This window comes from Trachurus trachurus (genome assembly GCF_905171665.1).
Source record: "Trachurus trachurus genome assembly, chromosome: 15".
Lineage (NCBI taxonomy): Eukaryota > Metazoa > Chordata > Actinopteri > Carangiformes > Carangidae > Trachurus > Trachurus trachurus.
Genome location: NC_139906.1, coordinates 29,137,905 through 29,209,993, shown reverse-complemented (window position 1 = coordinate 29,209,993; position 72,089 = coordinate 29,137,905). Strand labels below are relative to the sequence as shown.

General features: G+C 41.8%; 1 protein-coding gene across 1 annotated transcript; it reads left to right on the top strand.

Moving 5' to 3' along the window:
• Window positions 1-38,467: 38,467 nt before the first annotated feature.
• slc2a15a (solute carrier family 2 member 15a) lies at window positions 38,468-69,727 on the top strand (the record flags this gene model as incomplete). Its single annotated transcript, XM_083987985.1, has 12 exons — window positions 38,468-38,512; window positions 50,049-50,147; window positions 54,435-54,595; window positions 56,557-56,681; window positions 57,310-57,455; window positions 57,803-57,935; window positions 58,344-58,531; window positions 61,897-62,007; window positions 62,398-62,499; window positions 65,386-65,461; window positions 68,434-68,561; window positions 69,470-69,727. 12 exons carry the CDS (start codon window positions 38,468-38,470, stop codon window positions 69,725-69,727), a joined length of 1,572 nt encoding a protein of 523 aa, XP_083844111.1.
• Window positions 69,728-72,089: the final 2,362 nt, after the last annotated feature.

Sequence of the window (72,089 nt, the reverse complement as noted above, 5' to 3'; positions counted from 1 at the left end):
ACACCTGGAAACTGTTTTAATTTGTGGAAAGGGGGCGAAATATGTCTCCTTTAAAGAGGAACTATGCAGAATTTGTATCCTTTTTTACCTTAATTAAACAGCTTTGGAGTAATTGTGATGGTTTAATAAATGGCTTAACTTGTTACGAGGGAGAATGGAGGCTCTCTGCCTTCCGTGTGCGTGTCACTTATTGCGTCTCTTGACTGAAAAACAACTTTGCAAGATCGAGGCTGCTGCCCCCGGTGTCCCAGCTCTCCGCTCCACGCACTGCGACACAAATGCACCCTGTAAACCATAATCTCTTGTTTATGACAGATTAAACTACACAAATATACACGTCGTAACATCGTATATGATATATAACGCTATCTACCGCTCTATTGATTGATTTCTCACCGGCTTCGTTGTAAACAAATGCACATGGCCAGGAGGAGGGTTAGCAAAACTTACAGACTTACACAGTTCCTCTTTAATTGTATATGAACATAATTTCTGGGACACAGGGTTATAGTTCTACACATGTCATGAGGACATCGTACCCACCAAGACAATTTGTTCAGACTATCCATCACAGTGTTAGACAGGGCTACAATGATAAAACCGTGGACTGTTTTAAGGCCTGAAACTAACACCACTGGGTTTGTTTTCATCCACTGCTCAACACTTAAGCAAGAAGTGCCCAGGACACTCAGTGTGTCAGTGTGTGTATGTGTGTGTGTGGGAGAGAGGTGGTAAATGTCCTTTTGCCTTCTCTGGCTGACATTTTTCTCCAAATCAGCTGGTAACCAACACTTGTTCCACACTTGAACTCTTGGTAATGGATCACTTGGTCCAAGGTGTGTGTGTGTGTGTGTGTGTGTGTGTGTGTGTGTGTGTGTGTGTGTGTGTGTGTGTGTGTGTGTGTGTGTGTGTGTGTGTGTGCATGTGTGTTGTCTCAGTCTTACAGTGCACATGCAGCTCACATACACAGACACACACACACTCTGGGCCATTTTCTCTTTGTGCTTTTTTGCACGTCCTTGTGCATGTCTGCACTCTATAAACATGTGTGTGTGTGTGCTGCAACTCAACTTGTCCGTATACCAAGAAAGCAAACACACACACACTCAACACCTCACCCCCGCCCCTGCACAGATGTGTGCGCGCGGTGTTTGCGCGTGTGCACAAATAAATATCTCAGGCCTCTCAGATTGCTGCAAGATTTATTCCCCTGCCAAGGCAGCAGAAAATTGACTTGTTTCATGGAGGCAGGGTATTGACACACTACAGAGAGAGAGAGAGAGAGGGAGAGAGAGAGAGAGAGAGAGAGGAAAGAAGGCAAAAAAAAATGCAGGCACCGAGTCAGAGCAGAGAACGATTAATGGAGCACAGGTAAAGAGAGAATGAAGGAAGGGCGAGAGGGGTAAGCGGCGGAGTGAGTGAGAGAGTAATGTAATCAGCAGTGTGGGAAATAGCTGAGAGTAAAATGGCCTGGCTGACATTTATATAAGAGGATATTGATGACATGAAGCCACCTCTCTGATAAAGCTGCTCATTTAACCAGTACATCATTCACAGCCTGCAGAGACACCACACGGTCGCTGGCTCTGTGTGTGTGTGTGTGTGTGTGTGTGTGTGTGTGTGTGTGTGTGTGTGTGTGTGTGTGTGTGTGTGTGTGTGTGTGTGTGTGTGTGTGTGTACTCTCTGTGAGTTTTATTCCTTTAGAGCAGTAACATTTTTCTCCTTCAAAGGACAGTTGTTTAGAATTAAATAAACTGAGATAAACAAATGTAAATGTTGTTCAGCTCACAACAGCATCAGATTTGTGCTTGAATGAATGAATGAGTGTAACTAATGTTTTGAGAATGAAAGAAGCTCCTACGACTCAATGCAGAGACGGTTACAGGGAAAAGACTTAACACCCCTGTTATTGCTGGATGTGAGAAGCCTCTCGTGCGTTTGCATGTCCTTAAACCAATCACAACCTTCATGTGTGATGATGAGCTCATGCAGGATGCACTGATGGTGTCACTGCAACATCATGTTAGAGGGGAACATGTGCACATGTGGAGATGAGCAACACCCTGTGGATCCCACATCCAAACCTCTACCTGCCTGCTAGACTTTAAAGGGAACCTATTGTGGTTTTCCAGCTTTTCAGACTCATAAATATGTTTAAAATGTCAGATACTTGTTCTAGAGGACGTTGAAGGGGAAAAACACTGTTCAGTACATCAAAGTACATCAAGCGTTTTCATTACCCATGAGCCTCCACGCCGCACGGTGAAATTCTTGGACCAGCGCAAGACGGACGAAAGCGAAAACAGTCGGAGGTTCAAAGATGATCAGATACCGTCATAGTTCTGACCATAACGGTGGTGTTATTCCTATGAGCCGCCGGGCAGCGTCCGGGAAACCGAAACTAGGAAATGCCGACCTAACAAAATAACGATAAAGACAAAAAAGTAAAAGTACGATTTACATTAACTATCTCTGGAATTTTAAGTCTTTAAAGGCCATTTTCTCAAAATGAGTTTTTCCTCATATTTTCCACTTCAGCAGCACTTTGAGACACCAAACCATCCAGTTTTATTCCTGTCTACAGTATATTCTGAAGCTTTTTACAGAGGGGATTGTTGATATATCATTCACAGCCTGATTTATACAACATTTTATTCCTAAAACATAGTGAAATTAGATTTTTTTTTTTTTAGGGCTGGTGACAGTATTTTCTCATTAACAGAGAGACATCCAAAATCCCCTCTCAATCAACACAATAAAAAATAATTGTGAAAGGGGTTTATCCATTGTTCAGATTTCAGTTCTGGAAATGTATGCAAATTAGTGCATATGTCATCAGATATTGCCTCCTTTACATATTTAAACATACATTTTGACAAAACTTGTAATACAAAAAATATCTGTCTTAATGTGAGTGATAAACTTGGGAGGTTTCATGGTGATATCTGTTAGTTAAAACTTTGACCCTATTCACCTGTAGTAATCCACATGGGCAGTTTCAGGAGCTCTGAACCACGAGTTTGACACATCACAGGTTGAGGGGAAGTTCCACTGAATCCTGGTATTTCAGAGCAAAGCAGGAAAGAGCCAGAATTTACGCAGACAGCATGTATGAGATATGGAGTTGTTTTTTTTCCAATAGTGCCCCCACTGGGGTCCCATATCATATTAAAAGTCCCTGAAATAAGCATAATGTTCCCTTTAAGTTGGAGTCTGTGTCCTCATTGTTGTATGCTCACCTTTACCAGTTCCAATTAGCCTAACCTGCTGCATGCTTGTTCTTTATTTCCCTCATCTGCCTCCTGTTTCCATAGTTACTCATCAGTTCATTTGCTTATCTCTCTGCACGCACACACACTTGGGTAAGTGTATCTGGTGAGATGGGCAGTTTTTCTGCTGTTCTCAGCATTGGGATTACCAGCTTCATATTTAGCTGATACTCTCACTGGGTTTGTACACACAGCAGCTACACTGCTACCACTATGTACACTTTTATACTGCGTTGATACTGTTACTGTCAATGAAGGGCATGTTCATTATTTACTTAAAGGGATAGTTCAACATTTTGGCAAATTGGCCCATTGCCATAATCCCTATAGTCATAGCAGTAGGTTCGTTACCTTTAATTGTCGGTGTAAGCTATTTTTAGAATGGCGGAGCAGAGCAGCAGGCTGGACAAGTTGTGACCTGCACATTCACCACGCTATGAGATAATAACGGAACGTGTTGGAACCGAACAGAGTTGTTTTAGAGGGAAATTCATGCAAAACAGCTGATGCACGTTGCGTTCAGGGACAGTTTTTCTGCAAGCAGACTCTGTATTTACCCTGTATTTACCTCGAAAACGTCTCCGTTTCGTAACGTTCCGTTATTATCTCATAGCGTGGTGAATGTGCAGGTCACAACTTGTCCACGAAAGCGTTTTGGAGTTTTTGTATTTTGTATTTGATGAGTTTGATGAGGGAAACCAAGAAATTCCTTGAGCCTTCATTGTGTAGCTCTGAGCAGCTCACGGCTCTGCTCCGCCGTTCTAAAAACAGCTTGCACCGACAAATAAAGGTAACGAACCTACTGCTATGACTATAGGGATTATGGCAATGGGCCAATTTGCCAAAATGTTGAACTATCCCTTTAAACACACAGCACCATGACAATGACAAAGCAAATCCTACACCTCTAATGGAAAACAATGGGTTTTATATTATATTATAGTCTTATCATTGGATTATAATGGGAGTTTACATGGAGAAATGTTTGATCAGTCTTTGGGTAGAGTTTTAGTCCACAGTTCGGCATGGTACTAAAGACAAGTTATAGTAATAACAACACAACAACAATGATATAACATAATATACTCAGTATAGGTGTGTTTTATGTGATTATATGAATTCAGTCTTGTTGTTTTGACTGATATGACTTTAAAGGTACGATATGTAAGAATGTGGCCAAAATTGTTGCTGCAGTCAAATTCAAAACACAGCAGCGCGTTGTCCCCCCTCCCCTACCCACCAGACTCCAGGTTGCCAGACAGCGACGCGCTAACATCCGCTCTGCTCACTCAGTCAGTCTCAAAGCAGAGTAAAAAGCTAAATATTCATCAACAACCTCACTGTTTTATTGCTCTGACTCACAGTAACTACGAGCGGAGTTCACGTCACTCAGGTGATCTGCAAGTTATTGTTACATTCACCGCTCCGACGCTGTGTCTGCAGCGCTGACACACACACACACGCACACACGCACAGACACGCACACACAGACACACACACTGTAACCGCGCATCTACCGGAGCCGTAGTGCGTGTTAATCACGCCGTAGATGAGCCAACATATGAGACGTCTTACCGCAGAATAAACGACGCGAGCCGCTCCGGTTCTCCTCCACTTTCTGACGTCGGATCATAAAACATGAGGACCGGAGACAGGCGACCTGACCGGGACAGACTCCTCTCATGAACCGCTCCACACGTTCACAATCACTTCATTTACCTCCGGCTCCATTTCGCCACATTTCCTCCCTCTTTTCTAACTTTCACTCTGTAATTCTTCCCTTTAGCTTTAGCGTTAGCAGCAGCTCAAACTAACTAGGCTACATGCTCACAACAGCAAGCTGTGTAGCCTATTAAACGACAGAGCGACAAGCCGCTTATTTCTACCGTGTGATATCAAGCAAATATTACCAATAACCGATAATAGAACACAATCTTTTTTTTCATGATCTCGTTTTATCTCCCAGCCGTATTTGCAGCTCAGTGGAAGCTAACTGGCAACCCGGAGGCTGAAATGCCACAGACGCTGTGACAGGGAGAGAGCGCTGGGTGGCGACACAAGCCAACCGTAGAAATTCAAAACATAAACATCATTTGCGGTCCGCAAAACATTTTTTTTAATGCGAATATCTTGGCTGTAGGATTGTTGTTGGTGAGTTCAGTATGTTATATGAACATTATTCCTGAGTCTCTATTACATATTAGGACGATTTTACAGCCAGTTGCTTTAGATTTCTTACATACTGTACCTTTAAAGATGATAATATTGTTGGTATATGTGTTGGTTCTTCTAATCAACGTGCTGGATGCTGAAGAAATGCTGGGCAGATGTAAAAAAAAAAAAAAAAAAAAAAAAACAGTAAAGAGTGTGACGACATGACCTCATAAACAACACACACACACCTCCTCACTCCTATGTCTATTCAGCTTCCTGTGCACAGTCTCACAGATCCATTGATAACAGCCATATGTAACTGAAGTCAATGATTTAACAGTCTGAGGCAGCGGAGCTCAGTGGCTAACAGTAACCTGAGCTCCACAGACTGTGTGAGCCCAGTCTCTTTGTGTGTGTGTGTGTGTGTGTGTGTGTGTGTGTATTCACACAGGTGCCTACAGAAACACCACGCCAAATTTAACTAAAGATCTTACAGATAAATCTAACTGTATCTACAGAATGTACACATCATCATGTGCAGCGTTGGTTGGACGCAGTTTCCCTCTATAACATGCAGACACCATGGCACTGTGTATTTCTCACCACATTATGTTGATGACAGTGCAGCAGCCTCCGGTTGCTTATGCTGACCTCAGGTCAGTAAGTCACAGAACTGTGCTGACACTGACCTGTCAGAGCTCTCCACAATACTCTACAATATTACACATGACATGATAGATGTAACAACAGATTCCATTGTTAATAATATATAGTCATTGTCAGCATGGTTCTGTGCATGACACTGTGTGTGTGTGTATAATACATTGGCATAAACCTGGCACAGTGGATCAGACATCTTCATCTTTACCTCTTTAGAAGGTGGTATATAGACAGTACATACATAGACACACACACACACACACACACACACACACACACACACACACACACACACACACACACACACACAGATACACACTCCATATTCAGCGTATAGAAACAAACACAGACAAAGATGCAATCACTCACTTCCCCGCTGACTCGTGACCTCAGGAGTTGACCTCCATTAACCTGTGATGACCCAGAGCAGCAGGCTCCACTCTGACACTCTGAGCTGTTGTTGTTTACTGACACACTTTACTTTCTATCACACACACACACACTCACACACACACACACATATTTTGACAGGTGATAGTGGGAGAAAGACAGATGACAGTAACAGTATTAACGATGGCTTGGGTCCATGTAGGTGTAGATCCAGGGCCGTGCCAGTATACTGTCACTGTTATGTTTTGGTAATGTCATCATCAGTTTGTCATTTCAGCTGTGGTGAGATTATTACTACTACTAATGATAATGGTAATAATAGTAACCATAATGTATACAGCACTTTTTATACACAAGCTCAAAGTGCAAAAAAAAAAGTAATACAGTAATAGAAAATAAAAAATATTGATGATAGTAAATGATTATTAAAATGTATAATATTAACTAAAGTAAATAATAACAATTATAAGCTAAATTGAACAAATTTGTTTCCAGACACATTCCTCTTTTTATTCCAATTTGACCTTAGGTATAATGATTATATACTCAGTCCCAATTACCAGTTTTGAGAGGATATACACTTTATCTATCCAGAACAAATCACATTGTCGTCATTCATTTCATGAGAAGAGGTAAAAAAGAAAAAAAAAATCTTATTGCAACATTATGGGCAACAATGTATTTTCTTGTAGGTCGTCCTACAGTTTAGGTTTTCACGTTATATTGTGCTTTTGTACATTAAATTGTAACATTAATATTATTATAAGGTGAAGGCTTCAAATAAGCCCACTGTGGTTTTTTGCCTCTTTCATTATTACCTATTATGTTTTATGCTGTATTCTTTTAAATTGATATTTAAATAAAAGAACTATGGTGTTTTGAGGTCACATGCCCATTTGTATTATGGTGGACTTTTGGGACAATTAGACAGTAGAGGTTCTGAGGGATCATGAAGGGAACATGAAATGACAGAATCGCTAAGATGTGTAAGACGGTGCCAAACCATTAAAGGTGCCATATGTAAGAATGTGGCCAAAAACGGTTACTGCAGTCAAATTCAAAACACAGCGATCTCGTTTTTTCTCCCAGTCGTAGCGGCAGCTCAGTGGAAGCAGACTGAGGCTGAAATGCCACTGACGCCACCGTGACTGGGAGAGAGGGCTAGGCGGCGCAACATATAAACATGTAAATTCAAAACATAAACATGATTTGCAGTCTGCAAAAAAAGATTTTTAATGCGAATACTCTGGCTGTACTATTGTTGTTGGTGAGTTCATCATGTTATATGAACATTATTCCTGAGTCTCTGTGACATATTAGGAGGATTTTACGGCCAGTTGCTTTAGATTTCTTACATATTGTACCATTAAGAGTTTTGTATACAAGGACACAGGGAGCCAGCGAAGTACATGACTCACATGTAATACAGTGTATATCAGTGTTTCACAACCATTCCATAATACTGTAATACGGAGGCCTGATGATTCCTTTTCAGGTCCAGGTTTCTCTCTGGATGTAGTGAGTGGTCCGACCAGCAACAACAGTAAACAACAAGGACTTGGTTTTTAAGATATTTTTGTATCTGTTTACTGTTTGGTAAGGATTTGTCAGTCCACTTTCAATACCTACAGTATAGGGGCCCACCAGTGGACTCTGGCTTGCAGGCTGGGGGCCACTGGAATATCACCAACATCAGGTGAACATCTGAATATGTCGAATTCCCATAATACATTATTTATATGCATTTTTTGGCCATATACCTGAGAATTCATATTGAAATTCCCATCATCTGTGTAGATGACACATGTACACAAACCCTCTCTGGACATCTGACTCATCACCGCAGCAGGAGGAGAGAGTGCGTCTGAATAAGTGTGTTTTCGTGTGTTCGGTGTGCTGACATTTGGGATTCGAACATGATCTGACACCTGGCCCCGGTGTTAACCCTTTGTGCATACCACGCAGATACTGTCACGTTACAATAGCTACAGTGATCCGTGCCTCTGGCCGGCTCGGGGCCGCTGCAGGCAGGGAAAGTTTATCCCGTCTTGTGTCCCTGGAACAGGTGCAGGATTTTGGCATTGAGGGTGCAGCTTAGTGCTCAACAGCCGAGAGGGGTCGGAAAATAACATTTTTACTGCACACGCAAGGAAAAGGTCTGAGAAAGAGGGAAGTATGGAGAAAGGGTTTTTACATGTAGGTGTTATAGGGTAAACTCTCAGTCCAGTTTCCCCTCTTAACAAGAATAAATAAATAAATAAATAAATAAAAGGAGAGCCATCTGTTTGTGCACACATAATTTATTGGTCTTTAATACTGGTATCATAATCACCAGCTGTAGGTCAGAGCTCAGCCACTGCTCTATTTACCCTACACCTCTTTCCACACGCCTAACAAGGACATTTACTACTGTGCTACTGCTGTCATCAAGAATACACAACTTCATTACAGTCAATTAAATCTGACAACACGCGACCCGGGCGTCTTTCGACACGTAACACAAAGGACGCTTCATCTCGTTCGCTGGTGTCACAATAAAGGCCTGAAGTTAAAATGAGCCAACTGCTTTGTCAACACATTAACCTCAGGCCATTTGGTTTGGGAACATTTGTCTGGCCTCACTCACGTCCAAACATGTCTCCGCTGTCGCTCCGTTTTTTTACGAGCTGGCATTAGAAGTCGTTGGCTGGAGATTCCTGCGCTTCCACGGCGGCCGTTCCCCCCGCGGCCTGGAGCTCTCAGAGGCAACATGGGAACGTGAGGAAACTGGGAGAAGGCCACACACGGAGGACACGCAAGTTTCACACATCAGTTACACACACACACACACATGGGCTGGGGGAGATGGGAGGAGATTCCAAGGAGGTCTGTCAAAGGAATGAGTTTGAGTGCTTGGATTGGATGGACTGGGAGAAGGAACCAATTGACACCTGTAGTCCTGGTACACACAGAGAGCAGGAGCACATGTGTTTAAATGTCCCATTTACACTTGACTTTGAGATCCCGATGGAGATAAAGTATGGATGCACGGCCTGACGTGATATTTGAACAGGTGCGAATGGTGACAAATAAAACTGGAATCTGAATCTTTCATACACAGCTCATATAGGATTAGGATACATATAGAAACAGAGTGGAGAAACCTGCTGTACTGAGTCTGTATTTGAATTTGAACAAATCAAGACTCTGTAAAGATGTTAATGTAGCGTCAGTTAAATGAATGTCTTTAAATTTGTCTCTTCTCTAAAAAGCCTCAAATTTAAGACTTAGACGTGACTTTGCTCCAAATGTAATGAGAGCTCGTCCCTTCCTGTATCTCAGCTCAAACTGTTGAATTCCAAAGGTGCCAGGCAGCTGGCAGGTTTGCTGAGTCAGCATCACCAATACACATAGAGCCAAATACACATCAGACCTAATTAATGGTGTGTAGACAGTTACAGTGTGTATGCAAATATATTAATCTAAATTCAAGGAAGACCACTTCTAGATGCAAAGTCAACCCTGTACAGGATGAATTCCTTATTTTCAATCTGCTTCAATCATGTTAATGGAACCAGTTTGACACGATTTCAGCTCTGCAGTATCACACATGATTCTTGGGGAAGGAGCATCAGAAGGTGACAGTGAGAGTCAGAGATACTCAGATATGATATGATATGTGAGGAATAATGTTGAGTGAGACGGTCGTTATGGAGAAATAAACCTTGATGGCTTTGCGTCGGGGTTCTATTCATTCATTCTATTCTATTCATCCTGAAGGTTTTTTTTCTCACTCTACATTATCCCTCTAATTACACAGCTTACGAGGGAAATAAATAATTTGAGACACAATGTTGATCATGAATACAGATGTTATTGGTTTATAAATTGCATCAAATATCTTACAACATTTATTGGTTTATATTTGACGAACCGGGAAGAGGAGCTTCGAGAAACTTCCGCTACAAACAAGCTTGAAATATAGACTTATTTAATTTTATTCGGGACAATTTCACATTTTGGGGCTTCAATACAAGACGGACATTACATACGAGCAGCATGGAGGTATTTGGATGTTTTTTGGTGTGTCTTTTTGTTACGAAGACAGTTGGTATCCATTTGCAACCGTTATATGGACATGCACTGCTACGCCGAGACCCCCTGTAACTCAGAGAAGCCACGGAGGACTCTGAAACTTCTCCCAGCCCTTAGTCCACATGAGGGGGAGGAGATAATGAGTGAAATTTCAATTTTGGGTGAACTATCCCTTTAACAACCATCAACAGACAGTAGAATGTAATGATTGACCAATCAGAATGTGGCATTCACTAGAACCGTGTAATATGATATGATTGGAGAGGATATGATACGATATAATATGATAACTTTCACTTGTATGAGTTTTTATCGACCAGGACTATCTGTACTTTAAACAGCTACCAAATACAGGTGTGAACTTTGTCCACCTCTGGATGTCACCAGCCAAAACACCCGACATGTAAAGGACCTGCCACCAGTGTTTGGATGCTCTCATACGTTTCCATTGCAGCATCATTTCTCCTTTCCATAGCTCAACAATGTGTCAGTGAACTACACACTATCAGTGACCATCCAACCCATGACTATGCAGTAGTTATTAGGCCTACTAGTATTAGTCCATCATATGAACAATGACAAAGCTCCATAGTTGCAATTACAGAGAGAGCAGATGATCAGAGACTTTTCAAACTTTCCTTTAATGGATTTAAACTGAGAGTGACTTCTTGCATTTGTCTTGAGCCTTTGCCAGACAGAGAACGTCTTATGGCCATTTTAATATTTAGAGCTGCAGTCTGAACCCATGCTCTGGTGCCACAGTGGGGATTTGAATTATCTGCACCACTTCAACCAGGGCTGGAGAACATATCTCACTGGGCAGTGATATTAAGTCCACAAGACTCTGTAGATGTGTCATTTCCAGACCTTTATAATGAACCCTTCACTGGGACAAATGCTGTAGATCTCTTGTGTTGAAATTCAGTTCATGTGACATGTGTTTGCCATGTGTAGCTGGTCACACTCTGCAAATTTAACTTAAATGCTCACAAGTTCAAAAATCAGAGAGCAGCAGATTTGTAAGCCCAGCGTGGATGTACAGTACAGTGGAGGATGACAAAGACTCTTGATAAAGCCTCGATGTGCTCTGACCAACTTCATGCTGAATGACTTCTAAAGATGCCATCAGTAATATGTTTAGGGTTACATGTTGAAAGTAAGCCCACACACTAACTCAGCAGTCGGGTCTTTTATGGTTTCAGACTGGCAGTAATGTTGCAGCAGCTCTGAGGACCAGAACCATGTTCAGCATGTACTCATGCCTCCCTATGAGCCTGGAGATGAAAGAGCCCAGCGAGGGGTATCTGATATCAGCCTATAGGGATTAGAAGGGGATCAAGCTTTAATTCCCTCACCAGCACAAACGCTCAGCCTTAAATCACAAGATGAGTTTCACATAGGTGAAATTTGTTTTTCTTTTCCATTCACAGTCAGACCATCATTAACACACACACACACACACACACACACACACACACACACACACACACACACACACACACACACACACACACACACACACACACACACACACACACACACACACACACACACACACACACACACACACACACACACACAAACCCCACCTCTTAGCATTTGCATTAACATGGTCATACAACTACACAGTAACAGCAAATGTGTTATAGGAAACATCTAAATTAAATTTAACAGGACGAATAGGAATATAATTATGTACTTTAAACAGCTATACAGTCTCAGTAGGTTTTTGTTTATGGACTGATAAAATGTAAACAATTTTTAACGCTGAAATAAAAGTGAATTTATATGTGGCTGACAATTATGATATTGTGATTAGCTGCAATGAGGCTTTGTGACTGGAAGAACTATTGGTCTCATATTTCCCATAAATCCATCATCCTCTCATCATTGTATTAATCATGGTTATAATTATATCACTGCAATAAACACTGCTGCTACTTTTATTCCATCTCTGCCCTGCACTTGTTCTGTGAGCAATGAGAGTGCTGAGAGTTTGGAGCAACAAGTGTTACACTACTGTAAGACTTGTTTAAATTTTTCAAAGTAAAACAGGTCAGATCTGTCTTGGACTCTGGATGGGCTGAAAAAGACCTTTAGAAATGATGCTGCTCCTCGATTGGCTTAGGTTAGCCACGCCCACCCAGTGGCAAAAGCTACATGCATAACAAATGACTTCATACTGATACTGACACAGTGCATCTAACACTGCACTTAATGCTACAACTGTTTTTACTGGTCCTTGTTTGTAATATGCTGTGGCTCATGAATGCTCAGTGAATATGAATGATGGTATACGTTGCAATGTTTTTTTTCGTTGTTGTTTTGGATGGATTGGATGTAACTATGGACACAGATAATTTCTGCTATGAAGTTAAATCATCTGTACAGACATGGTATTTGTTTGAAAACACCGCTTTTTAATAAAAACGCAGCAGTGTGAATGTAGCTTCAGGGGTCGTCACATGATTAATGGGAGGAAGAACAAACTATGGTCTGTTTTCAATTCTAATCTGTGATTTGAGGTGAGGTGCTGGATCATTTGAACATTTATTGAAATGAAACCAAGCGTGAAGTTTGGAAGGAAATTCACTATTTGATGGAGCAGTTAACAACAAAGACATCTAAAATGTGACAGCTAGCCATTTACTGTGAGACACCGAAAAGGTTTAATCGGCAATGATATACAAGTGGATACAGAAAAGTAAGGTAACACTTTACAATATGTACACACTATTAAGCATAAGTTAATCATTAAATACTGAATTCATCACTTATAACACATGAATACTCATTAGTATGTAGTTTATAACACAGTTAAAAAAGCACTAACTGTCTTTAGAAACTACATATTAATGAGTATTCATGCGTTATAAATGAAGAATTCAGTGTTTATTCATGCTTAAAGGGACATTGTGTAACTTCTCCTGTTATCTATTCATGAAAATCGATTATTTCGTTCAAAAGTCTGTTTTTCATTAATCAGTATTAACAAACTGAAGTGTTCCGGTAAGCTGCATGTAACAGCATAAACAAGCCTCTATGTAAACAAGTAGTCCGTCAGCACGAGGCAAAACAATACACATGACAATATGTTGTCATGGTGATGTGGTATTGTTTACCTGACCCACGTTTTACCGGCTTTCTCTGGACTTCTGTGACTAAAATGACATCTGGTTTGTTAGCGACGGCCGTCTGCCCGACTGCAGGTGAATGCAGCATCAGTGTAACGCTCCATTCCTCCTCACTGCGTTACCGCGGTGACTTTTCACAGACGCCACCTCGACCTGAGCCGACAGCTCCGGTGTCTCCGCTGAGTTTCCGTGGTTTCCTACCGTCACGCTGCCACTGAACGTAAAAACATGGCGACACCACATGGCAGCCAGCACCGAGCTTACCCGCTCCATGGAGATATGAATGATATGAACGGCTCATTCAGAGCTGAAAGGAACACTTCACTTTGTTGATGGGGGGGATTACTGATTAATGAAAAACAGACTTTTGAACCAAATAATGGATTTTCGTGAATAGATAACAGGAGAAGTTACACACTGTACCTTTAATAGTGTGTACTTAAAGGGATAGTTCACCCAAAATTGAAATTTCACTCATCTACTCACCCTCATGTGGACTAAGGGCTGGGAGAAGTTTCAGAGTTATCCGTGGCTTCTCTGAGTTACAGGGGGTCTCGGCGTAGCATGTCCATATAACGGTTGCAAATGGATACCAACTGTCTTCGTAACAAAAAGACACACCAAAAAACATCCAAATACCTCCATGCTGCTCGTATGTAATGTCTGTCTTGTATTGAAGCCCCGAAATGCGAAATTGTCCCGAAAAAAATTAAATAAGTCTATATTTCAAGCTTGTTTTGTAGCAGAAGCTTCTCGAAGCTCCTCTTCCCGGTTCGTCAAATTACATACATTACATACGAGCAGCATGGAGGTATTTGGATGTTTTTTGGTGTGTCTTTTTGTTACAAAGACAGTTGGTATCCATTTGCAACCGTTAAATGGACATGCACTGCTACGCCGAGACCCCCTGTAACTCAGAGAAGCCACGGATAACTCTGAAACTTCTCCCAGCCCTTAGTCCACATGAGGGTGAGTAGATAATGAGTGAAATTTCAATTTTGGGTAAACTATCCCTTTAATATAAAGTGTTACCAAAAATAATATTATACAAAAATGAACAAGAATGGAAAAGGAAAGTATAAAGGCTGAAAGAAAGGAAAGGAGGAGGTGGACAAAAAGAAAAAAAATATCTGAGAATGAACCCTTTAAATCAGTGTCAGTGATTAAAGAGGAGAGAGTGAGATCTGGCCTGTGAGATGAAGAGTGAAGAAGAGAGGAAGCCAGAGAGGAGGAACAAAAGGTTAATAACAGTGATGAGCGGGAATTGGCAGGGAGGCCATTAAAAACAAAAGAGCAGGAGGGAGAAGCCAGAGGCTGGAGGTGTACGGTGCAGCGCTGACAGCCTTAAATGGAAAGGTCTGACTTGACTGTACACTACACCACAAGTGTCATAGGCTGCGCCGCATGATGCTTGTCTAGTTGCAGGGAAAACAATCACAGTACTCAGTCAAGCCATTAATAACTGTTTGCAAGTCTGTGTGTGTGCATATGTGTGTGTGTGTGCATCACATATGCCCATTTGTAAGAGTGTGTGTATGTGTGTGTGTGTGTGTGCTCCAGGGTGTTAATTTCCAGCGATGGGATGAGTCCTTGGCATCCCAGCGTGATTCATATTAAAAGTCAATTGGCCTTAAAATTTGGCCAGACCCCCAAAGTCTGCAGCGGCGAGACGTAGCTGTCAGCTAATGGCACGGCGAGCCCACACTCATACTGGCTGAAATTGAATCTGACCACAGAAGCCAATGGGCCAGACACAAGAGTGTCACAACGACTGACCATTACGCCGTTGATGACATCCTTCCCCGCGATCCTCCGGCGCACGCTTCCCCCCCTCGCCCGGCACGCTGCTGCTGCTGCTACCGCTGGCCAGTTGGTAGCGTGTTGCCCACGAGCTCCCATCTGTGACACATTGAGATTTATGGAGAATAAAGCTCCCAAAAGAGCTCTTACATCAAACTGTATGAACTGTTTTGGTACAGGAAATGCACCAGCGCTGCCGTACGTATACGTGCAAGGGCCGTGCGCATGTGTTGTCTGTAACCTCTTGGCCTGTAACATTAGCGAGAGCTATCAGCATCTCCTTGCTCTTAATTTTTCGCCTGTGTGCCTGTGTGCTGAGGTATGTCAGTGCTGGCTGGGAAATAGAAAGAGATGAAAGCAGAGAGGCTATTACCCTCCTGCTGCTGCTGTGATTTCACTACAACCTCAACTATAATTACCGTGCACGCTATTTTGCAGCAGCACCAAACTTTACCACTTAGGACCAGAGCATTTGTTTCTGGTTCAAAAACTTCTTGTAATCTCCTCCTTAGGCCTGCCATGATTTAGCCTGATGAACAAAAAAGGGCTGGAAAGTAAAGGCTGAAAAAGTTGGAAGTTGTATTCATTTCTGCGCAGTCATTACTGTGAGCCGCCTGCAGAACTTCAACTGTGAAGCCTTGGATGAGTTAAATGATGAGTGTGAAAGGTGTCAGAAAGAAGATCCTGTGCACATTAAAGCAGAAGTAAGTGATCCGTCATTTCGGCTAACTTCCTGTCAGCAGATGGAGTTAGCAGCCCCCGCCCTCGTCCCTACGTCACCACATTCACGTGCATCCCTTGGCTGCACACACAGAGAGGACCGCCCCTTTATGCCGTTCTCTCTCCTCATTGGATAAAGGTTGTAGGATACAAGGAAAGTTTTCTCCTCGGCTTACAGCAGAGCAGAGTGACTGACAGACCCGTGTTTCAGACCAAACACTCTATAGAAGTGATTGCTGTCGGAAGATACAACTATTTAAGACTTAAAAAAAGGAAGGAAAAAAAAAGGATTTGTGGACTTATATTAACACAAATATTCCGCTTACTTCTGCTTTAAGTCAGAAAGACAGGGCTTTTATTTTGAAAACTGAGTAGCTCCCTGTACTTATGGCAGTGATAGGTGTAGTAACCCTTTTATTTACCAAAATAATCACAGCAGCTGATTGAGTGAGTTTGATGACGCCTGAAAATGAAAAGAGTGTCCAACAAAGTCTCCAACAACAACAAAGACTGATTTCAGTCTCATGGTTGTTGCTTCAATATCTAAACAAAACCCAAATCCTTTTCAAAAGACGGTCTATTTTCCAATATAAACACTATACAAACATTCACTTCAGCCACACTGTCTTCTGTTATCTGTTATCAGCTGCACCTGAGACCGATTGCCTGCTGAATCAAAGACACTTCGCATCAATGCTTGATGCTTGGGATGTTCACCAAAATAAAACACATACTTGACTTACAACAGGCTATTTGAGTCAGTACTGATTTACATGTAATGGCAAGCTATAAGCCAATAGAGGAAATTGATAATTAAAACAAACCAAAAAACAAAAAGCAAATGCATATTTTGGTTTTTACTTGAACAAACTTGTTGGGTGAAGATCAGATATATTAAGCTTCTGATACACACAGATGACCTACTAAAATAAACAGTGCTGTTGTCGGGTCTATTCAGTTTTAGTAGGCTGTTGGTTTGGACAGTTGGTTAAAGAGGCAGCCTGTGGTGAAAGTGTTTCTGACGCCCTGCCCAGTGACAAACTCAAGGGGACAATGTGAAAAACAGTTTGTATGAAGGAAACATGTATAAATGCCTAACTGGCAGCATGTCAGAGCTCAGAATATGTCCTGATAAACAAAGGAAAACAGAGTGATCTTCTGTAGTTTCTGCTCTTCTCCACCACTCAGAGCTCACACACACAGTGATGGGACATTGGTGGCGATGCAGATGCCCAGTATCTTGCACAAGGACGCTTCCATCCCACTAAACCACTGACCCTCTGGTTAGTGGACCACCCATGTTTTCTGTTCTCTGTCCTTCATCCCCTCTCTCTCCTCCCCCCTCCCATCCACCTCTCTTTCTCCTTTGCTTTTCCGTTGGATCCATCTCGGTGGCAGATGTACGGGGCCCGGGGCAGCAGAGAGCCTTTGTTAACGTTTCATTCTTCTCTCACCCCATGACAGCACTGAAACCCTCTGGACTGTGGAAAAAAACAGCTTTGCCTCCACTCTTTCCTCCATTTAGTCCACACAGCCACTCAGCTGAAGACAGAGATGATGCTGCCTGGCCGTTCAGGTCAGGGTTGATAATTCCACCTTTACAGTAATGCATTTCCAACAGGTCGTTATAGGGATAAACTTTATAGGAAAATTCCCATTTATTTCCAAGAAGTTTAAAAAATACAAAACAATAAGTGTGGAATCATTTTTCTGAAGATCAGCTGAATTTTAGCTGCTGCCGCTAACTCACGGAGCTAAGGTGTCCGTCCATCCATCATCCTTGCAATGTTACATGCTAGCATGTGGCTAATGCCAACACCATCAATCACCCTGGCGCTTTGCTAACACATCGGCAATGTATTAACCATTAATCTCATCAGTGCCGTCTTTCCACATCATTTCGAGGCTTTGCCATGATTCCTAGGACTAATTTGATGGTAATGAACCCATCGACGCGCAGTGCTTGATGAATACATTGATAAATCACCTTCTGCTGTGATTTGGACAGGCCACATCTGATCCTATTAGATGATCTCCAGCCCTCAGTCTGTTAAATATGCCTGTAAAAGCTGTGTATAAACTGACTGATGAATTAGATGTGATGATACGATAGTTCAGGCCTTCATTTGTCAGCACTTCCTGTATGTTGGCAACATGAGTCTACTCAGTTTAACTGCCCCTTCAGCTCTGCTTTCTCCATACACTGTAAGTTCAGTTGTTTTTTTACCATAAGATGAGAAATGAACAAATGTCTCTTCCACTGAAGTCTATCAAAATACTTAATTAGGAGGGAGAGAAAAATGAATCATATTGTATCATAAACATGATATAGAAGCAGTTCACATTTTTCAATTCAATGTAAATTAATATTTTAAAGGTCTATTACTGTATCAAATTAAATGTCCATATGTTTGATTATACAGTAGCTGTTCTAGGTTCTATTTTAATACTGTGAAAACATCAAAGCTTCAGTCAACAAATAAATGCACACAGCCTGTATTCAGAAACTGAGCCTTAAAATAGGTCCTAAGAGTTTCTGTAACTTTGTGATGTCACAACAAAGCAGAGCCATGCATCATCCATCCAAACCTTCAGGATTTCCAGAGAAAAAGTCTGAGAGAGGAGATGTGAAAATACACTGGTGGTGAGGTGGTGTTTGATTCTTAAAACCACAACTATTTTCTAATGGTTCAACACAGGAGAATGAGAGTAGATTGAGCTTTAAAGCTGATATTTTCCATCTACATTCACATCGATCTTGTTGTTCGTCACACATTGTTTCCATTTGTGGATTTCCTGAAACAGCAAAGCAGACACTGACTTTGGGGTTTATGTGGTTTAAGTGTGGACACACTCGAATGCCTCTGTTACACAATGAGAGGCAACATATGCAAGTACAACAGCTTCAATCGTGCGACCACATTCAAATTGTTGGTTTGTAGTTTTGACATGTGACTGCAGCATTACTCCCACAAAGCCCACATAGTAAGGGCAACATATGAAAATCTGGGAACTAAATCCTTACCAAGAAATTTCTTCACAATTGTCTTTAGGAACGTGCGTAGTATCATGTCTTAAAATGTTGAAATTCAACTCCCGTGGGAAACCCCCTAAAAAACGACTCAAAGTTGGGGTACCCCGTAACTGGATTTTTGAACATTCCGAAATGTTAAATTTGGCCTTAAGAAACTTGTGAGGGGTCAAACTAGGGGTTTTTCATGATTCTGAGTTGATCGCAAACATTAGTTTTACACCCAAAACACTCCTTGGTGGAGAAAAAAACAGCCACACCCACTTTTCTTGTTCATCGGAAACCCTACTACCACCAATAGAATGTTGGTGCAGAGAAGCCATTCCATTCATTATCATTGCAGAGGTTGTGTTACATAATACTACTAAATACTCAATATAATATAACTTTTATTCTACCCTTTTTTCTATAGGACATTATACAGACCCTCCAGGATTTTATGATGTCACGATTGCAACTATTAATGCAAATTCAATCATGAATTCTTTGGCCTTGCCACTGCAACTTTTCAGCAAATTTGCTATCATAGACCGCTGTGGCTAGCTGTTTTCAGCTGTGGCCACAGTGTTTCCATTTTCCATTTCCATTTTATTTGCATGTCTGTGTTTTTATTAGTTATTATAGATAGATAGATATTATATATTACTAGTTATTGTTTTCATATAACATTACGTTTTATGCGGATCGGGAGCGAGAGAGAAGGAAAGAAATCAGATGCACACCAGATTTCACATACCAGTAAAAACGGAAACATAGCCTACACAGCGCGTGCACACACACACGTGTGCGCGCGCGCACACACACACACACACACACACACACACACACACACACACACACACACACACACACACACACACACACACACCTGCCTATCTCTATAATGCATTATTATCATACTTATAATGACTTATAATGCAGTTATAGCACTGTATAACTATAGTTATAAACACTCATAAATGATCATAATGCTTTATAACAACAATAATCATAACACACTATAAAGCATTTTATCATGATTTATACGGTCAGGTATTATGTTATAATTGTTAGTAACTCATTGACAATGACCACATCGATAATGCATTATAAATATAGTTATAATGTGTTACAATTGGCTTATAAACATGTATAACTATCATAATAAACACTCATAAATGATCATAAGGCTTTATAACAATAAGCATAACACATCATAGAGCATTATAACTCTATTATAATACTTGACCTTAAGCCATTATAAAATGCTCTATAATGTGTTATGCTAAATGTTATAAAGCCTTATGATCATTTATGAGTGTTTATAATGATGGTTATACACTTTTATAAGACAATTATAACACATCATAACTATATTTATAATGTATTATCGATATGGGCATTGTCAGCGAGTTACTAACAATTATAACGTATTATACCTAAGTCACAATAAAATGCTTTATAGTGTGTTATGATTATTGTTATAAAGTATTATGATCATTTATGAATGTTAATAATTGTAGTTATACAATGCTATAACCACATTATAACTCATTATAAGTATGGTTATAATGCATTATAGAGATAGGCATCAAAGTCTTACCAAGATGGTTATTAGTTGGCTAACAGTAAATAATATGGTTAGTAAGCCAACTCCAATGTGCGACTGAATCTGATGACCATCTGACCATTTTATTTTCCTAAATGCTAGCTGACTGCTCCATTAGCTATCAAACTAGGATAACATGGTGTAGGCCTATTGTCATCACGAGGATTTTTGCAGTTAGGTTTAGGCGGTGATCTACTATACTCAATAGAATACATTAGAGATACAGTAAGCTATTCCTGTGCATGACAGAGGTTTTCTTTAATGTCACAAAAAAACTTTGACTATACTGAATACTTAATATAACTATATTCTACCTTTTTACATTGTTGGACATTAATCTAGCACACACGTCAATCTCATGTCAAAAACCTGGGGGCCAGATCTGTCCTGCGATACACTTGTATATGGCCTTCAAGAAAAATATTATGTTATGTAATAATGGCCCACCAATATAGCATTCACATTACTCACATTACAAATCCCATAATACACTACAACAGCTACTACGGTCATGACCAAGCAATAGGCCCAAGCTGGAATGAACAAGTTTGTGACACACTGCAACATCTTTTTCCATTCTTCAAAAACGACCTCTTAGAGCCTGGATGCTCGATGGAGATTGATGCTCAGTGTGTGTGCAGATTAACATTACCATGTTTGCAATCAATGTAGCACCACTGTGTATTTTTTGTGCTTTTCCTATCTTCATTTCGAACAAACTTGTTTCAGTTGTTGCTGGTATGTGAAATCTGGTGCATGTCCACTGTCTTTTCTCTCTCGCCGCTTGCTACCGATTTAATAAATTTAGCAACACCACAAAATCCTGGAGGGTCTGTATAATGTCCTATAGAAAAAAGGGTAGAATAAAAGTTATATTATATTGAGTATTTAGTAGTATTATGTGACACAACCTCTGCAATGATAATGAATGGAATGGCTTCTCTGCACCAACATTCTATTGGTGGTAGTGGGGGTTCCAATGATCAAGAAAAGTGGGTGTGGCTGTTTTTTTCTCCACCAAGGAGTGTTTTGGGTGTAAAACTAATGTTTGCGATCAACTCAGAATCATGAAAAACCCCTAGTTTGACCCCTCACAAGTTTCTTAAGGCCAAATTTAACATTTCGGAATGTTCAAAAATCCAGTTACGGGGTACCCCAACTTTGAGTCGTTTTTTAGGGGGTTTCCCACGGGAGTTGAATTTCAACATTTTAAGACATGATACTACGCACGTTCCTAAAGACAATTGTGAAGAAATTTCTTGGTAAGGATTTAGTTCCCAGATTGGTCAAATATCTGCTAAAATGCCCTTACTAACAGATCAAAGGTGATTAGTTATTCAGTCAATCACAGCAGGTGGTCAGTATCTGGGGATCAGTGGTTGGTTATGTCAGACACTATCTCCTCCTCCTCATAGGTGTTGCACATTTTCCATCTGTAGTTTAACATGCTGCAAGTGACCTGATGACAATGACAGTCACAACATCTACACTGCATCAGTATGTGAGGATCAACATGTGAATGGATGACATCAGACTGAAGGAGCTGTTGCACACAAATCAGGTTTTACTGTCCCCAATTTTGCTTTTATAAGAATCGAATTAGATTCTGTAGCCGTGTTACAACACCTCAACAGTTCATATGGGCATCAGCAGAGCAGGGAGAGTCAAGTGCAGGAGCCGAGGCTTATGGGAAGTAGTGAGTACATGTTTTTGTGGTGTGTGGAGTTGGGGGTGTGTTCTCTCGGCAGAGGCTGGGCGTGGGTCTCAAGATGGCTGCTGGCTGCTACACACCTGGGACGAATCATCCTCATCAGGAGCAGTATAAAGAGGCTGGCTTCCTGTGGGCTCACTGCCAGATTGTCACCGCTACGTGGTAGTTCGGCCTGTGCTACTAGAACTTGTCAGTGTTACCAGTGATATCGCTTGTACCTACTCACCTGTGTTTCCCATTCTGCCTCCGGGATCCTGCTCCTACGCTGATGCTGTACCCAGACCATCCACGTCCCCTGGCTCTCTGCTCCCAGGCCTGCCTGCCCCCTGCCACACAATCTTACCTTCATATTGTCCCTCTGTCCCAATAAACCGACTGTTTGACTCACACCCACGTCTGGTCTTCTGCATTTGGGTCCAGAGCTCTAACGCAACACAACAGTTTTGTGAAAGTTGCAAAACTGTAGCATGCACCTTTGCTTTGGTAGGAATTTTCAAAGTTTTTAAATTGAAACACTTATTCCGGATATTCTTATATGTTGGTTGATCATCACTTCCTGGTTTGTCCATTGTCCCTCAATATTTCATAAATCTCGTCAGCTGGCCATACAGCATTTGTAGTGTTAATGTTTTGTGTGACAACTGGATACTGAAAAGAAGTAGGTATAAACTACCTTAGTGGCCTTAAAGCCCCAGTATGCAACTTATTTGGCTTTTTATTAGCAAAAATCAATTATTGCTTTCATAAATACGTATTTCACTGAAGTGGAATCACACCCACATACAAGCTTTCTGGTACCTTAGAATGAGTTGTTACAAGTCGTTACAAATATACAAGGGGGCGACGCACCGAGCCTTGGCTGCCATGTTGCATCGCCATTTTTTACGTTGAGTTGCAGCGTGACCGTAGGTAACCACGGAAACTCAGCGGAGCTGTGGGCTCGGCCTGTTAAAACTGTCACCACTGTGTAGTGTGAGGAAGGACGAAGGCACTGATGTTGCATTCAGGTGCAGTCAGGCAGACGGCCGTCGGCAAACCAACCGGATGTCATTTTACTCCACCAGAGAAAGACGGTAAAACGTGGGTCAGGTAAACAATACGACATCACCATGACAACATATTTTCACGCCTGTATTGTTTTGCCTTGTGCTGGCGGACCAAATTGTTTACATAGACGCTTGTTTATCCTGTTACATGCAGCGTCTGTTGTCTGTCTGACGTCTGCCCGATTTCACCTGAATGCAACATCAAGAATACGTTCCGATATGCAACCGCACCGCTAGATGGGGGCAATTCCTACATACTGGGGCTTTAATGTTTCCCAGATACATTTAGAAATTGAAAGTCAGCTATTGGATCTTGAATTCTTGGCAAGACAATGGTTTGATACGAGAGGCCACACAGAGGGAAACAGCAGTTTGAACCAGCTGCTGATGCTACAGACCCAGGACTCTCAGGATCAGCACAAGTTGCATGACACGTAATGATACATGGCACACACGGTGAGGTCCTGCAAACCACTTCTACTCACTGATCATTGATGAATTACCAGATAACACAAAAAGAACAAGACACAGTCATCCTCTGTCAGGAGAGAGACAGTTCTAGAGATGTAGAGTAGAGAGCAGATAGATGCAGTAACAATGGCCCGAATCACTGAAGATGTGCAGCTCTGTGTAAACATGACTATGTAGTCTCATGATGTATAATATATCTCCTTTGCTCTTTGTAAACGGTCTGCTCTGATTGGTCTGTTCTCAGACTGGTGACATGTTGGATTTGATCCTCTTCTGCATGGGGCTGGTTAGCCAGCATCTGTTACCATGGTGATACCCCAGCTCTGAGACAGTTTGGTGATACCACAAACTCTGGGTGAAATAACAAGGTAAATGGATCACATACAACACACACTATACAGAACAACTCATAATATAAAATGTCAAACCACCACTGTGCAAAGTTAACTGAGTGTTGGTCTTTGACCAACTGAAGGGCCAGTATAGTATACACCTCACACTGTGATGACAGCTGAACTGAAGTGAAAGATGACACAATAGTGATGAGCTGTAGACTGACAGGGTCATGTCCTGGATCAGTGCAGTTATTACACACACAGTTTGTTGGGAAACTGCTACATTATGAGAAGTGTCAAAAGCAAGGTTCTGCTCCTATAATTGGATTAGAGCAGCAGCTCTCAGTGTGGAGAGCTGGCACACACACACATATTATATCTCTTACACACACGCTGTTGGGCAGAAACCTCATATCATAATCTCATAATGACCATATACTGCTTGTGTGTGAAGACACAGAAGTTTGGACTCACTTTCACTTTCACTGGTATACACATGCATATGTACAACACTTTAATATGATACTATATAAAACTTAATGCAGTGTATATAATGTAATATAACACTTTAGTTACAGTTTTGGAAAGATATGGGCTGAGTTTTAAAAGAGGTAGTTGTAACCTGCCTCATATAGTTGAGGTTTTTTTTCCCTGAAAATGCAAAAAATACACACTCAAAAGAATTACAGTAGAAGTGCAACTGTCTTCAAATAAACGAACAAAACCAAACAAACAAAAAACACAATAAATAAAAGCAATGCAGTTTCAGAGTCAACACCACAGTCCCACCATAGACACCATATGCAGAAATTCATCTGTGATTTCACTGATTAGCACATATCTTCTTGAACACAAAAAATAATTCTTGGTTTATTTGTTTGTTTGTTTCCAGAGCTTGCAACCAGCAACCAGACCTCACTGGCTTGTTCTAACTCTCTGGTCTTATAACCAGACATGAGGGAGGAGGATTCTGTAAAACCAAACCAAACAAATTAACCCATTTGATCTGTTTAATTTCTCCCTAAACCCTTAACACAAAGTGAACATCAGTGATTTCCTTTTTTTTTTTTACATTTTGTATTGAGTTGTCTATTACATTTTATTAACAAAAACACCATATTCTGTGTGTGTGTCTCAGTGTCTTAATAGATGAGTCCCAAGCAGCCGTCCTCTATCAGCCTCCACACTCAGTTTCTATGCTAATTCAGCAGTTTATGGTCCAGAACATGTGAAGCTTTTGTGTGGAGCAGCTTTGACTGATCACAGCCTGACAGCTTCAATGTGTGTATGAGTGCACACACTTTATTATTATTGGTGGGAGGAGCCAGGAGCTGGCCAGCTCCGTCCCCGATGAGCAGCTGAGTCTGCCAACACACACACACACATACACACACTCTGGGCTCCATCCATCACTCTGATGTTAATTGTTACAGGCTTAAATAAACCTCTATTACCACCTCTTAACACACGTGACCTTGTGTAATGTGTGTGAATACAACAGCAGGGAGTGTGTGTGTCCCAGGAGCATACTGTTTGTCAGATGTTTTCCTACGCGCGCGGCCTGAATTAACAGAGTGTGTGTTGTTCCTCAGAATTAGCCAGGTTGGCACAAACCCACAACACACACATCATAACCACCATTGTGTTTTATGACTATACAGCCATGTGCTGCTGTTGAACACACTCCTCTCCTTTCAATGTGGTTTAAAGCAGGTCTGTTTTATTTAGGCATGACCCACCACACCACACCAATCTAACACCGACATTAAAGGGATAGTTCAACATTTTGGAAAATTGGCCCATTGCCATAATCCATATAGTCATAGCAGTAGGTTTGTTACCTTTAATTGTCGATGCAAGCTGTTTTTAGAACGGCGGAGCAGAGCCGCGAGCTGCTCAGAGCTACGCTACGGAGGCTCATGGGATTTCTTGGTTTCCCTCATCAAATACACAATCCAACAACTCCACAACGCTCTGGTGGACAAGTTGTGACCTGCACATTCATCACGCTATGAGATAATATAATAATTAGAGGTAAATTCATGCAAAACAGATGCACGTTTTTTGGCAAGCAGTCTCTATATTTGCCTCGAAAACAACTCTGTCTCGTAACGTTCTGTTATTATCTCATAGCGTGGTGAATGTGCAGGTCACAACTTGTCCACCAGAGCGTTTTGGAGTTGTTGGATTGTGTATTTGATGAGTTTGATGAGGGAAACCAAGAAATCCCATTAGCCTCCGTAGCGTAGCTCTGACCACCAGCACCAACAAATAAAATTAGCGAACCTACTGCTATGACTATAGGGATTATGTCAATGGGCCAGTTTGCCAAAATGTTGAATTATCCCTTTAATGCCAACAAAGCTTGTTTGGCCTCCATGTCAACTCTAAGTGAACTACAGTATATTCTTCAGTTGCTTCATGACGTAATTGTGAATAATGCAACAGAAGGATAGGTAACAGTATTTGCTGAAGTTTTTTTTTCTCAATATGAAATGTCCTCCAAAGTCCTCCAAAGATGCAGATTAACTCCACTGGACTGCTGCAACTGCTCAGAAATCTTATTTAATATTCATGGCTAAAATAAATAATGTAACTAAGCTTTGACTGAAGAGAAGAGGATCAATCCCCAATGCAGTGATTAAAGGGACAACGAGGAGTTTCTATTTGGTTATAAAAAAGTCTCAGGTTAATGTGGATGAATCTACGCTACCCACACTTGTTAATGGGCCCATTTTCGATAAATATATCGTTTTGTCTCTATCATTATGTTGTTATTTTAATTAATGGTGGAAATGCTGGGCGAGCCGACCAGTGTTTCCATACTTTCGGTTTTGCGACGCTGCCCAGCGAGTCATGAGAATAACGCCGCTGAATCGCCGTTTATGGTTGGAACTACGACGGTATGTGATCATCTTCGAACCTCCGACTTTCATTGTTGATGAATGAAAACATTCTTGGCAAGACGTCTATCTTGCGCCGGTCAAAGAATTTCACGGTGCGCGTGGAGGCTCATGGTAAATGCAGTGTGAAAACACTTTGCTTTCCAAAACTCCTCGTTGTCCCTTTAACCTCTTCCAAAGTTTGAATGGCCTGGATCTGCATACATCTGATTTGATTTCTGGCACCTGAATAAATGAACTTTTCTTAAAATCTGCCACAAGCACAGAAAAACAAAAAACCGCAATGCAAATGCAGCAACACATGGTGTCGGCCTGTTCAAAGTATGAGAGACACGTCTCAGCTGCAGCCTCCACAACATACGTGTGAGTCCTGTGACAACATTTATTATCAGACTGAGGTGTAAACTTGTCTATGATGCTGATGATGTCTTTTCTATGAATAAGGTGGTGGCGTCTTTTCTATGAATCAGCAGGGGCAAGTGTCCTTTTCTCTGTTCCATTATTAACAGCTCACTTTGTGGAACACACATTAATAACAACAGTCACCAACGGTCAACTGCTGCTTTTCATTTCATGAACTTTTAATTTAGAGAAGAGACTATAAGATGAAGTAAATCCGTTGGTCTAAAATTTGCGATATCTCTGTCTGTCTTTATTTCTGGTTGATTGTAGCCTAAAAAAGAGAGAGAGATGTAAAATAAAAAGAGAAAAGAGGTAGCTCTTTTCATCTAGCTTTGGGTTCATTGATAAAAACAGAAGAAATGACTTGTCTGATGGTTTATAGTAGTTATATAAATGTTGTGGTGCAATAACAGGGCAGGTCAGAGTTTGTTTTTAATCTATAGGATTTAATGAAATTATATTGTTAGATGTGTGTCAGTGCTCTGTAAGGTCACTCATTATACGTAATATTGATGGGTTTTATTCTTTGGTTTTTATGTGTGTGTGTGTGTGTGTGTGTGTGAGAGAGAGAGAGAGAGAGAGAGAGAGAGAGAGAGAGAGAGAGAGAGAGAGAGAGAGAGAGAGAGAGAGAGAGAGAGAGAGAGAGAGAGAGAGAGAGAGAGAGAGAGAGAGAGAGAGAGAGAGAGAGAGAGAGAGAGAGAGAGAGAGAGAGAGAGAACTGTGCACTAACATTTGAACTCCGTGCTCACATCTAATCAGTGTTTCCATTTTGGAAAGCAGCTTTTACTGAGACCCTGGAGGCTACGCACACACACACACACACACACACACACACACACACACACACACACACACACACACACACACACACACACACACACACACACACACACACACCTAATACAACCTAAAGTATATTAAGACCTGCAGGCGTTCCTGTCCTGCCTGTGTGACATTTCCAGTGTGGATAGGAACAGAGAGTGGACTGACCCCTCTGAGCTGTCAATCAAACAACAAAGTGAAAAAAGAAAAACAGCTCAAGGTCCCCGTCTTTTATTTTGAAAATACTCCCAGCTCTCAGTACTGCAGACACATAACCAGATACAGTCAGATACATTTCAATGTTCAGTTTTTACTGAGGCTTTTTCAGAGCAACTGTAAGATGATTTCAGAGAGAGTGTCTGTCAATTAGCCTCATCAATTACGTAAGACGGGGAAATCTCACTTCCTAAGAGATGGGACCTGTAAATCTTGCCGCTGTTGACTGTCCAGTGGTTTAACTGATGATCCTGCTGCAATTATAGGTGTACATGTACTGGGTGTGTCAGTACATGACATCACAGGTGCACCAGCGCAGACCATCTATGGAGCAGAGAAAGACGAGAAACACTACTGTCCATATTCTTCAAAGACTTTTGTGTTTCTGTGGGGAAGTGACAGCTGACTGGCCCAAGAGTAGGACGCTCAGAGCCAAAGAACATGAGACCACAAATCTGAAATAATGAGAAAGAGTAAAATAGTTAAGAAAAAAAAAAGGACATAAAAGGTAAAGGTAAAGGTAAAGGTACTTTATTTGTCACATATACAGCTAGTACAGCAAAATTCTTTCTCTGCATTTAACCCATCCCTGAGGAGCAGTGGGCAGCCACGGTGCAGCGCCCGGGGACCAACTCCAGATTATGAGCCAGTGCCTTGGTCAGTGGCGCTGACTGGAGGATTAACCTAGCCGACATGTTTTTAGGACATGAGTAGGGTCCAACTTAAAGGTGCCATATGTAAGAATGTGGCCAAAAACGGTTACTGCAGTCAAATTCAAAAAACAGCGATCTCGTTTTTTCTCCCAGCAGTAGCGGCAGCTCAGTGGAAGCAGACTGAGGCTGAAACGCCACTGACGCCGCTGTGACTGGGAGAGAGGGCTAGGTGGCGCAACATGCCAACACGTAAATTCAAAACATAAACATGATTTGCAGTCTGCAAAAAAATATTTTTAATACAAATACTCTGGCTGTACTATTGTTGTTGGTGAGTTCATCATGTTATATGAACATTATTCCTGAGTCTCTGTGACATATTAGGAGGATTTTACGGCCAGTTGCTTTAGATTTCTTACATACTGTACCTTTAAATCAACTTCCTCACTTGAGTCTGTGGCTTTAGTGAGGAGACCCAGGGCCAAATAAGATATTTACATCATCATCTACTTTGAATTATGTTCTTAAAGGCAACAGCTGTTCTATTTGATATAAGTAGTCATTTTAAAGGTGCGTTCACAACAGACCTTTTATTTTTGTTGCTGTCACTCGAATCGCTCCTTTGTCATCGCTCTGTCGCTCAGCTGCAATCACTCATCAGTTTGGCATAGATTTGCCTTTTCACTTCGATGGCGTCATGCCCACTCCCATGTCTCTCTGTATACACCGGCACCACCGGGATTACGGCAGCCAATCAGTGTTGAGCGGCGATCGACTGACGACCAGAAAAATGACGTCGACTTGGGATTTCTCATCTCAAACGACAAGCGATTTTTCGCTCTGTCGCTCGGAGCCCCAGCGATTTTTCGCCTGAGCGAATAATCGCTCAGTCGCCTATTTGAATTTACTTAATATGTAAACTCCTCACCAGCAACAAAAATAAAAGGTTTGGTGTGATGAACGCACCTTACTATTATTGTCATTATGTGCATAAAAACTGATGTTTGCCAGATGATGTTTTCCTTCATAAAGGAATGAATAAATGACATAAATGTTTACCTTCATATGAAGATAAGATAATTAACTGCCAAATTTTGAAGGAAAGATACATATCTTTCCTTCAAAATTTGGCGGTTAATTCTCTTACCTTCATATGTTCAAACATTACAAACTAAACACATGTAGGTACTGTAGTTCAGGCTAGACGGTTAAGAGTACTTGGTTAAATTTCACTGCTTCCTGATCAGACTTTCCCATCCTCAGACGAAAAGCTGTGGCTTTAGAAACTACCCCAGGACTATCAAATTCCCCTCCTCCCTCCATTCATTCTTCTCACCCTATAGAGTTTCAAGGCTCAAGTTTTTTTCAAGTTTTTCTTAACTTCTTTTTTTCTCCACTTTTTATGATCTAATTTTGACCTTTGACACGTTTGAGTCTGCCTTTTTTTTTCTTCTTTTTTTAGAGCATGGGAAAGTAAAACTTTAATCAGACATTTACAGTGGTTTCTCCAGGGTAATAGTAATACTATCTATACTACTTACTACTATCTATATTCTATCAGACTAAGGATCAGACTAATATGTGCCAGCGCTGGTCAAGTCTCCTGTGCTGTGAGCTAAAAAGTCTGTCTCACTGTGAAGCATCTTCCACTGGATGGATGCTCATTCACTCTGACTGTCTGTACTGCAGGAATAATGACATGATACATCACTGCACTGAGAGGAGCCTCATGTTTAACACACACACACACATACACACACACACACACACACACACACACACACACACACACACACACACACACACACACACACACACACACACACACACACACACACACACACACACACACACACACACACACACACACACACACACACACACACACAGGCTGTCTCCCAGCATAACTAATGGGGACGTTTCATGGTGGTGACAGCGAATGGCGTGTGTGTGTCTTTCTGAGCATTACGGCTGTTACGGTAATAATGAGAACAAATGAGAGCCATCCATTTCCTGCCTGGCTGCTGATTGGTCCTGATGGCCAATATGGTGCCAGGCAATCCATCTTGGAGCCACTCCCCCTAACGACCGGCTGGCGACCCGCTGGGAGATCATCAGCCAATGAAACGGCAGCTAACCCTCCCCAGGGCTGAGGAGGAGGAATGTTTAGGGAGGGGTTAAGGCACAAGGTATGGACCCAACACAAAAACAAAGCACTGACTCACTATATACAACTACTGCTGCCAATACACTTAATTGGCAAGGTTTATTGGCAAAATCTGAATATACTTTCCATGAATATATTTGTATAATCGCTATAAAATAAAAATTTGTTTGGTTTCTGTAGCCTCATAATTATTCTCTTATATAGCAAGGGTCTTGCTCTAGAGAGTGTTGCCATCTTGCGCCGCCATGTTTGTACGGCAGCCCGAACGGAACGCTGGATGTCACGTTTCCCCCCTCATTTTACACACTGGACCTTTAAATTTTGTTTGAATTTACACACTTAAAGCAGAAGTAAGTGGTCCGGTCGTTTTCGCTAATGCTGCATTCCAGGCAGGCTTTTGAAATCGTAAATTACAGCTTCAAGTCACAACTTACGACTTTGTAGCGTTCCAGGCAACCCACTCGTGTTTTTCCGACCTGTTTTACCGGTGAAAGTCACTATAACGGCCACTCGTAACTTCCGACCAGTGAACTCGTACCAGATCGAACTGGTACCACTTCACGGTCGGAAAAATACGAGTTTCCTTGAACGCACCATAACAGTCCTCGTCCCTATGTCGCCACATTCACGGCGTCCCTTGGCTGCACACACAGCCCTGCATGCCGTTCTCTCTCCTCATTGGATAAAAACTGTAGGATACGATAAATGTTTTCTCTTCGGCTCAGAGCAGAGCAGAGTGACTGACAGACCCGTGTTTCAGTCCAAACACTCTATGTAAGTGATTGCTGTCGGAAGATATAACTATTTAAGACTTATATTAACACAAATATATCACTTACTTCTGCTTTAATTTTCTAACATAACATACTGTAACTTTTTTTTTCTCTTTCTTTCTTCAGTTCATCCATCTCATATATATACAACACACACACCAAAAAACAAAAAATTAAACAAACACATAAAAGACAAAGCACACCTTCTCATGTGTACGTATAATGGTTAATATGTTGTTAGATGCTATTACTAGTAATCAAGTCAGCAATAATAACCTAATACAAGTATCCAGTGGGTAATAGTAAATAACTAAGAATATATAATAATAATAAAAGTAATAATAATGATAAAGGAAGAAAAAACACGAACAGCTATTACACCAAATTTAAAGTAAACTATAACTTATCTGCAAATTGTTAAAAATAAATAAGTAAACATACTGTAACTTAACAGACACTATAGCCAGGCTATGATGAAGACCGTAATGTCACATGAGTAACTGAGTTAAGAAAATCAGTTCAGTTCAATAGAGAAAGACACTGGACTGTGTTATAACTCCATAACCAAAAATGTGACATCCAGTAAGTTTGAGATATTTTATCATTTCTGTTTCCTCCATTGATTTCAGTTTGTTTCAGTCCCCTGCTCCCACCAACAGTAGTGCCTGCCCTGCTGTCTGCTGTTGTTTCACAGCTCTGATCCAGCTGTAAAACACATGTGTCAGTCTTTATTACGTTCCCATGTCACACAGGACCCACAGCCCTGTCACACAGGTCAATAACATGACCACCAGGGGGCCTCCATGACTCAATGTTAACACAGTTACGGAGTGTGTGTGTGTGTGTGTGTGTGTGTGTGTGTGTGTGTGTGTGTGTGATGCTGTGAGTCCCATTTTGACTGTGAAAAGGTAGCAAATCTACAACATTCAATTATACTGTATATTTAGCTCTGTGTGAGGATAACTAGCAAACTAGATTATATCTTATAATCAACAGAATGGTTAGTGTGCTGTTTGGGCTCATCCAGTAAGAGAAGAACTAAATGAACAAAGTGTGACCCAAGAACACGTCTAAGGTGACAGATATTGTGTCCCTACATAAGCCTGTGGGTAATAATAGCTTTGACACAATAAAATTCAAGAAGAGTGAATTAGAGAGAGAACTCCTCTGTCATGGGGTCCTTTAATGATGTTTGAGTTCCAAACTGCAAGGAATAAAGAAGTCAGTGGCGGAGTCAGGAAAATCTTTTTGTTGTGATTTATTGTGTCTTAAGATGTAAAAACATTTTTTTTTAAAATGGGGTAAAGAACACAACAACAGAGTTCTTCACACAATTCTTCTCTGGGCCATGCAGCCCCATTTTACGTAAAGATATGGCTCCTCCTACTGAGCCGGAGATTTACCCACAAATAATAATCAATACATATATTTAAAATCTGGTCTAATGCCACAATTATAAGTTATTTCACAATTTCAGTTATTTTTTAATCAGTGGCAGGCAGCATTTGACTTCCATACAAACACATTTTTATACAAAAAGAAGAAAATAAATCACAACCAAACTGTTCAAATACATGACAAAAAAAAGAGGAAAAAGAAAAACATGCAAAATGACCACATATACATATATCAGGTAAGTTTAGGTGCTTGCATCAAAGAAAGCAGGACCAGGACCAGTGATGGTGGAGAATGAATGGAGGACAGTAGAAACGAGCATGTTCTCTCAATTACCTGCAGGCTATGTAGTATTCACTAGACTCAGACAAAGAGCATCTATGGCCTAGACCTGTCCTTATGAAGGCAAGGAGCTCTCTAAGAATATTTCTTATGCAGAGCTTTTAGCCTATAGATGCCAGCCCTCGAAACAAATAGTAAGAATTAGCAGCTTAAAGTATTCATAACTCTTGAAACATTATATTTACATTAGGCCAACTAATGTATAGAGGGAAATACGTTAAGAAGATTATACTTTTGAAGGCTTATACTGTACATGCTACTTAAACTGATCTGTGGTGACGTTCATGTGTTTTTTTTTTTGTTTTTTTTTACACCCCTTTCATACACAGGAAGTGTGTATACTGATAATGTGACATCAGCTCGCCCTTTATGTGTAGTGTGGGCTCATTCTAAATAGCCTACTAAATAAACCGTCATAAAATAGACATGAATCAATATGAAGAGACTTCCTGTGTAACTCCCTGTCTTCTCTTGTCAGCTGTCCCATTTAACTGGTTCTCATCTTGAACTGATGAAAACAAGCTGGACTCAGTGAGAGTGGGTATGAAGGCGCCCTGCCGTGAGCTTAACCAGAGTCACACTGCTTTCAATTCAGTTCAATCTGTCTACCACTAATGATTAACCTGGAGCTAAACTCATGGGAAGGAAGGACAAGCAAGGTCAGCACACATGCACACACACACACACACACACACACACACACACACACACACACACACACACACACACACACACACACACACACACACACACACACACACACACACACACACACACACATACACACACACACACACACACATGCACACACACACACACACACACACACACACACACACACACACACACACACACACACATGCACACACAGACATATACACGCACGTGATGAAAACTGGAAGTGGTATCAGACATTAGACACATTCTTAAAAAATAAATATGTAAATAAAGACTTGGAAGCTATATTAATTGATAAATAGAGAAATGAATACCTTATGTTTTATTTTAAAAAATATTTCAGGGGACTTTTAATATTCTCATGTGTGCTGATCTGAATTTGTGAGATAACCACACCCACTCATTTATTAATTATATAAACACAAATAACTGGGAAATAAATGAGGGATAAGAAAATAAAAGTCTCCAGAAATAAATTAAAAAGTCATTAAAAAATGTATTCATTCAGCAATTTATTTATGTGTGTATGGGACTCTTAGGATTAATAAAGTGTACTTATGTGTCTTTTTATTTACTTAATACTGATTTAGATGACATCACATAATTCATATCCAGAGTGTCCAGACCAGACCACCACCACCTGGAGCCATTTGGGGTCCAGTGACTTGCCCAAGGACACTTTGACATGTGGACAGGAGGAGCCAACTCTGTGATTAAAGGACGAGCTGCTCTACCTCCTGAGTTCCACTGAGCTTCCTGTCTGGACCAGAAAACCAACAGAGGAGACTGACCTGACCCTCTGAATGAACACATTTAAAGACATTGCCCTTATACTATGTTTACTGTGACTACATTGGCAGATACAGCCAAAGGACAAACACCACAGGTATAGTGTGATTGGAAGGTATTGTCAAACAGTAGTCCGTGCACCCTCTGCATGGGCACAGACTACACAACTGATCTCAGATGAAGTGTCTGGAATGAATTATTGTTATATAATAATTACCACAACGTTTATTCTAATGTCAAATGTCTGTAAGGATAATAAAGTGATACATCCAAAAGGTCAGAGATCAACTTCACTGTGATATCATACTGTAGCCTTATGTTTTTTAAAACACCTCTGATCATTATCCACCACTGTAACACAGGAAGAAAAGGTTGTGACCATATTTGCTGTAACTTGGGTTTTTGATGGGGGACTAAAGCTGTAACAGGGGGATTCTAGTTACTGAATAGAGTAGATCTTTTTCCCTAATTAAAACCAGGAGCTGTGAGAGTCCTAACAGAACCATAAAGCAGAAGAATAATGGTGAAGTCATTACAAATCAATGCGAAATCTGATATTTTGGTGAAAATTGGTGTCACTACACGTGACTCACTAAATGTGTCCATTAAAGGGATAGTTCAACATTTTGGCAAATTGGCTCATTGCCATAATTCCCATAGTTTTAGGAGTAAGTTCATTACCTTTAATTGTTGGTGCAAGCTGTTTTTAGAATGGTGGAGCAGAGCCGCGAACTGCTCAGAGCTACGCTACAAAGGCTAATGGAATTGCTTGGTTTCCCTTATCAAACTCATAAAAAACACAATCCAACAACTACAAAACGCTCTGGTGGACAAGTTGTGACCTGCACATTCACCACGCTATGAGATAATAACAGAATGTTACCAGACAGAGTTGTTTTAGAGGCAAATGCAGAGACTGCTTGCTGAAAAACTGCCCCCAACGGAAACGCGCATCAGCGGTTTTGCATAGATTTACCTCGAAAACAACTCTGTCTCTGTAGTATAGCTCTGAGCAGCTCGTGGCTCTGCTCCGCCGTTCTAGAAATAGCTTGCACCGACAATTAAAGGAAACAAACCTACTCCTAAAACTATTGGGATTATAGAAATGGGCCAATTTGCCAAAATGTTGAACTATCTCTTTAACATTTATTCATTATGGTAACATAAAGATAGAAAATGTACTGTAACTGAGTCTAGAAAAATGTTAACATTTTAACTATAAGAAGTTTGTATGCACACTGATGCTAAATATAGCCTATAAAACAATAATAGGTAACAAATATGTATTTAAAATGACACGAGACCAACAAACAATTAAAACATTTTATTGTGAGATAAAAATGGACATGAGAGGGAAGAAACATCAGTCACTCACTCATGTGTAATATTGTTATTTCTGTAACTATGACAACAATTACATCACCGTGCTAACAGAGAGATGGCCATGCAGGCATTGTTCTGGAGGGCACAGACAAACCTCAGAGAGCTTCCATAATAAATCATTTAGAGGGACGTAGCTGCTGTGATTAATTAAATGGTTCACTGGACACTAGATTTTTATAAATAGTAAATAGAAAATATTTTGCAGCCTTGAATTCACCAAGATGGATCCACAGCTCACATGAGAAATCTTCTAATCTAATTAAGGGATGGCGCTCGTATCTGCTCGTGACATACAGTATCGCAGGTCTCAGACCAGCTGGGGATGAATTGTAGGCTAATGGAGTGAGTTAGTGCCAAAAGGAAGGATTTTTTTGAACAAACCAGCCTTTCATGCAGCAGCAGCAGAGGTAAAGTCATAGGATTAAGAAATGTGTAATGCAAGGCGGGTGATTGTTACCCAGTGATCACTCCCAGAAAACACTGCCCTGCTTCTTTCAACTGCAACAGATATTCTGACTCACATGATCAGTGAGTGAGGACGCTGGCTGGGGGAGTGTTTGATTGTGGGAACTGCAAAAAAATGATAAAAACTTTCAAGTCCCATATTTAAACTTCTCCTGCACTGTATCTGAGGTGTGGTCTGAAGAAGCAAAATTCATCATCAGCCAGTCAGAAGAGAGGAGGCTCGGAGCCTCTCCTCTGACTTGCTGGCAAATTCCAGGTAAACACTCCCAACCCTGCCAGGTTGGATGATGGGTCCAGGTGGGGGGAGCCTGGTACATTGTTGTGACACCACAAACTTGCAAAAGTCCTTATGGCATATTACTAAGTTTCTAATTATATTATTAGGCATGCATATTCACATTAACAGATTTGCTTTATAATGAAGACATTATACAAAATGGGACCTTCTCTCTGATGTGTGCATATACTTGACCTGACACTGAACTGCTGAATTGAATGTATTCTTTTACACATCATTAGTTCCCAGTCCTTTGAGTACTTCACTGACACAGTGAACTCTCAGCTCCCCCTGTACTCCACTTAATCCTACCCTATAATCTGCTCTGCTTTCTTTTCCCTCATACCCCATTGCTCTCTCTCCTCTCTTCATTTCCTTATTTCTACCATCTTTACCTTTCTTCTCTTTCCTCTCTTGACCTCCTCACCTCCTTTCACTTTGTTTCCTTCCTTCTTTACTCTTGAGTCCTGTACTCTTGTCTCCTCCCCTCCCCTCCCCTCCCCTCTCCTCTCCTCTCCTCTCCTCTCCTCTCCTCTCCTCTCCTCTGCCTTTCTTTTTAAATTCACTTAAAGCTAATTGCTTCCAGCAGGCTTTTCTCTCAGTCCGTCACGCTGCTCTCCGTCATGTGATGACACTGTGTGGGTTTGTTTCTGGGGGCCTGTGGACTGCTGCCCGGCACACTGCACATGAACAGGCCTGACCACTGTAACCTGTCTGACCACGCCTGCTGCTGCAGCAGCCATGAGATCCTCAGCAGTGTAGAGGGGAGCCCTGTGGTTCAGCTGCTTGCTGTTTGGGACTGACTTACTGATTTCTTAAATGGCTGAGGAGGTTTTACTTCCACCGTCTGGGAAAGCCGGTTCGGTAAGTTGAGACTGTCTTGCATGATTCAGACCAGATACAGAGCCAAGGTCATCACCTGACTGATCCTCAATTGTTTCAGACATAGAGTCCCATGGAGCTAATAGCATTTACTACCAGCTTTCAAACTTTTAGAACTGCGCATGGGACAAAATAGATCAGTGGCTGCACTCAACAATAGTTTAGGAAATATCTAAAGTAGGTCATTTTTTAAAATCCATGTGATAAACAAACCTACTCTGTACTTTTTGTCACCAGAAATAGATTCTTGAGGTCTGAGGAACGTGCTGGTGTGACTAATCCACAGTGGACTATCATTTAGCCTATTATGCAGCTTCTTAAAAAAAAAAAAGTTTTAAAAAGTTGTTTTTTCATATAGACTCAAATCTGTTGTGAAAATGTGTCATAGTTTCATAGTTTTTCACAAGTTCATTGGCTGTGTGGTTGAGTCACTCAGCAGCTGAGTGCCTGTGTTTTGAGTGTTTAAATGCTGCTGAAACCATGAAATGGTTAATCATCATCAAGAGGGTTAGGGTTACACTGAAACAGATCAGTATTATATGTGTGGGCTTACAGTGTTAGACTACAGATCCCAACATCTACTGTGTATGTGTTTGTCTTTATTTTTTTATCTTTATCACATGGTTGGAATCAACGTCAGACAGCACAGTCACAGTGTGGGAACCCACATTTTAGTGGGGACCAAAATCCTGGTCCCCATGATAGAAGAGAATTGAATTCATTGAAGGTCAGAGGAATGCCCTGACAACTAAAAAACTATTTAATTGGTTAACTCAGTAACCCCCCTACTGGCCGGACCTGGTGAGATGGAAACACACACTTGGCTCATCTGCGCATGTGCGAACAGTTATCTGACCTCAAAGACAATTTGTAGCTACATAGTAATTACCAATGGAACTGAATGCAACTCGGAGCTCTTAGCTCAAAGTTTAAAGGGATATGGCAAAAAAATGTTCTCGTGTCTTGCCTCACTCCCGAGTCCATGACCAGCAGATAGACACCATCCTTTCGACTGTGCGTGCAGTAACAAGGGAGATACGGGCAGAGCTGGAGCACCGCTAATTAGCTTAGCTCAAACGCTGGAAGTGCATAGGTAGTGTTAGCCTGCCTCCTACCCGAGCCAAAATCAGCAGTCAGAAGCTGATTTCATTTTAGCTCTAAACTCTGTAAATATATCACTTTATCGACATTTCAAACATTTTTAGACGAGAAAGTAGCTGTTTAGATCAGCAGTGTGTCGTTAATTTGTCTAAATACCAGCTGTTTACAATTGTTCGGACAAATTCGGCGCTACTCAAGCTAGCCGTTGTGACCAACGCACTTCCGGTTACTTTCACAAAATAAAACACCCGTTGCCCTTTACATACAGAAAACCATGACGATAGAATTTGTGCTTTTACTTTGAAATAGGAAGCTAACCTACCCTCGATGTAGCTAGCTTGAACCCTCCGTTTTGACCGATCTCGTATTTGACCGCTCAAGATGCCTTACCGGAGAGTTTTGTCAGCTCTGAGACGAAGATCGGCCCGCCGGTTTCCGTTTAGAGTTGCTGAAGAGTTTCTCTGATGACTTTAGGTGGAGGCAGGCTAACACTACCTATACACTTCCAGCGTTTGAGCTAAGCTAATTAGAGTTAGTACGGAGTTACATGGTAAAAGTAATTAATTACCAGGAAAAGTAACTATAGTGTTACTTTTTTTTATTTTTATAAAGTGCTCAAATATGTGAAATTACTTAAAGGGACAACGAGGAGTTTCTATTTGGTTATAAAAAAGTCTCACGTTAATGTGGATGAATCTACGCTACCCACACTTGTTAATGGCTCCATTTTCGATAAATATATCGTTTTGTCTCTATCGTTATTTTGTTAAGTGGTGGTGGAAATGCTGGGCGAGCCGACCAGCGTTTCCTTACTTTTGGTTTCGTGGCGAGTCATGAGAATAACGCCGCCGAATCGCCGTTTATGGTCGGAACTACGACGGTATGTGATCGTCTTCCAACCTCTGACTTTCATTCTTGATGAATGAAAACATGAGTCTGTCTTGCGCCACTCAAATAATTTCACGGTGCGCGGAGGCTCATAAATGTAGTGTGAAAACACTTCGCTTTTCCAAAACTCCTCGTTGTCCCTTTAAATTTCTCTCCCTAACCCCCTTCATCTGCAATTAACCAACTTGCTCAGTCCAGTGTTGCCAACTTGGCGACTTTGTTGCTAAATCTGGCGACTTTCCAACCCCTCTTGGTGACTTTTTTTGTCAAAAGCGACTAGCAACAAATCTAGCGACTTTTTCCCGTGATATTACAAACGTTTCTGGACCTAAAATCACGTTATCACAGCTGTTTTCAACGAGCAGCGGCGCTGCCGCGGGCACTCACAGGTATTCAGCCTACACACAGTAGTGTCACGGAGCTGCCTCCGCTGCATTCAGAGACGCACTGCTCCACGCCACAGACATAAAGAGCGCCGCTGGCCGCTGCCGCTGGCCGCACCCCCCCCCACCCCGCTGAGATAATGACGTCATTTAGCGACTTTTAGCGACTTTTACGGCAGCCAATAGCGACTTTGCTTACTGAGGAGTTGGCAACACTGGCTCAGTCACTGTAGCCTACTCCTCCACACAGGCAGACTCCGCAAAGTGCTGTATCACTCCACCATCAGCTGTTTGGATCAGCGGTGTGTGGAAGAGACGCTGAAAATAATGTGTATAACGTACACTGAAAGAGGACCTAAGCAGGATTTTCCTGTGGCTATGCTACATTTTAACATTTTAACTACATGACTTGTCACTTGTTAGGAGTGAGAACGGAGGCTCTCTGCCTTCCATGGCGTCTCATGGCTGAAAACCAACCTTCCAACATCAGTGTAGTAGGCTACCTGGCCGTGGCCCCGGTGTCCCAGCTCTCGTCTCTGTGGCTCTGCGGCACAAACGTGCTCCGTAACCCGCAACTTGTTGATGTTTATGACAGTTGCGTCATCCACCGCTACTTTGATTTCTCGCCGGCTTTGTTGTAAACAAATGCACGTCGCCAGGCGATGGGTTGGAAAAAAAAAAACCGACCAGACTTAGGCTAGTTCTTCTCTAAACGGGTGTATTTGGCCTATTTTCTGATTCTGGAGTCAAGTAACGCTGAGTAACGGTGCCAATAACGGTAACGGGGGAAACAGTAATTACTCATTAGGGACTGTTCGTTATTTATCATCAGTGTCACCGGAGGGATTCACGGGACTTTTTTGTTTTTTTACATGACCCCCCTGTCGGAGTCAGTAAATTTTAACATGACCCTGCATTAAGCCTTATCAAAAGATACATGACCCCCCCCCCCCGCCCCCCCCCCAGCCATCGACACGTAACATCGCATCACGTAGCGCGTGACACTACATTATTTCATTTTGACAACCATGTGTGCAACACCTTCTCATCAATCCATGCCATTTATCAGCTGTTATTAAAACCCAACTCGATAACAGAATCGCGATTTTGGACGAGTACAGCTCACATTACACAAGCCATTAATAATTAATCCACACTCAAACGGAAGCAACAATAATGTGAACTGTACTCAACAACGTATTATTACAAGGTTTACGACAGATGACAGACAACTGGGGCCGTGTGTGTGTGTGTGTGTGTGTGTGTGTGTGTGTGTGTGTGTGCGCGTGTGTGTGTGTGCCTGCGTGTGTAGAAAGAGAGGGAGAGAGAGAGAGAGAGAAAGTAGATAAAACCAGCTAACTATTAGCTACCGTAGCTCAGGCGTCGGTCTCCCGTCAGGTAAAAGCTGCCGTTTATTCCTCAAATGTAGTTAAAGCAGAAGTAAGTGATCCGGTCGTTTTCACTAATGCTGCGTTCCAGGCAGGCAGCGCCCCTGACCAAAGGCACTGGCTCATAATCTGGAGTTGGTCCCCGGGCGCTGCACCGCGGCTGCCCACTGCTCCTCAGGGATGGGTTAAATGCAGAGAAAGAATTTCACTGTACTAGCTGTATATGTGACCAATAAAGTACCTTTACCTTTACCTTTGCTTTTGAAATCGTAAATTACAGCTTCAAGTCACAACTTACGACTTTGTAGTGTTCCAGGCAACCCACTCGTGTTTTTCCGACCTGTTTTACCGGTGAAAGTCACTATAACGGCCACTCGTAACTTCCGACCGGTGAACTCGTACCAGATCGAACTGGTACGACTTCACGGTCGGAAAAACACGAGTTTCCTTGAACGCACCATAACAGTCCTCGTCCCTACGTCACCACATTCACGGCGTCCCTTGGCTGCACACACAGCCCTGCATGCCGTTCTCTCTCCTCATTGGATAAAAACTGTAGGATACGATAAATGTTTTCTCCTCGGCTCAGAGCAGAGCAGAGTGACTGACAGACCCGTGTTTCAGACCAAACACTCTATGTAAGTGATTGCTGTTGGAAGATATAACTATTTAAGACTTATATTAACACAAATATATCACTTACTTCTGCTTTAATGAAGCCTCTCCGGTACAGTTATCCATCACTGCAGTTGATTTGGCCGCTAAACTGCTGGACGCTAAAACCGAGGGGGCGTCTGTGTGTTTACAATTCACGAAAACAACGTGAACTTACGTGCCGCTCACAGCCTCTGTACAGTACTGAAGTTAAACTCACTCACCCATAAAAGAACGAACGGTCCCTTACTGAAAAAAGTAGTGCCGTTAGTAACAATGTTTATTTAGTCACGGTTCGGTACGTACCTCGGTTCAGGGGTCACGGTTCGGTGCGGCTTCGGTACAACAGACAATTGAATGTAAAACTAAAAACCATCCTCTGTTATAAAAGTTTAAAAAAAAAATAGAATACAAAATATAACAAGTGCATTAGGAGTCTTATAATACCATTCATTAATTCTAGAGGATAAAAACTTGCACTTGGTAACTATTATTTTTTTTAAAACAACAAGAAACTAACATCAGTTTACACAGTTAATTCAGGCTAGATGCCAGTGATGCATATCGGGGTGACGCCCGTCTGTTATGACAGTTGCTGGCAGCTGTTATGCTACGCCCAACGGGGGCGTGATCAGCTCTGGGGCCTCATTTATCATTGTGGATACACCTTTTTTTACGCCATTTTCCCCTCGTTTTGTGCGTACGCACTTTTCTCCGCCAAATTTGGGATCTATCAAGCCAAAACCTGACGGGGAAAAGTGCGGACATTTACACCCATTTTGACCCTGGCGTACGCCTTTTTTGAGGAACAGGAGGAATTGGCGACACCGTTGCTGAGTCAGAGAACTGCAATGTGAGAGGGAGAGAGGAGCGGAGTAAATTTAGAAGAGCACAGTAGGATTTTTTAAAGTAATTGTGGTAGTGGTGGACCGTTGATGCTGGCAATCCAACCCGCTCTATAATAACACTAGGCTTTATGTTAATTGATAAACAGAGCGCATTGTGGATTTTGCCTTTTTGATTAGGCTGTGTGACGTCCGACAAGGATCAAACCATCCAAGTTTAAAAACACACCGGCAGCAGCTCACACTGATCTGCAGCCTAGACTGTTATTATTCTGTCACCTGAGTTAACGAGGTCCACGTGTGTTTGGAGCTGACGAGAGGAGAGAATAAAGAGCGAGACGACGCGGCCCTGAGGAGGAACTGTGAAGGACTCAGCTGTAATGGAAAATGACCTAAACCGAGTCCAGTAGAGCTGTAACTGTGTAGTGGGAAGGCGTGCAAAGTAATGGTAGCCTAACTATCGTCCTGCTTCCTACATTGTTTTAACATCTAGGTAAAAAGGAAAAAAAAAGAAAAAAAAGATTTTCTGGGATAAACGGGCAGATTACATAAGATTCTTCTTCTTTCTGCTCCCTTTTGTTGAGATTTGGGAGGTTTTTGTTTTTATTGTAGCTTATTAAAATGCAAGATCATTTTTCTGACTGATTTATTGCCCGTGTATCTGCTTTCGGAGAAGCGGAGAAGTTCCGCTTCTTTCCCCCGTCCTCCGCCGGTTGTCTCCGTTGTCACTTTGTTGTCACAAAAGTTGCTGCGCCACAGAGAGCACATGGCTAATTAAATATGCACGTGCTGACCATATATAGTTGTATATAGGCGTTCCGGGGGTGGAGTAAGAGGTGTGTTCACGTGTGCACCATTCTTGAGTCCTGTGTGATTTATTGCGGAGAGTTGTGCGTACGCACAGTTTGATTGATCTGAAAAAGGTGTAAATATTTAGGGTGTACGCCATTTTCGTCTTTTCGCCGTACGCAAATATTTAGTAGCAGTTTTACACCCTCTTTGATAAATGAGGCCCCTGGTCTCGCAACCAACCTGTGGAAAAGGTTGGTTCAGTTTCAGTCTCGGTCTCTCCTCCGTCTGGTTACAGGAGGAAAACGCGGACAAACGGTCTTGTTAACCGCTTTAATCAACTGCTCCTGATCTCTTTAAAAAGCTCAAAAGGGAACGGAAAATGCCACAAAAGCAGAAAGCAGAGATGAAACCTGAAAGAAGAGCTTGTTTCACTCGCGCAGGTAAACAAGTTAGGCTACTGCAACAGTAGAAGGAAACTTTCATTGCACTATTACAGCAACAAGACACCTTTAACTGTGCGTTCACAGGTATGCCCACCCAAGTGCAGGAGACCAAGTTTCTGGGCTTCATTATGGATAAAACATATAAATCATATTACTGCAAAAATGGGAAAAGGTGTATCAATTATAAGAAGATGTAGGCTACACACATTTTATCACAAAAATCAACCAAACTGGCAACCTAGGCATTGATATTGTCAAACCTTAACTATTGTCCAGCAGTCTGGTCCAGTGCTCAAGGAATTATGGTCAGACAATTACAAATGGAGCAGCACCCACTGTGCTCCGTTGCAATTATAGATCTAACATTGTCACAATGCATAAAGGCTTAAATAAATAAATGGTTAATGGTAAGTGATAGGCTACTGCAATCTTTACTGGTTTTCATCAGAAATATCATTGTTACAAAAACTACACTCATTCTGTTCAAGAAACTCTCCTTCAGTTCAGAAACGCACAGTTACAGAACGAGACAGGCTACAGGGGGAAGTTTTACACTAGTAAGAACAAACAATATCAAACAGTTATATAGAGCAATGAAGGAATGGAACTCACTACACATTGTAGACACAACTAGTACAGAACAATTTCGGTCACTAATAAAACAGCATTTGCTTTACAAATATCAGGTATAAACAGGTGGACAGTAACGGAGTAAATTTACTTGAGTACTGTACTTAAAGCAGAAGTAAGCAATATTTTTGTGTTAATATAAGTCTTAAATAGTTCTATCTTCCGACAGCAATCACTTCTATAGAGTGTTTGGACCGAAACACGGGTCTGTCAGTCACTCTGCTCTGCTCTGAGCCGAGGAGAAAACTTTTCTCGTATCCTACAAGTTTTATCCAATGAGGAGAGAGAACGGCATGAAGGGCTGTGTGTGCAGCCAAGGGATGCGCGTGAATGTGGTGACGTAGGGACGAGGGCGGGGGCTGCTAACTCCATCGGCTGACAAGAAGTTATGGTGCGTTCAGGGCAGCCCGTAACTCCTGTTTTTCCGACCTGTGAGGTCGTACCAGTTCGATCTGGTACGAGTTCACGGGTCAGAAGTTACGAGTGGCCGTTATAGTGACTTTCACAGGTAAAACAAGTCGGAAAAACACGAGTGGGTTGTCTGGAACACTACAAAGTCGTAAGTTGTGACTTGAAGCTGTAATTTACGGTTTCAAAAGCCTGCCTGGAACGCAGCATTAGCCAAAACGACCAGATCGCTTACTTCTGCTTTAAGTACATATCCAGTGGATTTGTACTTTACTTGAGTATTAGATTTCTTTGGTACTTATTACTCTTACTTGAATACATTTCCAAGACAAATATTTTTACTTTTACCTGAGTTAATTTCTAGGAAGGCTGAAAAGTACTGGTTACTTTCAGGTCTGCCTCTCTCTAAAATCCTCCCTCTAAAATCCTATTGGACACAAGCTGTGTTTGTCAAAGAAGGAAACCCTAACCCCTAGAAGCAGCACATCAGTGCAGCTGCTTTCAAAGAGTTCATTCTCACAAACAAGAGTTAAAAGCTCTTTAAATTCATCTAGAAAAATTTATAGTAATTCATTGATGTGAAAAATAAGAAATTTACTCTTAAGGTGCGTTCACACCGGACCTTTTATTTTTGTCGCTGTCCCTCGTATTGCTCCGAAAAAAACGCTCCGTCGCTCAGGTGCAGACGCTCGTCACATTGGCACAGAGCCACAGACTCGCATTTTCGCTTTGATGACATCATGCCCACTGCCATGTGTCTCTGTTTACACCGGCACCACCGGGATTACGGCAGCCAATCAGCGCTGAGCGACGAGCGACTGACGGCCGGAGAGTTGGGATTTCTCATCTCGAGCGACGGGAGCGACTTGAGCGAAAAAACGCTCCGACGCTCCGTCGCTGTTGCTCCGAGCCCCAGCGTTTTTTCGCCTTGGCGATAAAACGCTCCACCGCTCGTTTGCATTCACTTAACATGTAAACTCGTCGCTCGTTCTAAAAACAAAAGGTCCGGTGTGAACGCAGCTTTACTCTTACTAATTTAAAAGCATGTACTTTTGGATACTTAAGTACCTTTAAAAGCGAGTACTTTTTTACTCTTACTGGAGTAACATGTCGACTGAGCTACTTTTACTTGTAACGGAGTAAATTTTGACCAGTAGTATTTGTGCTCTTATTCAAGTACTGGGGTGGAGTACTCTGTCCATCTCTGGGTATAAATAACTATAATCAGAGATAGAAATGTGGGTGTATGTGTGTATAATAATTGTAAATAGTGTGCATAGCATACATAGATTTGTGATTCAGTGTTTATTCTTACTAAGGTTGTGGTAGGTGAATGTAGGTAGTGATATGTGTGTTTGTGCGTATCTGTCGTTGAGTCCCTCACTTATTCAACAGTTTGTTTACATTAGCCAAACCTGTTTTGCCACTGTCGTCTTGTTACCATCTCTACCTCCAGCACAGCTCACTATCTGATCACTATCCTGACAGCCAAGCGGTTCGGCAATGCTTTGTCACACACTGTTTGGGGTAATTGAAACTGTCCATGTAAACTGTGGGTACGTTTACATGGACAGTTTCAATCGGTTTCAGAAAGGTTTGGGAGACCAAACCGATTGAAAATACTTCATGTAAACACCTCAAACCGTTTCAATTACCCCAAACCGGTTGAAATTCCAACCAGATTGAAGGGGGTGGTTTAAACCTTTTCTAAAGAGATCTGTCTGTCATGTATACACTTGAAACGGGTTGATCCCTGGCTGCGTTCGTTCAGGACTTGACGTACGCATGCACGCTTGAGCACGTACGAGCCGTGCCTGCCTGGCTGTCACTCACGTGAAAATGTCCGCGTAATATGGGAAAATGTCGAGCAAGAAATTTCATAATAGACTGGCGGGTCACGGGGAAGTTCTATTTCCACTTGGTGTCCGAAAATTCATGCAGAGAGAGGAGGAGGAGGAGGAGGAGGAGGAGGAGGAGGAGGAAGCGGTGCGCCGCCGGTGTTGTGCCAAAAAGAGACCGCCTGCCCGTGCAGTCGTTTTTCTGCAGGTAGTCTCTTTTCGGCACAACACCGGCGGCGCACCGCTTCCTCCTCCTCCTCCGCATGCATTTTCGGACACCAAGTGGAAAGACGCTCTCTTCTTTTCCTGCTGAAATTAGGAACATGCCACGCTGCTGTTTAATACAGAGAAAAATATAACAGCAAAGACTGCGCTCAACAAACAATGTATTTCGGCACAGCTGTAGCGCTTCCATAATCAATACTGTTGTAACCATAGTAACGCAATCACTCAGGCTGCGGGCACATTCGAAGCGTTTGTTTCGTCTGCGCATGTAAACACCCAACCAGTTTACTTTGTAACCCATGTATACGCTCAAGCTGAAATCTTCAAAGAGATTGATTCAAACCAAACCTTTCTGAAACCGTTTGAAACTGTCCATGTAAACGTACCCACTGTTAGTTTCATTTTCTTTGTAATGTTTGTGTCCCTTGTCAAACAGGTTGTTGACATTCATACATGGCGTTGTTGTGTAGGGTTGTGACATTCTGATGCCTTTAGTTGCCGGGCGAAAGCTAAGAAAAATCAACCCACTCACCCACTACAAATATCGACGTGTGAATTACCCACACAGGAATACATCCCCGGTGTGTACGGGCCTTAAGGCCATCAGGGCTCTGTCACATGGAGCCAAATTTGAATAATGCAACTTTTGGTTCCTTTGTGACCCAGATTATCCTACAGTGCATTTTGACCAGCTTGGATTATTGCACAAAGAAGGCAGTGAAGGAACAAACACAAATCTATCGAAAGTCTTCACTTCAAATGTTCACAAGCTCCCACATGATGACAACGTGACAATCCAAACACTCATGATCATTATTGGTCAGTCAAAGACCCATGAGTCATCTGTCAGTGGGCGTGTTTTTGGATCCACTGTCTCTCCACTCTCCACCACATCGTCCACCACCTACTGTGGCTCAGATGCTCCGACTGCTTTTAAGAAATCCTTGTGTCCTGCCAATTTCCTGCCGGTCCTTCACCCTGCCTGCAGGTCTTTTGGGGGATACAGGTGGTGGATGACCTTGTTGTGAACAGCTACTGCCTCCTCAGTGGATGAACCAGTGGACTCCAAACACAATATAATAGTGCTGGGCCGATACGCTTTTGTGCCGATTAGATTCTCTAAGGATTTTTGGGTCCCGATTCGATTTAAATTGTGATTCTGATTAAACAAGTATTGCGATTCGATTTTACCAAGTATTGCGATTTTATATTTCATTTATTGGGATTTTCTTTCCTTAAACAAGAGCAGGTTGAACCAAACACTTGACAATACATCATAAGTCAAACAATACACACATCACATCAGTTTGTCTGTTATGTTCGTTTGTTCACATAGATATGTGAACAAACGAGCACAACAGGCCGGTTTGACTTTGTCGAGTGTAATGGCACAGAATACATGATCGTACAATAAAGATTGGTTGTCCCAAAAAAAAAAAAAAAAAAAAAAAAATTACAACAGAAAAAAAATCGTGATTAATATAAAAATCGGCCCAGCCCTACAATATAATGCTTTACTTACAAGCCCGAAAAAACTCACGCAATCACAGTTGTGGCACCAAATCCTGCTCGACCCACAATCAGGTCACATGTCATGACAATCACACTGATCCTGCAATGCAAAGACTAACTACTACTGCTATTTTCAATCAGATTCTATAAAATGTATTAAGTTAAAGTGTGTATATTATGGGCAAAGTGTACACCAGTTCCTACTTCACTTCCTGTTGCACTAATGTGTAACTAAAGTGTTTTCCTCAAACTGATCAACTTTGTGTCATAATACACATGTCAGATGTTAGGCCTTGCTTGTTAGTCCTGCTTCATGTTTTTTTTGCAATTGATATAGGCCTATCATAAAAGCCACTAGTCTTTCTCGTGGTCTCTTGTTCACTCTCTCTCCTCTCCGTCCTCTTACAGCAGCAACTGACCGGCTCTCTGTTGGCGGTGGCGTTCCTCACCTCCTTTGGGAGCTCAATGCTTTATGGCTACAATCTGGCTGTGGTCAACTCCCCTGCAGTGGTGAGACACACACACACACACCCACACACACCCACACACACACACACACACACACACACACACACACACACACACACACACACACACACACACACACACAATCAAGAGATTATCAACCACGCAAAGTGTCCAGGGTCCCTCAGACCTGCAAAGTCCCAACTTCTCTGTGTGTTAGGTTGTCAGTTAATATAATTTGTGAAGGTATTTGAAGCATTAGCTTGTTTAGCTAGCCTTTCATACAGAAGCCCTGTGCACATCAAATTATGACAATGTGTGGCCCAACTGAAACATTTTTGCCTGCGAGTTCCCTAATAAGTTAATGCTGAGACCAAAATGCATCATAGAAAGTCGAGAGTGAGGCAGTTTTGGATTTAAAACATCACATGTGGCACTGGGAGTCATTTTGTCAAACAGCAAAGTTCTATAGGCTACAGAAGTGATAAAAACAGCTCATAGTGATTCAGGATAAATGAATCAATAAACTCACAATATTTTTAAAAAGTAGTAGTTAAAGTTTTTCTCGAAAGACACATTTCTTGAAAGCTGCTCTCCTTTTCTCTAAACTGTGAGCACAAACCCCAATTTTCAAGCTACGTTCACAAAACCCCGGACTCTTCATGCAAAACCAAACTTTCACCTCAAAACAGTTTAATCTGTTCTCAAAACTGAACTATGTTGTCAAATTGTGCCCCGAGTCAATCAAAATTACTGTAAAAAACAGAAGATGCTCACTCACTCACACACACACACACACACACACACACACACACACACACACACACACACACACACACACACACACACACACACACACCAATTTCCAAAGAAGTTGCTATGCACTTCTGATAATTAAAGCAGAAGTAAGCGATCCGGTGGTTTTGGCTAACTTCCTGTCAGCAGATGGAGTTAGCAGTCCCCGCCCTCGTCCCTACGTCACCACATTCACGCTCATCCCTTGGCTGCACACACAGAGAGGACCGCCCCTTTATGCCGTTCTCTCTCCTCATTGGATAAAGGTTGTAGGATATAAGGAAAGTTTTCTCCTCGGCTTACAGCAGAGCAGAGTGACTGACAGACCCGTGTTTCAGACCAAACACTCTATAGAAGTGATTGCTGTCGGAAGATACAACTATTTAAGACTTATATTAACACAAACATTCCACTTACTTCTGCTTTAATCTAAGTATTGCTATGCTTACAATGAGTAACATCATTCTACACAGCCCTGCTATTATTTTAGATTGAATAAAGTGTGCATCTCTGTGCATTTAACAACATAGAGAAATAGCTGTGATTTGAATGTTACAGGTAGAATGGAGACAAAAACTGATCCATAGGCTACAGAGTAGGTACAGTAGGTTGTAGCTGTTATGAAGTACTGTAGATGAAAATGTTTCAGTTAAAAGTGTTTCAGCTTGAGTAAAACTGTGTTGTTTATGGACTGTGGCTTCATATCAGTCTACAACTCTGTGTGTGGAAAAAGAGTAGTTGGCAGAGTTTGTGTGTGTGTGTGTGTGTGTAGAGAGAGAGAGACAGAGAGAGAGGCTGCTTGTTGTGAGGAATGTGAAATGCCTGGCATACAGGACGTTATTAGGAGGAATGCAGCTTCTGGCGCAGTCAGTGAGGATGAGTGTACAGTTGAGGATAACACACCACGGAGAGAGAGAGAGAGCTGAAGTCTAACTGATACAAAGATTTGATTTAAGCAGACAACAATCAACTCTCCTCATTTATCTGTTCAAATCAACTTAGGTAGATGTGACTTTACTTTGGAAATATAAAAAAAGCTCTTGAGTTCATTTCAATTATGGAGCCGTTCTCTTTGCTGCCTGCTGTTAAAGGACAGGAGCTGGTGACATCGCCTCTGGACTGACTGTGTCGCCAGCTTCTCTAACTCCCACAGCTCACTATAGGTGAACAGAAAGAAGTATGTTGGTTTCCTGGGGGTTTAAAGGGATAGTTCACCCAAAATTGAAGTTTCACTCATTATCTACTCACCCTCATGTTGACTAAGGGCTGGGAGAAGTTTCAGAGTCCTCCGTGGCTTCTCTGAGTTACAGGGGGTCTCGGCGTAGCAGTGCATGTCCATATAACGGTTGCAAATGGATACCAACTGTCTTCGTAACAAAAAGACACACCAAAAAACATCCAAATACCTCCATGCTGCTCGTATGTAATGCACGTCTTGTATTGAAGCCCCGAAATGAGAAATTGTCCCGAAAAAAATTCTATATATAAGTCTATATATCAAGCTTGTTTGTAGCGGAAGCTTCTCTTCCCGGTTCGTCAAATTTGGACGAACCGGGAAGAGGAGCTTTCAATTTCACATTTCGGGGCTTCAATACAAGAGGGACATTACATACGAGCAGCATGGAGGTATTTGGATGTTTTTTGGTGTGTCTTTTTGTTACGAAGACAGTTGGTATCCATTTGCAACCGTTATATGGACATGCACTGCTACGCCGAGACCCCCTGTACCTCTGAGAAGCCACGGAGGACTCTGAAACTTCTCCCAGCCCTTAGTCCACATGAGGGGGAGTAGATAATGAGTGACATTTCAATTTTGGGTGAACTATCCCTTTAATATCTAGATTCTGAGGTACATGGTGAACCCGGCTCTTCTGAATCCTTGATAATATAAGTTATTATACCACCAGTAGTCATCAGGCTATATATAGCTATCAATATTATCCCAGATCTGAGCCTTTTTAAAGTGTTTTTCGTTGTGTCTTGTATGTCCTTGTGTTTCTCCACCTGACTTGAAGCAACCACACAGAAGTTCCTATGTGTGTGTGTATGCACAAATAGTTTATTCTACCTTTGACCTACAGTAATACATACATTATATATAGTAGTTATTGTAAAACATTATGCCCCAGAACATCGGTGCATCAATGTGTGTGTGTGTACAGTATCCACCTTTTTCCGAACATCAAAAACGTAAGCCGGTTTTGCTCTTCTGGTGGAATTGTATGCTTACGTTTCCATGGTTTCAGTAATCACGGTAAATGCATGGATCTTTTTTTTTTCATTGAAAATCTGTAAAAGACATGGAACATCACGCCAGTTTTTACAATGGACATCATACAGATGAACATCCATTGTTAAAAGCCAGTAAACATACAATTCCACCGGAAGAATAAAACCGGCTTACATTTTTGACATTCGGAAACTTGTGGATATAACTGGCTTGAGTGTTGAGTCCAGCAGTCTAGTGTAGAATATTGCGGTCTGTTTCATCAACAATCACAGTGCAAAGCGTATACAGCTAAGGTAGCCCTAAAGGGACAAACATGTCAGTCAGTCACTATACTGACTTGAGAGTATGTGATTGAGGCTGTAATGCTTTCATTACGGTAACACTTTACGCATCTGTAACGCATCATAACCATACTTCTAATGAGTTATAATGCAGTTATAGTACTGTATAACTATAGTTATAAACACTCATAAATGATCATAATGCTTTATAACAATAATCATAACACACTATAAAGCATTTTATTAGGTATTACAATACGTTATAATTGTTAGTAACTCGCTGACAATGCCCACATCGATAATGCATTATAAATATAGTTATAATGTGTTATAATGCTTTTGCTTATTGTTATAAAAACTAATAATTATTTATATGTGTTTATAATGATAGTTATACACTTGTATAAGCCAATTATAACACATAACTATATTTATAATGGATTATCAATGTGGGCATTGTCAACGAGTTACTAACAATTATAACATATTAAAATACCTGACCTTATAAGTCATGATAAAATGCTTTATAGTGTTTTATGATTATTGTTATAAAGCATTTATGAGTGTTTATAACTATAGTTATACAGTGCTATAACTGCATTATAACTCATTATAAGTATGGTTTTAATGCGTTATAGAGATAGGCATCAAATAAACTACCTGCTGCCTTCATTACAACGCAACGTGTGGTAGTGGGAGCAGCAGAGTTTGTGGCTCTTGCTCGGAGCTGCTGGTGACATCAGCATTAGTGAGCCTGATAAACACCAAACAATGATGTTGTACATGAACAAGATTTATGTGTCTGCAGTGGCAGAGAACACAGGACACTGAGGACCGTGCTAGAGCTCAGTGAGATGTTTAGGGCTGGCTAACAGTAACATGAATAAACAGCAGGACAACAGCTACATAGCCACACTCCCCCTCATCCCCACCCCTCCATCATGGTTTTTCCATATTGCTGTCACCTGATAACATCCTCCTCCTCCTCCTCCTCCATCCTGTTTCTTCTCTCCCTTAAACCCTCAGTACATCAAGAGGTTCTACAACCACACGGTGGTGAGTCGAAATGGAACGAGTCTTAGTGAGGAGACCCTGACGGTCATGTACTCTCTCACTGTGTCAGTCTTCGCCATCGGAGGTCTACTGGGCTCCCTCATCGTGGGCATGCTGGTCACTCGCTTTGGCAGGTAAGAGACAATCTCTGAGTTGTGGAGCAAAATGTATCTGATGCTCTGAGTCAACCATGGTCCTGATATATCCTTTACTCTATTTTGAAGGGATAGTTCAACATTTTGGCAAATTGGCCCATTGCCATAATCCCTATAGTTTTAGGAGTAGGTTCGTTGGTGCAAGCTATTTTTAGAACGGCGGAGCAGAGCCGTGAGCTGCTCAGAGCTACGCTACGGAGACTCATGGGATTTCTTGGTTTCCCTCATCAAACTCATCAAATACACAATCCAACAACTCCAAAACGCTCTGGTGGACAAGTTGTGACCTGCACATTCACCACACTGTGAGATATTAACGGAACGTTATGGGACAGAGTTGTTTCTTGGTAAATTCATGTAAAACCACTGATGTGTGTTCCCGTCTGGGACAGTTTTTCATCAAGCAGTCTCTGTGTTTGCCTCTAAAACAACTCTGTCTGGTAACGTTGTGTTATTATCTCATAGTGTGGTGAATGTGCAGGTCACAACTTGTCCACTAGAGCGTTTTGGAGTTGTTGGGTTGTGTATTTAATGAGTTTGATGAGGGAAACCAAGAAATCCCATGAGTCTCCGTAGCGTAGCTCTGAGCAGCTCACGGCTCTGCTCCACCATTCTAAAAATAGCTTGCACCGACAATTAAAGGTAACAAACCTACTGCTATGACTATAGGGATTATGGCAATGGGCCAATTTGCCAAAATGTTGAACTATCCCTTTAAGGCCTTATAGACTCTCATGAACCCCCACATCTGTGCCAAAGAACCCAAAGAAACCAAACCAAACCCACATCATCAATCATGTTGCTCTCTACCTCAATTTTAACAGTGGGGTTCACACCCCTCTGCAGTGTCACATGATGCAAAGACATTCTTCAAAATGCATCTTTTCTCTGAAGAGAAAACGAAGAGTTGCACTTTGTCCACTCAGATTGATAAAGCTCATAATGACTCCTCCTACAAGTGGAGTTTAGCATCATGCAGGGAGCGTTTGTCCTCAGCGGTCCATGTTGGACCCGCTCCATCCTGACACCGATTACTTTCCTGGTCTGTCCGAGTACGAGAGTGGAGAGAGGCCAGTTGGCAGCAGCGGCCGGGCGGGGAGACGCTCAGCACTCAGCATCTGGTGCTGCCATGACATGAACAACTCAACACACTCACATCTAAAAAAAAATACAGCATTGAAAATAATCTGATACTGACACACAGTTGAACATGATCTAATATTTGTGTATGAAGTGTTTTGTGTGTAAAGGTGAAATAAATGTGATACAACACGAGTAAGGAAATAAGTCACGGACACACACGTACACTTCTTCTGGTGCAGAGGACACACCTCTGTCCTCTGTGTTCAGAGCTGCTGACGTCCCTCTACCTGCTCTCCTGATGCCCTGTTGTCCTTCAGAGGGCACCAGCATCATGCCCCCCCCCTCCTCTGCCCTTCCAAAGTGAACCAGTACGGGGGAAAGTTCTTTAACATTCAGCTCCAGCCGCCTGAATGCTCCATTCATCGGCACTACTTCACAGGACTTCAGTGGACATTTAAATGCAAATGAAAAGCAGGCGATTTATAATCCCATTTACAGGCCGATCACTTTCTTCACACAGCAGTGTTTTATGGCTAATCATAGCTTATGACCCCCCCCCCCCCCCACACACACACACACACACACACACACACGCCCCCCCATGTGAGCTGCGAAAGCATTTTATGGCTAATCAGGTCTTATACAGGCATACATGTCTATCATTATGACTGGGAGGTCGCTGCTGCCGCTGTCCTTGTTTCATAAACCATTGGCTCATATGCTTTTATGCATATTCATTATGTCTCCCTGCTGCTTGTGTTTATACGTGTGTGTGTGTGTGTGTGTGTGTGTGTGTGTGTGTGTGTGTGTGTGTGTGTGTGTGTGTGTGTGTGTGTGTGTGTGGTGTGTATTTTCAGGAAAGGCACAATAGTAAACACAACAGTGCTGGTGTTTATCGCCGGCTCGCTCATGGGCTTCAGCAGGATTTGTGGTTCACCTGAGATGGTCATCGTCGGCCGCTTCATCACAGGGATTCACTCAGGTACATCGCACACACACACGCACACACACACACCTCTACCTCTAATTCTGCTCATGTATTGCTATACAATAGATTTGTAATTTGTTTGTATGGCCAAATGTTTGTGGTAACCCGTTTTCAGTTTAGGCCTTTTCAACCTCTGTATAAAACCAGCATCACTGAGAAGCTTTTCCTGGTTTGGTTTGGTAGAACTTGAGCAGTGCCTCTGAAATGAATAAATCAGTGTATTAGCTGTGTCCCATCTCTGGGGCTGCATCTGAAGACCTGAACTGGGACACAGCTGTAACAGGTTTGGGACTCTGAACAAGGCACCAGAGCAGCATCATTTAAAACTGCAAAAAAACAAAAAAACAAAGTACATTATGTATGTTGGGCGAGTCAGTGAATGGACGTTGATGTGAGTGATGCACATTGTTTATTCTATTTATTTATTTATTTTTGTTATGAGTCTACATCCTGACTGTGCAGCTTAATTGTGTTGTACACACTAAAAACAGCTGGGTTATTTCCTCTACCCAACCGCAGGGTTATGAAATGTTTTATTGTATAATGACAATAAAGCATCTTAATGATTATACATATTGTATGATTGTACACCAATGACTGATTTTCTCCTCTGCTCTTGCAGGCATCTCTCTCAGTGTTGTACCAATGTACCTGGGTGAGATAGCGCCTAAGAACCAGAGAGGCTTCCTGGGTCTCGTGCCAAGTATCTTCATCGGCACCGGAGTCTTTTCTGCGCAGATCCTTGGCCTACATGAGCTTCTGGGAAAAGTAATCATATGCTGTTTTCTAACAGTAGACAGCGTGTGCAGAGAACCGAAGCAAAAGTCATGTGACCATGTGGAGTGAAATTATTGGCATCCACAACATCCCAGTTTTCCCACATCCACTAGTCAGGGAGAGGGAATCATAATTAACATGAATTTGTTTAAAGTTTAAACTAATCAGAGCTCCACCGACTGAGTAACCTGGACCTTTCATTAGGATTCATTCAGATGAAATGCTTCATAAAGACAACCAATATAATAACTAACTATACAATAGAACACATGCAGACATGATGATGATATTGTTGTCATAGTCATACTTCTAACTGCATGGAACCTCATGTGTTACAGGAGGAGCATTGGCCTCTTTTTCTGTCAGTGGTGGTGATACCCACCTTCATCCAGCTGATGCTGTTGCCATGGTTCCCAGAGAGCCCAAGATACCTGCTGATTGAGAAACACAACGTTCACGCCACCATCACAGGTCAGTGTTGTGATGCTGCTGCACTTCAACAACAGGACGATGAACAGAGAGAAGAGAGGACTTTAACGTTGTAGAAATACATAGATAACTGGCCCAATGAATATCATTTCTAAGTTGTCACGGTGATTTTATACATTTTGAGATAAGCTTTCTTTTTTGCATTAATTGAGCACTGTGAGCTCCATGGGTTTGGTGTTATTAATTAAACGGTGTGTCATCAGCATAACAAGAGAAATCAAACTATTTCATGGCAGATGAGCATCACTGATTGGTAATAAAGTGATAAAGGTGCAGATGACTGACTGACCACTGACACATATCTGTGGACTCCACGTGTCAATGTCAAAGATGTGTTAGTGTATATTTTCCATGTGATGTGCTGTAACCTCTCTGCTCTCTGTCTCTCAGCTCTGAAGTGGTACAGAGCAAAGTGTAACATCCAGGCAGAGATTGAAGAGATGCAGGAGGAGCAGCGCTCTCTGTCTTCAATGCAGACACTGTCGGTATGGAAGCTGTTAATGGACGACTCAGTGCGATGGCAGGTGCTGTCTGTGATGGTCATCAACGTTGGTATGCAGCTGTCTGGCATTGATGCTGTAAGTATGAGTTTTACCTGTCTTTGTAAGACTGAATAATGGCTGTACAGTTGAGAAAAACTATAGTATATAAGTGGTGTATTATGGGTGTCTGTGGCTTTACAGATGTCCTTGTCTTTTTGATATGAAGCAGGTCTAGGTTCTATATTAATACTGTGTAAGTATTAAAGCCTCAGGCCAGAGAGAAATTAAACTCAGTGGACTATATTCAGAAACTCAGCTGGCATGACTTCTGTAACTTTGTGATGTCACAACAAAGCAGTGACCCCCACTCTCAGCTATCCACCATCCAGTCTTGCAGGATTTGGTTTCTGTGATTGTTTTAACTGAAACCACTCAGAAAACATTCAGCCAATCAGATGAGAGGCTCAGAACCTCTACTATATCACTCCCAATCACAATGTAATAGAATGAGCCTACATCGTATTGTTTACAAAAATATGTCATTCTAGCTGAGGACATGATGAAAATGTCTTATTCTCAAAGGGGGAATCATAAGCTGTGTAAGTAAACACTCACTCGACAGGAAATAACATACAGCAAGTATAAGTCATTTCTACTCTAGTGATACCTCTGCCAGTACAATTACATATTATGTTGGTATAATATAGCCTAGTGGTATAATTACTATTAATTTTACAGTTTCTGGCCTGTAGGTATACTATGCTGGCATTTCCCCCAAATGTAATGATCAACATATTCCAACGGTGTTAAGTGTGTTCTGAAGTGTTATGGTCCAGAGGGTATTTCAAGGTTTAGCAGGTGTTTAAAGGGTTTCAGCAGACACATTCTGACTCTATAGCCCCTCTTGGTGCATGTTTACCATCAGCTGTTAGATGCCAAATGTTGTCTGGTAAATTGAGTCTTTAGGGTAAGTGGCACAACCTTTCAACAAAACACTTAAGTCCAGTCTGGCATGTTTCACTTGCTCTAAATTTCCCTTTGCTCTTGTTCCCCTTTTGCCATTTTGCCCTCTTCTTCCACCTTATCCCCTCACCCCCCTCACCCCCTAGTCCCTGCAGCTCCTCCATCTGACTTGGCTTATTAGACAAAGACGCTGAGATGAGAACAGGCCTAAATGATCCTTTATTGTTTTATAATCCTTGTGTGGTCTTGTGAACAAAGCCAAAAGCTGGAGTCATCATTTTTCTGCCGATACGATTTGCCAAATTCCCTCTTTGAATTATGCCCTGGAGATTAATTAATTATTCAAATGATTACCGGGGCGCCCGGGCCAGACAGTGTGCACTGTAAGCTGTGGAGCTGAACTCATTAGCACACCCTTCTCCAGGCTGTATTTTTAGCTGCTAATTAGTGCTGAAACTTGCATATGCTGAGAGCAGCACTGAGGACGAGGGTTATGGGGATACAGGTAGTGATGGGGAGGAGACTAGAATTAGAAGGTGGATGTATCAGAGTGTAATCAAATTAACCACAGTGAATTATGGCTGTGGTGATGATGATGATGATGATGATGATGATGATGATGATGATGATGATGATGATGATGATGATGATGATGATGATGATGATGATGATGATGATGATGAACATAGTGCTGAGGGGTGATAGCTGAAATAATGTATTTTTGGTTTGATGCCCAAAATGTGGTTTGTGTGTGGCTGTACTTCCCTCCCTGTTCCTCTCACCATCACCGTCTGCTGTCTCCTGTTAAATGGGACCAAATGTCTGCTGTCTGTCTTTCTGTGGTGATTCTGAACCACCTGTGCAGCCCGCAGGTTCTGAATGTCTGCATCCACATTCGTGTTTTTCTTCTTGAGGCACACATACAGTACAGTATGTCACAAGATGACTTGTAACTATCTGCCTTTGTTTTCAGCAAACTGGTCCTACTATAGCTGTGTCTCAGTCCAAAAATGTTTACTCATCATGTGGGGATCATCCCTATGTTCCCCACTTTGTATGGGAGCGAGGAACATAGGACCCTTTTTCTAAAAAAAAAAGGTCCTATGTTCCCCGCTTTTCCCCAAAAGGGTCCTATGTTCCCCTCTGTGTATGTGACCAGGGAACATATAACCCTTTTTTAGAAAAAGGGTTTATGTTCCCCTCTTTTCCCCAAAAGGACCCAGGGAACATGCAATTTTTGGTCCCATACCTGGAAGTGGAGTTGTGACTTTGCAGATTTTTGCCTATTTCTGAATGAGAAGTTGAGTTGTGACTTTGAGTGGGAAGTGGAATTGTCCCATTGGTTGGGTTTAGGCAATAAAGAAAGGAGTTGGTTAAGTTTAGTAAAAAGACCAGGCAGAGGCTAGACAGGCCAGATAGAGAGAGAGAGAGTCCAGATAAGTAGAGAAAATCAATCGACCAGCAACAGTGGGGAACATAGGACTCTTTTTTAGAAAAAAGGTCCTATATTCTCCGGTAACAGTGGGAGAAGGATGTATTGCGACCGGGGAACATAGGACCCTTTTTGGGAAAAACGGGGAAGGACCCGGGGAACATACGCTCCCATCATGTGCTATGTTAGAAAACAGAAAAACTAATACTGACAGAAAGGCAGCAGTACTCATCACTCTGTCACTTGACTGAGTGCTCCCTGTGTTTTATTGGCTTGGCTTATTATAACTACAGTAGGAATTGGTTTGATGAGGTTAAAGCAGAAGTAAGCGGAATGTTTGTGTTAATATAAGTCTTAAATAGTTCTATCTTCCGACAGCAATCACTTATATAAAGTGTTTGGTCTGAAACACGGGTCTGTCAGTCACTCTGCTCTGCTGTAAACCGAGGAGAAAACTTTCCTTGTATCCTACAACCTTTATCCAATGAGGAGAGAGAACGGCATAAAGGGGCGGTCCTCTCTGTGTGTGCAGCCAAGGGATGCGCGTGAATGTGGTGACGTAGGGACGAGGGCGGGGACTACTAACTCCATCTGCTGACAGGAAGTTAGCCAAAACCACCGGATTTATACTGCATGGGACATTTAAAACAGTGCTCATTTATTTATTTGTTTATTTACAGTATGCAATGAATAAGCTGTACACGCGACACAGGACAATCATGTCCATTTGGCCACTGATTTGCCAATTTGTTCATTTGAACTGTAATGTTACTTCATCATGAGATTTTCCATTTTCCGCTTTAAAATAATTTAATAATTTGAAAAAGAAAACAAAAGTTTCTTCCCTCAGTCTACTGCAGCGTGATACGGAGAGAGCTTTGGGCTTCAGTGCAGTAAGTTTAACTGGCTATGATTATCACAGCCTCTAACACATCCATCTTTAATCTATGATTAGTCATTCTTTCTGGTCCAATCTTTCAGCACACCACAGGGGAACTGTCAAAAAAATAATTAACTTGCAATGTAAATAACCTCACTTATGTTTGTTCTTATTTTCCCTCCACAGATCTGGTTCTATACCAACGATATCTTTGAAAATGCAGGTATCCCACCTCCAGAGATCCAGTACACCACAGCAGGAACAGGAGTTATAGAAATCATTGCTGGACTCATTGGGGTAAACTGTCAAGCTTTTATCTCTGTGTTATTGTTGTGTCTTGGAGGCCTTTTAAAATCCATGCATTAGAGATAAGAAGATGAATTTAGTCACATCTAGCACACTGTCTAGCTGTGTCAGCTTTAGAAGTGTTGGTCAGTATGTATCTGCAAAAGAGTCAGTCCAGCTGTTTGTCTCTGTTTACAGTCTTTATTCTTAACCTAACTTTGTCCTGACACTAGCACGAGACTGATATCATCTGAACTTTGAGATCACATCAGGAAAACAAAGACATGTGTTTCATAACCACTATACCCACATTACTCCACCAGCTCACAGAGATCTCCATTATTCCATCTGTAGTGTGTATTGTGTATTGTGTGTATATTACATGTGTGTGTCCTCCTGCAGTGTTTCACCATAGAGCGGCTGGGCAGGAGGCCCCTCATGGTGGGTGGGTTTGCCATGATGGGCCTTTGCAGTGGTGGAATCACGTGTGGACTCATTTTACAGGTGTGTATGTGTTTGTTAGAGAGGATTTTTATTCAAGTCTTGTAGCCAAAACCAAAATAACAACAGCTTACTCAGTATTTGAGGGAATGTGCTTTATCTGTGGATAGAACACAATGGGCCTCATTCACCAGTATCTTCTTAAGAATCTTCTTAGAAAACTCTACGTCAGATTCATCAACGTGCTCTTAAACCGCAGAATTGCTCGTAGCTGTGCTCCTACATTGATGAATGCTATCTCCTCGTAAGTTGAGAGTGCGTGCTAGGTGAGCCGAATTAGGTAACTGCCCCATCGATGCCGGTAAAAGGGCATGGGACTGCAGGGCAGTGTGCACACAGAACCCACAGGCAGTGGCGTGCACAGATTTTTGAAGGGCAGGGGTGAAAAGAAAGAAAAGGGCACATACGCGCTGTATGTGCCCTTTTCTTTCTTTGCCACTGAAGAGGGCACTTTAGCACCTTTTTTTCAACAATTGGGCCACGAGGGGGGCAACCCCCCACCCCCACCCCTGTGCACACCACTGCCCACAGGCGCTGAGCAGAGACGGTGAAGTGAGAAAGAATGTTGAAATGCTCAACTGAAAATCTGGGAGGGAGCACCAGACTGCAAACATAAAAAGAACTTTAGTAGTGAAGTGGAACTACTGCTGCAGGAATGAAACAAACAAACACACAAATAAGCTTATTAGTTTATATTTGTATTTATATTTAGATATAGTAGCGTCAGCAGTGGATGCAGCACATCAGGTAATTATCAGAGAGACCGCACTCTCAGGTGTGACATCATAAATATCATATTATCACATAATGATTCCTAGTGGTGCAACAGATCGTTGTTGATCCATGATCCGTTCGGCATGCAAATGGTCTGCGGATCGGTTGATGGAAAAAAAAGAACAAATGTGTGTGCAGTGTGGGAACACTTACAGTAAGCACACCGTCGCAGCCGGCAATAATAACAAAAAAATCTGGTTGTATCAGCAGGTGTACCTGCGCACAACAACAAACAACACATGTACTGAATGCCACAATCTTCGTTACATTGTGTAAGTTCTCCTGTTATCTATTCACGAAAATCGATTATTTCATTCAAAAGTACATTTTTCATTCATCAGTAATCCCCCCCATCAACAAAGTGAAGTGTTCCTTTCAGCTCTGAATGAGCCGTTCATATCATTCATATCTCCATGGAGCGGGTAAGCTCGGTGCTGGCTGCCATGTGGTGTCTCCATGTTTTTACGTTCAGTGGCAGCGTGACGGTAGGAAACCACGGAAACTCAGCGGAGACACCGGAGCTGTCGGCTCAGGTCGAGGTGGCGTCTATGAAAAGTCACCGCGGTAACGCAGTGAGGACTGTGAGGACTGCCCGTGAATGCTGCATTCAGGTGCAGTCGGAAAAACGGCCGTCGGTAACAAACCAGATGTCATTTTAGTCACAGAAGTCCAGAGAAAGCCGGTAAAACCATAGACTGTAAAAAGAATGGACGTAGCACCCGTGACGTCACCCATTGGTTTTGGTGAGTCTGTTTTGTGCCGCTACTACGGGGGTTTGAACCGCGCCATGTTGGATTTGACTTGCCATATTTGGAGCGGTGCGGCCGTTGGCCGGCCGAGGCCCCGCCCACTGGCCTCGAAGCAGCGGTCTCCGGACCTGTCACTCAACGCTTCCGCGCCCTGATTGGCCAGAACTTTAAACCTAATAATAGTAAAACGGTAGAATTTAAAAAAAATTCACCCCCCTCAGAGTGTGTGCGGGGGTAGAAACTATCGGTTGAGACCAAAAAAATAAAATGTACCAGGCTGTAAATATGTTTTTTTAAGCTGTAAAATCGGCTATTTTAACATGGGGCTCAATTAGAGTTGCTCCCTTCTGGAGCCAGCCCCCAGCGACAGCCGAGGGGATTGCAGTTTTTTGAACGCGGAAGTGAGCTTCACTTCTCAGACCGACAACTGCCCCCTTGGGTAAAACGTGGGTCAGGTAAACAATACGACATCGCCATGACAACATATTGTCACGTGTATTGTTTTGCCTCGTGCAGACGGACCACTTGTTTACATAGAGGCTTGTTTATGCCGTTACGTGCAGCGGCTGTTGTCCGTCTGCCATCTAACCGATTTCACGTGAATGCAGCATGAAAAATACGACTGAGTTGCTTGCGAGCTACAACCGCAACGCTAGATGGGAGGAATTCTTACACAATGTACCTTTAAGGACGGTTCGTGAATGAGGCCCAATGTGAGAGAACCCACAGCTACAGGTGTATATGATATAGTCATAACTGCCTGTTCACATCTATGGTGTACTGCAGTGAGCTGCACTGAGGGTGAAGTACAGAGCTATCACATTAGATCTGCTCTGAATCACTGTTTCACATCCACACTGACTCCAACAACAGGCATGGCCCATAGATACTATAGATTTAAATCCATTCTGTGCTCATCAACAGAGTGCTGTTTCCAGTCTTTACACCACAGACACAGCTACAGACAGGGCAGTGTCTCTTGCTCCCAGCCTTGCAGGTCTGTTGGAAGAAGCTCAAGCTGCCATGAAAGCAAACTAAGCCCTCGCTGAAAGGTTCCAGGCTGACATATTATCTCTTCTTCTGTCACTTTCCTCCCTTCCCCATCTTCGCTCTCTACAAGTCGCTTCCTGGTAGGAGGCAAGTGGAAGTGATGGAGGAGAAGGAAGGACAAATGAATGCATCCCAGATGTTCAACAAGGGGGGGAACAGCTGCGCCTGTCTCACTTTCACTTGGCACAACACACAGTGCCACGGCTTTGTGAAACAGTGATTTACATGCAGAGCCGTGGAGCGGGGGGCTGAGGGGGGAATCACGGCTGGGAAAAATAACTCAGTGTGAACTGATTTCTTCTCCTGGTCTCTGCAGGCTCACATATCGTTCATGCGCTATCTCAGTGTTTGCTGTGTGGTCGGCATCATCGCAGGCTTCTGTATCGGCCCAGGTGAGCTGCCCTTCTCTGCAGGTTATATCCATACACTGAACCGACTGTTATGTTCAGCTGTTCAGGGTTGTCAGTCCCTCAGAGGAGACATGGACACACATTATTTTACAGGTTAAAGGTATAGTTCACCCAAAATTCAAATTTCACTCATTATCTACTCACCCCCATGTCAACTAAGAGCTGTGAGAATTTTCAGAGTCCTCCATTCCTTCTCTGAGTTACAGGGGGGTCCGTGCAGCAGTATTTGTCCATATAATGGTTGTGAATGGATACCACTTTTCTTCGTCCAAAAAGACACACCAAAAAACATGCAAATACCTCCATACTGCTCGTCTGTAATGTCCCTCTTGTATTGAAGCCCCAACATGAGAAATTGTTCCAAAAAAAATTAAATAAGTCTATATTTTAAGCTTGTTTGTAGCGGAAGCTCCCAGTGTCTCAGTTCACTGCTCTTCCTGTGTCCGGCGGAACAATTTCTCATGTCGGGGCTTCAATACAAGAGGGACATTACAGACGAGCAGTATGGAGGTATTTGGATGTTTTTTGGTGTGTCTTTTTGGATGAAGAAAAGTGGTATCCATTGACAACCATTATATGGACAAAAACTCAGAGAAGGCACGGAGGACTCTAAAAATTCTCACAGCTCTTAGTCGACATGAGGGTGAGTAGATAATGAGTGAAATTTGAATTTTGGGTGAACTTAAAGTGCATATTGGACAATGTCAGGAGAAGTATGGGTGGTCTGATACTGTACACTTCATTCAGAGAGAAGAACTGAACTCACTGTCAAATAAGAGCTGTCTTCTGGTAGCGCAGCTCTTGAATGAATAATCTATTATCAGAATTTTTACTGTGTTTTTAAATGACACGTATTCTTAGCCTCAATGTAAACAGCCTGAAGTGTGTTCTGTTGATGATGCAAACAGGCGTGTACTACTATTATTATTAATAATATTAATAATAATAATGTGTATGATGCAAATAGGACCTGTTTCAGTCCAACTATCACTACTACTACTAATCATAATAATCATAATCATAACAAGAGGTATTATTGATAAATTATTTGATATGAACATGTGATATGATGTTACAATTTCAGTTTTCAGACATCATGCAACAAAACAAAAATAAATCTGACATTGTTCAAGTATCTTATTATCTGATTTCTCTGATGAACTGCTATAATGATTTGGGATGAATGGGCTGTAAGGACCTTGGTGAAAAGTATATGGAAATATATGCAGAGATAGTTGATACTTCTAATTGGCTATTCTTTCTTTATCAATTACTCTGGTGATTTTTCCAATTGGCTGTACTAAAGAGGAAGTCACTGTAGCGTGTCTTTCTGTCTGTGTTGGGTAAAGGCTGAAATAATTCAAATTGAAACATGTGACATTCCAGCTGAGTGGAGATGATTTCATTCTTTAATTACAGCTCTATTTTTAAAATCAAAGCTCTCTCGCTCTGACGTCTCTATTTCCCAGGTGATGAACACTCCTATCGACCTGGTTACGGTTGCCTTGTGTTATTGGTTGGCGCCCTCTAGAGGTCATACTTTAAAAAATAGGACAAAATGAATTGTCTGTGCTGCTGTTTTATTGTGTGTTTTTCCTCAGTTCAAAACAGTTCATTTCTATTTTGTTAGTAAAATTTTAAAACATTATTAGCAGTAGGTATAACTATGGTTTATATGGTAATACAGGATATTACTTTTCACATTGTAAGTAAAGGCTTTCCACAGTAAGTGATAAATATGCCTATTTATGTTGCTCTTTGCAATTATGCATGCTGACAAATCCACACTCTATGCCCCCCTGTAAGAGAGACAGATAATGCAATTTTAATGATAGAATATAATAATAAAATATTAGTAATATGCATTCTGTGATGTATGACTCTGGTGTCCACATGCTGGTCGGACCCTCTCCTGATTGGCTGATTCCTATTTTCTCTAATTAGCCTTTCATAGACCTCATTGGTGTGAACGATGATGAATGAACATGAATAATCAAATCAGGAGCATGAATAAAATATTTGCTCACTTGCCGCCACATCCTGTTACAAGACTCATCTGTGCTTCCCTTTAACCCACGCTGCAGTTGATTTGTGTGAGAAAAACGCTCAGATTAGACTCTTAAAAACTTCCTTCACATTGCTATGTGTGTGAAGAATAAAGGTTAAATTAATTAACTCTTAACAATCAGCAGATTCTGTATGATGTGACAGAAGATACAAGCTCTGAAGCTGTGAACAAACCAGATTTAAAAGTATGTAGTATGTATGTGATAGTGATGTCCACAGAATGATCTCATCTTGTAACTGGATAAGATATGATGTCTGTCAGCTCATCTGCCATTTGCAGAAGAATTAGGTAACACTTTATAATAAATACACACTATTAAGCATTAAATACTGAATTCATTATTTATAACACAACAATACTCATTAGTATGTAGTTTATAAACACAGTTAAAAATGTTTTACTGTTTACTATTGATAAGCACTAACTGTATTTATAAACTACAAACTAATGAGTATTCATGTATTTGAATGAATAATTCAGTATTTGTTAATGCTTAACTAATGCTTAATAGTGTGTAATTAATATAAAGTGTTACCAAGAATTAAAAAGTCTGATGGCTGTAGGTCCAGAGGATCTTCTGTATCTCTCTGTCCTGCATCATAGATGAATAGAGGAGCACTAAAAGTGGAGGTGTTGTGTATGAACGATGTGGGTAAAGACACGAATCACATGAAGGAAAATGCAGAATGAGTCATCTATGGACCTTCATGATATCTCAGAACCGGGTTAAACAGGTTCCTTCTTTGTATTCTGTTTCTCATTGGCCCAAACCAATGGTGTTTTACCATGGTGTGCCCCAGTCAGTGAACTCAGCACAGGCTCGTTCAGCAGAACTCTGTGATTTGTGTTGATGTTTTCCATGTGTTGGGTCTTGTCTCTGTTCCAGCCGGGGTTCCCTTCCTGGTCACAGCAGAGCTGTTCAAACAGTCCCACCGCCCGGCCGCCTACATCGTAGGAGGATCCCTCAACTGGCTGTCCAACTTTACTGTGGGCTTCGTCTTCCCCTTCCTACAGGTGAGAGCCACCTGTACACAGGCACAAAGAATCCTGTACTGCTGCAGGAAGAATGTACTTGAAGCTGAAATAAATAATGTAATAAATAATCTCTCTAGATGGCTTTGCAGTCTGATGACTTATTCTGTTTTGAATCTAAAGAGCCTTCATTCAGGGCCGTTTGTTGTGGTTTGGACTGTAGATGCATATTCCAAGTAAAAGCTGATGCTTCATTTTTGTTTAGTTGTTATCCAGGAAACAAACAAAAAACAACATTGCTGCTTCTACAGCACCACATGGTACTAATTGAGAAACTGCTTAACCATCATGACAAATACAGCGAAATCCATCCTGTCCTTGATTTGCTATTGATGTATAATTGGTGTATAATAAACCAGGCTTCCAACAGATATACAGTAGATGAATACACTTTGGCAGAACATTATCGGTTCCTCCAGTCTTTTACATTGGCAAATGACTCCACAACAGAATTAATCATAATTCAAAGTGAGCAGGTTTTTGACATTTGACCTTTATACATAGGCCCTGAGAACCAAGGGTGAACTCCTAACATGGAGGTCTGGTGACGTGTCAATGACCTTTGTTCATCACTTTATTTTTAAAGCTTCAGTTGGTAACAATTATTCAGTCATATTTGCTGGAACTGTCACTATATTCTGATGGTCAGACATTACATAAATGGTTAATTTAGGACAAAATACAGCTCCTCTGGCTCCATCTACAGCCTGGAATCCTATTTGCCAAAATCCACCACGTCCGAAGATTCTCCACCAGTCAGACGGTGTATTGTCTTGAAAGTCGCAGAGTTTACTTTCCCTTTTGTCAACTTACCAACTGTAGCTTTAATACCATGTTGGCTGGTTCTCAGTCTCATTTATCCGTCTTCTGTTTCCATTCCCTCCTGTCAGATGGCCATGGGGTCCTACTGCTACTTGGTGTTTGCCGTCATTTGTCTGTCCGTGGCCGTCTACGTCTACATCGTGATCCCGGAGACCAAAAACAAGACCTTCATGGAGATCAGCCGAATGTTCAGCAAGAAGGAGGCGGTCTTAGAGACCCAGGGCCTGATCCACGTGGACCAGCTGAAGCTGAAGAAGATGAAGAACGGTTACGGCGGATTGGAGCACACGTCGCTGGAGTTCGACAGCTCTTCTTCCGTACCCTAACTGAGCAGAGCAACCCATCACTTCCTCTTCTCCATTCTCGCATTGTCCATTGGTCCATGTTCACCCAACACCACCTCACACGGACTCAGTGGGCTCCTGTTGGGTGAATCTGGACTTGGATGACTCAGGTAACACACATCACTGCTGAAGGTGCGGTTCAGTTTGCAGTCAACATCTTATCAGTGTAATGTTTCAGTCTGTGTTTCTCCTGTAGCTTTTTCATGAGCAGAGTGGGCTAACGTTACTGTGGGGTGGGGGTGGGTGGGGGTGGGGGGGTCATGAGGGGCGTTTGGGGGGTGGATGATTCAATTAAGGCACTTTCATCATTTAGTCGTGTTTGTGATATATTGAGCTCAGCATACCTGCTTCTGCTGTGAGGTTGTAAACATGAAGAGTCCAACTCGTTGTCATGGCAACACGCGAAGCAGAAAACGTGTGAGTTTGTTTGATGATCAGAGCTTGTGTGAGACTGGTGCTGTGTAGTTGTGTAGGATGTGACAGAAATTAACCTAAGTGCTTCTTTTAATCTTTTGTATATTTCAGTAAAAAATAATTATATATAAATTCTAATGCATGTTTTGACTTCTACATCTTCATTTGGCTGCAGATTGATATTACGTGTTAAAGGGATAGTTCAACATTTAGGCAAATTGGCCCATTGCCATAATCCCTATAGTTTTAGGAGTAGGTTTGTTACCTGTGATTGTCGGTGCAAGCTATTTTTAGAACGGCAGAGCAGAGCCGCGAGCTGCTCAGAGCTACGCTACGGAGGCTAATGGATTTCTTGGTTTCCCTCATCAAACTCATCAAATACACAATCCAACAACTCAAGTTGTGACCTGCACATTCACCACGCTATGAGATAATAACAGAACGTTACCAGACAGAGTTGTTTTAGAGGGAAATTCATGCAAAACAGCTGATGCGCGTTCCCGTCTGGGGCAGTTTTTCGGCAAGTAGTCTCTGTATTTGCCTCGAAAACAACTCTGTCTCGTAACGTTCCATTATTATCTCCTAAAACTATAGGGATTGTGGCAATGATTCAATTTGTGAAAATTTTGAACTATCCCTTTAATATTGTTTCACTTGTTATAAAATAAAACCCCTCTCCAGTCATTTTACAGACTGTATCAGAGTACTGTGAAGTGGGCCAGAGTTTGTTTTGTACAGTAAAATACAAGATTGTTTGAAAACATGGACTTACTGTGTAATCTTTTCCAATCAGTTTTAAAACTTGATTGCATGGTTTTGATGTAGGCCTATACATAACTCGGTATTTTGTTCATTATCATGAGACCAATTAAAGCTCAAGATCTTTGGTGAGATTCTTATGGCTGTTTGTGCAGCAACACAACTGTGGTTTTGCTTCCAGCTCTGCTTCGTTCAACAGCCTCAGTAAATTGTGACAGAGAATCAGCATCAACTGTAGGTTATTATACCTTCATGTGTGCTGTGGGAGGGGCCGCTGTGTTTCTACAAGTTGATAGATTAAAAGTTGCTTATAAGGCTTTGCTGTATCTTATACACTCAATTATGCCTTTGATTCTCTGACACACACACACACACACACACACACACACACACACACACACACACACACACACACACACACACACACACACACACACACACACACATACACACACCACCCTACCCTGATGCAATGCTGACCTTTAGTGGTCAAAAAGGGAACTGACCTGCCAGTCCACGGAGGCTCCACTGAGAAAAGTAAAGGTGAGGTTTCATTTTTTTTGCCAAACAAACTGAGGTCACGTTTCTATTGCATGTAAACTCTCAAACACTGCAAAGCTGATTTTGTAAACACCTCTTTACACTCATGTTCACCATGTACTTGTACACATGTCCTTACAAAAAAGTACTACTTAGGAAAACGTGTTGTTTTAATGGATGAATCCATTTAGTTGTAAATCTTAGCTCATATCACATATCTTTATTATTACGGTAATGGCATTCCAACAGCTGGACAGATGTGAAACAGCAGGTTTTGTGGGATACGCCGAGTTCTGAATGAATACTACAATGAAGTGTCTACATTTTTCTAATGTTTCCTACCACCGGTCTCTTTATAAACACCTACAGTATCTTATTCCAAAATACAAAAAACAATGAAACAGTCATTTATTGATGCACTTTCACAACTCATTATGTCACTTCCACAGACTGATCTCAGAACTCCATTTACCACTGACTAAAACCACATTTCTTCTCTTCCACACACTGAGTGTCTCCTAAACACAATGGTATTTAATGGAATAAGTGTGTTTTGTAGTGTATACATTCACTTCTTGATATTGATTTTTGTGCTGTGATTTGGCTAATGAAGCTATCATCAGCTGTGTGT